Here is a 72,089-nt window from a genome sequence, read left to right as displayed (position 1 = left end):
GTTTTTTCCTCGCAGCTTGTGCAAGTTCTTTCTCCTTTTGTGCCAGAAGTTGTAAAGCAAAATTTTCCATGTTTCTAAATGTAGCCACTTGTTGCTTCATCTGATTTTCTAATATCATTTTCATTTGTTCATTCTGTCACATTTAAAAAAAGCACAATTAATAAATTAGATAAAAAGAAATTATATACAATTTTTGAAATAAAAAAATATAGTAAAAAACTTTGATACATGATATAAAAGTTCATCTCAAATAGAATCAAACTTGTATTTAATAACATTAGTCTAAAATAATACTATTTTATTTTAAGTGTTGGTTTTTTTTTTTTTATCGAGTATATAGATCTTGATCTCAACTCGTAATATACATAAATTTAAACCTGCAGCTGGAAAAAATAAGCAATCTCCTCCCCTTCTTTCTCAAATTGAGTAGCAAGGTTAGAAGTATGAGCAAGAAGGTTGGCATTGGGAACAACTTGAGAAGCATGAACAACATGACTGGGTTCGGGAACAACATGTCCTTGCCATTGTTGTTGCTGAAGTTGTTGTTGCAATTGCAATTGTTGTTGCTGAGGTTGTTGTTGCAACTGCAGTTGTTGTTGCTGTTGTTGTCGTTGTTGAATATTAGCGATTCCATTTGAGCAAATGCCATTGATGCAAAATGGATAGCCACGACTACTATGAGAATGTGCTTGGGTGACCATTTTCTGAAACTCAAACTTGTAAAGATATTTTAGTACAAGGGAGAGAGGTGATGGGGTGGGTAGTAGTGTGAACATAACATGTATATATATACCTATAAAATTGCTTAAGCAAATAATAGGCAAAGAAAATATTTAATTCACCACTTCAATTTTATATTTAAAATAAATAAAATTAATGAGTCAACTTAAACATATAATTTAATATATTTAATTAAATGATATTTTTTATTGTTGGATTGAAAAATAAAATGAATAACTGAAAAAGAGAATACACGAGGAGGCTATATAAAATCTAAGGTATATCTAATATATATATATATATATATATATATATATATATATATATAGGACTCCTTTCTATTATGAGTAATTTTTGATACAACAGATACTTCACTTCATATTTTTGCTACACATACTCCACTTCATCATTTATCATATACATTACATTTTATTGCATCAGCCATCAAATTAAGAGCTTTAATTTATAAAATTTCGTAAATGTTTAAAAATATATAACATTTTATTAAGTATATTCAATTCAACGTGTAATATATTTTTTTTAAATATAAATAAATTATAAATATAAGATTTTATACCAATAAATATTCAATTTATATAATTTTTATTTGTATGATTTTTAAAATAATTTAAAAAATTTCAACTCTAATGAAATTAAATGTTTATCAGTTAATTATAAAATTTGATAGGTGTGACCATTAGTGTAAAACAGTTTCATACATTCTTATATATATATTGTATGTTGTGAAATTACCATTAGTCTCATTATTATTATTAATAATTTATTATTCTCTATTTTTTTTAAATAATGGTTAAATTATTGAAAATGTTTTTTAATTAAACAATAATTATTTTTAAAATTACATAATTAAATATTTATAATTTGTTAATAGTGTCAAACTTTTATCACCAATTATGTAGAGAAAATAATATATACTTTTTAATTTTAACATATTATTCTATATTATTTTTTGTTTTAATTCAGTCTATATTAACTATTACTTTAATATTAAAGAAATAAGTGTGGAGTGTGTTGTAAGCGAACGACATCATGAGCAGAGTTTGTGACTATTCTATTGGTCAGACAAATATTTTTGTTTTACTTTTGAAATAATAGATAAATTAAATTTCAATTTCAAGTGAGTGACAAAGTGAGAAAACTAATATTTGTCATGTTTATATTACCGATACTTTCTCTTTTCTCTTTAAATATAAGTCACTTAAATTATTTTTTTCTCTAACTATAAATCACGTACAATTTACTAATTGTATTTATTATTTATATTTTAAATATATTTATTTTTAATTGTATTGATTTATTTTAAAATATTTTTATCGATAATTTCTAATAAAAGATAAAAAAATTAATATTAAATACATTTATAAATAAATGATAATTTAATAATAGTTATATGCAAAATTATTTTAATTACACTATCAATTTTTTTAATAATAAATTCTTTTAATATAAATTTGTTTGCATTGGAAAGGCAAACGAGGATATAATATTTAAAACATAGTGTAAGATATATTCTATTTATTTGTAAAAAAAGAAACAATAGTGTAAAATATATTATTTTAATCATTTTCATCTTCTTTATTTATATGTTTTTTTGTCTTTTCTCAATAGATAGTCTATGTAACAAATTCTTAGTTGTACTTCTTGTCCTAAGATATCATTATATACAATTGGATCGTTTGAAAATGTTAATTAGACTTGTTCAAAATACTTTTGAAAAAAAAATATATGTGGTTAACTTTTATTACAAAAATAATATAAATTAATTAACTTTTATTGTCATTATCTCTTTCTTTGACTATGATATATTCTTATTAACTATTTAAATTGAAATAGTAATCATTGTTGTAGATAAATATTTGAATACAATTACTTTATAATAACATGATCATTATTTATTTGAAAGCAATATCAAAGAAAAAAAATTAATTTGAAATTGAAAATATTAGATATTATTTAATATGAACTTTTATTTTTATAAAGGAAAATTAATATAAAGTGGAGAGAGTAATAAGAAATTAAGTGCTTGGTGTTACAATTTTGTTAATTCATTTTCATAAAGTTTGCACTAATTATTCAAAATGTTTGTCGTTTTTTTTATTTTGATCTATAAATATAATTACAATTATTTTATATCAACATAGATATTAATAACGTATTCATAATACCATATTTATTTTAAAAATTATACATTATATTTTAATGTTACAAAATTTATTTTCAAATTTGTTAAATTACTTTTTTAATTATCAGCAGTTAATAATAATAATAATAATAATAATAATAATAATAATAATAATAATATCATACATAGATAAATATCTTAATATATTTAAAATTTGTTACATTGTTAAATAATTTATTATATATTAAAAAAAGATATTTTAGTACTTGAAATTATTATAAAATTTATTACTTTAAATTATTATAAAATTTATTACTTTAATATTTTATACTATTTTATAAATATTTAATTGATATGTCAATAAATCCATATATTGATAAGTTTTCATTAAAATATACATATATTCAAAATAATGGAAAATAAAATAATATTAAAAAATATTTTTTATAAAAATTATATTTAAATAATATAATTATTAATCTATCTAATAAATTTATATAATACTAAATTTAAATTCAAAATGTCTTTAGACTTTATAATTAATTATACTTTTTGTCAAAAAATAAATAATATTTCTTTTATGGAATTATACTTATTTTTTTATTAATATTAATGTATATATAAGACAAATATATTAGTAAGCAAAACTGAACACAAAATTTTAAATTTTAAATAGCATAAATAAGAATCAACACAATAATATATTTATACTACTATAGTTATATTTAAAATAATTTTTTATATTTTTGTAATAAACTATATCATTTTATTATTAAGTTATTTTATAAAATAACATTAATGTTTTTCTTCTAAATGTTTACAACTTATTAAACAATGTAATTTTGATATTTATTATAATTTAAAACAATTTTACAACATCAAAATAATTAATTTAAAATTAAAACATAATTCATGTATGTTACTATACCTCTATTCATGATTAGTTTTGAGTTGAGGGATGTTTTTATAATATGTATATATAAAAAATAGGAGTGGAGTTAATTTTCTTTTAATATATATATATATTAGTCAGAAATATAAATATTTACATGTATTTAATTTTGTTTTAGTACTAAAAAGTTATATATGTTTGCGTGTATTTTTTATTTTTTTATCTTAGATATCTTTTATTTTTTAGGTATAAAAAATGAAAAATAGAAATGTATAGATGAAAATAAATGAAATTGAGAATAAACTAATAAAAACTAATATTGAGTATTGACAATGCTTCACATTTAAGTTTCAAATGTTTATTGTTTGAATTTATAATTTGTCAAAAAAGTAATTAAAAATTATAAAATTTTATACAATTATTTTAAAAAAATCATTTATTTAATCAAATAATAAATATATAATACATAAATATAATCAAGATCGAGTTTACGATCAATTTGTATTATTAACATATATAATATTCATTTTCACATAACACACATGACTTAAAAAGTCATGTTCAATACATGAAAAACAAAGAAGAATGTATTCCCATAATACATGTCAAATTTTAAAATAGTTGTAAAAAGCAAACAATTATATATGTATGCAGAATGAATTATGTTAAAATAATATAAAATATATACAATTGATTTATTTAATATAAAATAAATTTTATTTATTACTTCTTTAATTAAAATTTGTAACACTTATTTATTACATGTGTATTGATGTAGTTTTGAACTTGTAAACTGTTTCATTAAGTGCTTGGAAAATAAATAGAACTTGAATTTACAAATACTATTGTTTGTATTAAAAATTTGACAATGAAATAGATAATATTGAATGTATTTTTTATCTCTCAATTAAAACTATTTACGATCTACTATTTTACAAGATAGAGTACATAGTCTTACCTTGATTTGTATGACAAATGATCGTTCAAAGAATATGAATTACAATAAATAGTTATCAATGTTTTTTTTCATAAAAATATATACAGAGAGGTAACAATTCTACTATTTGTAAGACTTTATAGTTCATCTAAGACATAAAAATCTCATATTGATTATGCATGTGTCTTATTATGAGTATCATATTTGCAAAACAATAGTATATCACGGGCACTTTCAATTTTTAAGGTAATTTAAGTTATTTTTAAAAATTAAACTCTAATTATTATTTTGTAATCACAATTAAATCATTATTCTATATTTTAGATTTATGATAGTTTTAGGCATACATATTTGATAGTTAAGGGGATAAGAAATAAGTCAATGAACCGATAAACTCAAAAAAGTTCAACAAAACCAAGAAATAGGTTTGATTTTTTGATGATCAGGATCTAAATTAAATCAAATAAATATAACTTATACCGTACATATCAATTTCACGTAAATTAATTATGTTCAACTGAAACTTGAACCAAATTATTTCGATATTTTATTATTACAAAAAATTAGAGTCCTCTTAATTGCAACTCATATGCCAATAGTTTAATTGCAAAGTTGATCGATCCTGAAAAATATAATTCTAATGTTGTGGCCAAGATAACTCAAATTAACTCTCTATTTATAGAACTTCGGGCTCATACAGTCTGCAGCCATAGAAGTATTGGTCTATATTGGACCAAAATTTCTCACCATTGGATTCATTTGATCCACACACTACTACGATGCTCCTTATGCACTAGATATTTTTTTCTGTTTCCTTTACCACTTCTCTCCACGGCAGGTTGCGTTACAGATTCCAGCCACCATACAATTGCAACCTCCAAGGAAGCAACCAACTTCATTTACCTCCAACCTTCTAGAAGCTCCGATGTCAGAAATGACACCAAAGTCATCGATTGCTTCAACTTAACCACCACCAAACCCATCATCTCATCATAAAATCACTCGTAGTCAATAATAAAAATAAATAAAAAATAAAGGGTATTCTGGGAAAAACTGAGGGAGGTAAATGAAGTTGAACTCATATGACAAAGGGTTGTGGAAAACTAAGAAATTTATCTACACCGTACCACCAGCTTTGCGGGAATCGCCGTCAAATCAATTTTTTTGTTATTGTTGGGTGAAATTAGTAGTAGGAATTATCTTATCTGCATCTTCAATTACAGTTTACTTCACCAAATCAAATTTTTTGTTACCCGTTGCCTAGTTGACTGAGATTTAATTTTTAGTCTCTATTGGTGAAATGAGCATTTAGGAATTGGTCTTTAGTAGTGAAGAGAAGACAGATGGATTCTGAACAGGGAGTACAATGTATCATAAAAAGGAAGAGGTAAATTTAACGGTCAAAAAGTGTGATCTATTATGGATAAATCTTTTTATGTCCAATATCATCACATTATTTATCATTACTAATTTGTCATTATGAATTAATGATGAAATCTAGATAAGGTTTTACTTGAAAAAGATGGAATGGAACACCATACGGTAGTTGCTGGTTACGTTCCTTCCTTTCGACTTCCTCATCAAGTAAGTAACATCAAAATCTGCCACACACACACACCCATACATCAGTCAAAGGTATTTAACCAATTAGGCGCTAGACACGTGGCACGAAACATTTCTCACACCGAGACAAAAAGCAACCGACTGTCTTTAATTTATTTTCGGATAATTACCGTTTTCAACCATATACATCCATCAACAATATGACAAGTGGACGTGTCAGATTTAGAATTCTCACTTTGTCGGAGATTTACTCACTTTTTAGTGTTAGAGTCCATTTATCATCTTTATAAATATCGACAAAGTTGTAGTGACAGCATAAACAAGTTAACAATAGTATTATCTATCAATTATCAAACGCGTATACAAAAAAATGGGTGCTTTGGATCACATCTCCGAGTTCTTTGATTGCTCTTACAGCAGTTCCAAATTAAAGAAAAAGCGCAAGCAATTCCAGGTAACACAAAATTAATCAACTAACTTTAATTTTATGTATCACACAATATAAGTTTCACTGAGGTAGAAATGAAATTTTACACCGATTACAGTGATGAGTTAGATCAAGTTTAATGTGATCTTTGTTGGGTTTCAATATTTGATCGAAATTATTTTTATATTATAATCCGTTTTTTAACTGATTAATTGTGGATAAAAAGAAAAGAATGAAATAAAGACAATCTCTCAAATAGTAATCTTTAAAATTCTTTTTAGAAAAAATAAATAAACATAAAGAAATTCATAATATGATTGATAATTTATTTAGAGAAAGTAAATCAATAATAATATAACGGACAATTCAGAAGATAATTAAATTCGATCATTTTTCTATTTTGTCTTTGTCCTTTTTTTATTTTATTGTCCTTATTTTTTTTATCAATTCACACTCATTTTATTATTTACGAATTAAAAATATTCACGAGACAAACTGAAGTTTATAGACTCCTACCAATATTAAATTTTCGATGTCTTAGATATCTTATATAATTGTTTGGAAATTTACCGTAACAGATTTCATTTTTTACACTGGTGCAACAATTCTCATTTCATTTTTTTCACATTTTACTTTTTTTTAATAATAACCGATGTCAAAACTCTAATTTTTCTCTTTCTATATTTTGCCCTAGTAGTAATAATTAATTAATAGTAATTTAGACTAAAGCATTACTAGATAGTACCACATGTAGAGTTTTGACGAATGAGGAAACTACTTACCATACATGGGCAATAATAGGTGAAGGATAAAAATGATATTTTTCAACAATAATAATTCATTTGTGTTTTTGTGAAAAAATTCTTTTGTAATATTCAACAATTTTCTTTTGATAATTTTCTTAACAAGTATTATATATGCTCCTAAATATAATAATCATTTTAAGAAAATTATCTGTCCTTTTTATAAATTTATCTTTAAATTTTCAAGAACATTAATTGTTTATTAACATATTCTAATTAATTTACATTCTTTTCTACAATCAATAAATTATAATACAAGCATTAATTAATTATTTCTTTAAAAAAAAGTTGTAAAAACAACATCAATTATTAATAAAGTTAATACTATTATTCACTTTCTTAATTTTCATAATTTGTTAAAGTGTCATATATTTAATAGATAGAAGTAATATATATAATGAAAAACCTCCAAATAATTGCCCTATAAATTTCAATATTTTATAATGTATATTGTTTAGATTTCAATATTTTAATATTGTGGTAAAGTTAACAATAATGAATTAAAATTGTTAATTATTAATACTGCAGACGGTGGAGGTGAAAGTGAAGATGGATTGTGAAGGGTGCGAGAGAAAAGTGAAAAAGTCAGTGAAAGGAATGAAAGGGGTAACACAAGTGGAAGTGGAACGCAAAGCAAACAAAGTAACCGTTACGGGGTACGTGGAACCGTCCAAGGTAGTTGCTCGCATCGCACATCGAACGGGGAAAAGGGTTGAGCTATGGCCTTATGTACCATACGACGTCGTTGCGCATCCTTATGCACCTGGTGTATACGACAAAAAAGCACCCTCTGGTTACGTTAGAAACGCTAATTATGACCCTAATGTTTCTAACCTCGCGCGTGCTAGTTCCACTGAAGTTACATATACCACCGCTTTTAGCGATGATAACCCCACCGCATGTGTTGTTATGTGATCCCACACCGACACTGACACCGCAACCTCATCAATTTCAATTCTCTTCTTTAATTTACTTTTAGTTAGTTGATTTGCTTTACTATTATTGTACAATATTTGTAAAGAAAACAACACTAAAATAGGATTAAGAGGAATGCTTTTGCTTGTCCATATTAAGTATTGAAGCTAGATCAAATTATATTTACAATATTATATTTATTTAATGATCCGTGTTCGATAAATATTTTTTAATTTAAAATTAATATTATATTCATTATATTTATAAACTTTAATATTAATTTATAAGTATTTATTATATTATTAAAATATGTTAAAATTAACATTATATAAAATTATACTATTGACAGTGATCTTTATGACATAAAAACTAATTATAAATTAATATTAAAATTTATAAATATGATTTATATGATAATAAATTTCAATTTATAATTAATTTTAAAATATATTTATTCAACATATTATTAAGTTAGTGTATTTCATTTTATCCCTCTTCTTTTATATGCTCTATTGAAGTTTGTTCTAAAAAAAACTCCATTAAATATATTATTAAAAATCGTAATATTTATTTTTACTTGGTTACCAAATCATCTTAGGAGTCTTTTTCACAGATCCAAACTTTTTCTTCATAAAAACTGTCAAAATTAAATTGGTCTTTCGTTCAAATACGTAATATGATTTCAGTGAAAACACTAGATGCTACTGAAAATTGATTTTAGCTCCAACTTGTTTGACTAGATTTCATAAATATAAGTAGCTTTTTTCTTTTTACAAGATATAAGTAGCTTTTTGTTTTACAAGATATAAGTACATATGGTTGAAAAACGTAATTTATATATATACACACAAACATGTACATCTCATTACTTAAATTTTAACTATTACCAAATTAATTTTATAAAAGTTAATTTATAAAAAAAAAGAATCAAATTTATGAAACAATTATGAAGATACATATGCATTTAGATCCGTTTCATATCAGTACAATATAATAAAATAAAGATAATACTTTGTCAAGTTTAACACGTGTCAGTTAAATATAGTGTCAGACAAATATAAACTTTCTATTAATAAAAATAACTCTCTGCACATTTTTTTTAAAGAAAAAAATAAAACTTTCATTACATCATGATTTGACATGATGAAGTTTGTTGAAAATTTAGTGGCCAATTAAAAAAATAAGAATAATGAATTAAAAATAAAATATAATAAATTACACCCCGAATAACCACCTCATTGTTCAGATTTCTTAAAAGAAAAAAAATAAAACTTCCATTACATCACGATTTAACATGTCCTTTGAGAATTTAGTGGCTAGTTAAAAAATAAGAGAATGAATCCAACCACCGCTTCAAATCAATTTAATTAAAAAATATATACAATATAATAAAATAAACATGATACTTTGTCAAGTTTAACACATGTCACTTAAATAAAGTGTTAGACAAATATAAAGTTTCTATTATAAAGTTTCTATTAATAGAAATAATCATCATTGTGCAAATTTTTTAAAAATAAAAAATAAAACTCCCATTACATCACGATTTCATATGATACGTATGATGCGTTCGTTGAGAATTTAGTAACCAATAAAAAAATGAATTAAAAGTAAAATACAATCAATTATATTTGAGACAATTTTTTGAAAATAATGGTTAATAGAAATAACCACATCATTGTGCACATTTTTTTAATAAAAAAATAAAACTTTTATTCCATCACGATTTGAGTCCGTTGAGAATTTAGTGGCCAAGAAGAACGAATTAAAAATAAAATATAATCAATTACACGACTTAACAGTTTTTTTTTGTAAGTAATGGTTTAAACACTACTTTAGTAATCACCACTTCAAATTAATTTAATTAAAAAATTTATTTTATTTTACAATAATTGTTTTAGTGCATTCAGATTTTTCTTCTTAATTCGACGTCCTCTATCAATCGTCTCTCTTCAATAATCTCGATGTCTTCTGATGACTCTTCATCATATGCATATTTTTCATTGTTTTTAGTCTTATTTATCTTTAATCATTAGTTAATTTAAGCAGTTATTTGATATATTTGATATAATGAAATACTTATGTTATTATTTCCTTGATTAATTAGGGATTTTTCGGAGTTTTGTGTTGTTACTTTGTTTTAGTACAATGCTGAATTTTGATGAGAAATCAACATAACCTATGTAGATTAGTTTAGCCATATCTGGAGTTATAGATATCCAATTGGAGTCAAACCAAGTGCAAATGAAAGCTAAGATCCATATCTACAACTTTCATGAAGACACCGAAACTAAATTCAGACTCTAAAGAGGAGAAAAATGCAATATATGTCAGACAGTAGATGTTGTGCGCCCAGAGCACGTTTCCTAAGCCTGGGGCGAGCGACGCGCATCAGCAACCATAAAAACGCAAATTTTCACTGTTTTAGGGATCTTTTTGACTCTTGGGAAGTTGGGAGACTTGTGCCCTAGCATAGAAACTCAAAGACGGTCGTTTCTAACATCATTGGAGCAGTTTTATCAAGAATCATTCATGAATCCTTCTTGTAATTCTTCTCTAATCTCTATCTCTTTTATCTCTGTCATGAGTAACTAAACCCTATTTGTTAGGGATGACTGTAACAAGATGAAACCCTTATTTTTATGATTTGATTTCTAGTTATATGAATGAGTTTATTGAATTATTTTTCTCATCTATGTGCTTAATGCTCTTTATTGCTTAATCAACATTAAAATGTTCTACGATTTGTATTTTGAAACGGAAGTGGACTTTACGAATGCTTGAGATGAGAAATTCATGAATTTGTAGTCTAGACATAGGTGCATGTCATGAAACCAATTAAATTAGTTGCAAAACAATAATTTACAAGAGAATTTCTATACGGTAATGCTTAATTCTAATCTTAAATCTACTAAGGAATTAGGGGTTACTTTGGAATTAAAGGTTCTGTCACTAAGACATTAGAGCAAGAATAATAAAGAGAATTCAACAATAACTCAATAAAGAAATTCAATAACTAGGATCAAATTAGACACCAAGGTTGGATTCAAAGTGAAATTCACCCCTGACATTTTTCTCAATTTATAAAGGATCAATTTTACTACTGTTGTTAATTTTAAATATTATTTCAATCAACTTGTGAACTTTTTGTTCAATTTTAGTAACTAAATATAATTCAACAGTAAAACGCAATCCTTGAGTTCGACACTCGGTACTAACGATTCAGTACATATGCTGAAACGTTATCATCTTCCTTATAAATATCATTCATATTATTGTGTATACACAATTTCCTTTTCATTTTTCTTTACCAAAGATTGGTTAGTGTTTATATTTCTCTGAAAAAGGAGTAATGAAATTTTGGTTGTTAGAAGTGTGCGACTACGGTTTTTGTCTGATAAAATTCGTGAGGGAGTTGTGTACAATTTCGTTCTCTTGGTATTGCGTCTAACTCTGGAGCAAATGGAACAACCGGACACTCATTTAAATTTGGTAAATTTATTTCAATATGTCACATCAATTCGAAATGTTTAATTAAAAATGTTAAGTCTCTATTTTGCTATATATTTTGTTTATTTTTGTTATGTTTCTAAATTTTGTCTAAAAAATTGTATGTATATATATATATCTCTATCCTCCAACATTTATTTCTTTAGTATTTTATAACGAGTAGTACCGGAATGAAAGATATTTTGCTTACAGCAAAATTTATATGAATTCTTAAATGTCATGTATTTCATATAAGTAACATACTATGTTGAATAATAAAAATAAAAATTAATTATTAAGTTATTTACTCATCTTTACATTTACTAATTTACTTAATTTATATATGTCCATGTACATTATTTTAAAAATTCTTATTTCATCTAATCTAATTATTTAATTTTTCAATAATCATTGTTTTTATTTGTTTAAAATTAAAAGTATTGTTTTATAATAAGTTTTTTGGAAAGAAAAAATATTATTTGGAGAATTAATAAATAAGGCATCATCTTTAAGATTAAAGAGCGAGTCATGTGTTTGATTAGTGACACTGACAATGTAAAAAAGGATTTTTTTATTTAGTTTACGATTAGTTTTTTTTTTTTTGTAAATTGTTTATTTTTAAGTCAGCTTATATGTTTAATGTTAATGTCAATAAAATTTATGAGAATTGATATATATAAATTAATATAATAATTTATTTATCAATATCGTAAGTTATTTCCGTGCGACGTACGGATTACACACTAGTATATGATAGAATAAAGACAAAATATAGTATAAAACTATATTAAAATACGATAAAATAGTGATAAAATAAATATTATTATAATTCGTGTTTGATGTGTATATCATAACAAATAAGATAATAATATTTTATCTTATTATGTATTTGATACATATTTTCATCATAATATCATATATATAATTTAAATGATTAAATTACGGTTGTGAACAAGTATATAATATTTTTTTCTTAAAATCAACTTATTATATTATTAAAATATTATAAACTAACAAAAAAATATTATAAAATTAAATAAAAAGTAAAATAATTTTATATTTATAAATATTAATTAACAATTTTAATTTTTTTAAAGCACGAGTTGTTGAGACAAAATCTCTCTCAAATGATTTTAATGATAACAAAATTACTTAAAGGATTATGATTATGGTTAATGACTAATCTGTGTTTTTGAGTGAATTCATATAAGAAAATAGGTATTTAATCATTAAGAGAAAAAGGAGAAAAATCTGATTCAAATATGGAGGATTGGAACTCAAGAGGATGTTCTCGTAAGAGGATGAAGCTTCAGATCTGCATAATACTCATCCTCACCCAAACAAATGTTTTTTATTTATTAAAGTAAGACAAAATAGTATTAAAGAATGAATAAATAAAGCAATTGAAATAAAGAAGTCAGAAGGCAAAAAAATAGGTACGAGGATAGCCAGTACTACGTAAGAGGATGACAATACTAGGTTGGAGGACAGTTCTATAAAGTCCACATCATTCCCAAATGTTGAAAGCAACTTATCCTATCATGTGCAAAGGCTAAAGCAGACCTATATATCATTCTTGTATGATTGAGAAAACAATATGGAGTCAATCTACCGAAAGGCAACAACAAATAAGCCAAAAATAGAAGCCTTCATATGTCTTGAAGGAAGAAACTTTGACCCACGTGCTTGAGGATATCTCTCTTGTCAACATCACTCTCAAAAGGTGAAAATGACTTAGCCATTCAAAGTTCAGAAATGTTGTAGCCCACAAAGTCAAAGATATAGTCTTACATGTCTTGAAGAATGAGAAAAGAAAAGGGAAGCTCAAGACCAAGTTCCAAGGATAGTTGGATGACAGTTATGTAAATATGATGCAAGACCTTGGACTTTTTTATCAAGTCTTAAACGGTCATAAAAAGCTTGCCACATGGAAAGATCATCATAGGACCTCTATAAAAGGCAGCAAGCTATTCATCATCAAATACACAACACAATTGCATAAAAAGATCAAGTATCTCAAAGCTATCAAAAACAATATCCATCTTCTCTTCATACTTTCTACAAATTCTACATTAGATATTTGAAATATCCTTTTAGAAAGTATTTAAGAAAAGAGAAACAATCATATTCATATCACTCTGTAATTTTCAAGTAAGTTACACTTGGAAATAGTTGAAACTTGACTGTAAGTTTGGTGAAGCTAAAGAATACACAAAGTATAATCATCCTCTATGAGAGGTTGATCAGTTTGAACATTAATGAAATCTCACAAGTGTGTGAGGACTGGAAGTGATCTTCATTGAATGAATCAATATAAAAGTTGTGTGTGTCATTCTTTACATTTTCTCTTTCTTTTGCTCAGCTCTAATTTAAAGGTTTAAATAACCATCATCGAGTTAGCATCATCTCTAAGAGGATAGTTTTTAAAACAAGTGAAAATTATTTTTAAACGGCAAAATCTCTATTTAACCTCCCCTTCTAGTGATATATATATAGAAAAACTACCATCGTAAACAAGTTATATTTATTTTAAAACTTCAATTAATTAATTTTTGATCAATTGGAATTTTAAAATAAATATACCAATTTATTTATATTAGTTTCTGTATGTGTTTTTTTTATTTAATCTAGTAAAATGAGAGACAATCAGTTTTGCTCGCTAAAAAAATAGCTGATAAACTGCTATGACATGTGAGTCTATAAATACACATCATCTTTTATGATATATTAAAAATTAAAATATTTTATATTAATAATTAATAAATTCATTTATTGATCATTTAATAATTAATTTTATTTTATAAAAAAAAATATGATAAAAATTAAAAGAAAGATTTATGGGTTTTTAGAAAACTCTTTATTCTTTTATGTTGATTTGACGTTAAGAATCAAAGTCGGTTGATCTTCTTTTATTTTAAAGGGAGTAAATTCAAACAAACAAACTTACAATGTGATTTTGATGGAATTTTTGATGGAATTTGATTGAATTTTTTTTAATGTGATTTTTGATAAATTTTATTTATTTAGCATTTTTGTGATCATATTATAACATAGTCATTGACATTACATTTTAATATTACATGTATAGTGTGATTAGATTACATGTACATAAAATAATATTTGATTAAATATTAGTATATTTGTAATTTTATATTTAAAGAAAGAGAGTGATCCATAATTTTATCCAAAAAAGGAAATAATGAATAGCGAACTATAACCAAAATTTGAAAATTTAATTTATGATTATACCTATTCATGCAACTTTCTAGTGTATTTTATAATTGGACTAACAATAACATCTTAATAAGCATGACCTATAATCTATTTGATGATTGCAAAATTTGAAAATCTATCAGGCCCAAAACAAAACATCAAAGTAGTCAAGGTCCGAACATAAAATATGAGACCTCTTTTTTGACCTAGAAAAATAAACACAAATCTAAAAATCTAACTAATCAAGTACGATGTTCATTGAACATATAAATTATTTTGTTCAAACGACTACATGTAACTCATCGCAAATTGTTGTGTTTGGCTTTTATAACTATCTCTAAAATCATGTCCATTAATGATTGTGATATGCTGATAATGTAAAACTTGTTAGAATGACATTGCATAACAATTAAAGTCTATATTAAATTTTAGATTTTTTGTGTCATAATAAATGCCGATATTGTTAGGTTGAATGTCATATTCGATCCAAAACCTCATGTGAGTTAATTATGATAAAATTTACTATATCTTCTAAAAAAAATTTATATTCTTTTTATTATTCTTTTTATTAAAAGCGATTTAGGGTGAGGAGATGGTACATAGTCTAACTCTAAGGTAAGGAATATTGATTAATTTATAGATTTCAGTGCACTATTAAGTATTAGGATTACATTGAGATTCACTATGTTTTTATATATTTTTTAAATGTAACGATTTAATGTTTTACGGTTAATTTTATGAATTTAATACGTATATACTGTAATTTAAAAATATTTTACACTATTATTCAATTTCAATTGTTAAATCATTAAAAAAAAAAATTAACTTTTACTATAACTATTTTAATTGTTATAATGTATTGATAATGTAAATTTTTTATATTGATAATGCATGATAATTAAATTATAAATTTATTATTAAAAAACATTGAAAAATAATATTCTTAACATATTAATATAAAAAATTATAGTGACTTAACTTTATATTATTTGTATTTTAGAAATAATTAAGAAAGAATATAATTTTTTCCACACATATTTTAGCCTTGCGATAACGACTAGTAGTAGTATATGACGGTAATAGTTAGACCAATGATCCTCCTTGTCGAAAAGTTTTAATACAATTATTCTGGTTGTAAGAAAAAAATAATAATAGTATTGCCATCTACACCCTATATTTTTAAAACCATACCCTATATTCTCAAAATATGTCTTCCAAAAATCACCCAACTCCTCATATATGTTTTTTCAATTCAGTTTTCAAAAACTAATTAAGCGGAACTTAGATGTTTTTTTTTTGGATATTTTCTATTTTCGTATACTCATTGTAACCCTATTAACTTTAATTTGGTTCATTCTATGTTATGAAATTCTAGAGTGGTTGTTTCTCTTCTTCCTCTTTCTTCCTCTTTTCATTGTTAACATGGTATCAAAGAGCTTTGGTTGATTTTGGAATCTACCATAGAGAAGAGAGAGACTATTTTGATAGAAAAGACAACCAACAAAAGAGAAAAGAGAAGAGTAACCCTATTCTCTATTTTGTTAAATCAGTCTCAGAAAAACATCGATTGTGCATTCGTTAACCGTTGGATTGGGCTGAATTTTGGACAGTAGGTTTGTAACATTTTGGTCTTCGTCTTCCAAGGTCGGATCGGCGAAATGACGTCTGGAGAAGGAGAAATCGTGCTCGCATAGCACCAGGTTATCCCTAATTTATTTTGTCTCAGTGATTGTGTTTGTCGTATTTTCCTGTCATTATTTGTTATGGCTGGTGTTAAGGATGATTCTCTTCAAGCTGTTAGTGTTCACCTCAATAGAAAAAATTACTCTTATTGGAGTTATGTGATGAAATTTTTTTTGATTGGAAAAGATATGTGGGGTTTTGTTGATGAAACTTTTGTTAAGCTTACAGATAAAAAGGATGAAACTCAATATGCAAAAGATCTGAAAACATTGAATGTTAGTGATTCAAAAATTATTACTTGGATTAATAATTCTGTTGAGTTGTCTATAGGAGTACAATTAGCAAAATATGATACTGCTAAAGAGATTTGGGATCACTTGAAACATTTGTATGTTCAGTCTAACTTTGCAAAACGTTATCAGTTGGAAAGTGATATTAGAGCCCTTAAGCAGAGCAGTATGACCATTCAGGAATTCTATTCGGCAATGACTAATCTGTGGGATCAATTGGCTCTTATGGAATCACCTGAGTTGAAAGTTGTCAAAGCATACATTGATCAAAGAGAGGAGCAACGTCTGGTTTGTTTTCTAATGGCTCTTCGTGATGATTTTGAGGGCCACCACAGGGTTTTGTATCTTTCTTGGAGACTCTCTTATTTCTTGGAAGAGTAAGAAACAAGACATTGGCTTTAGATACAGAAGCTAAGTATCGTGCTATGGCATCCACTATCGCTAAATAATTTGGTTGCGTTGGCTTTTGTCTGATATGGGTATCTCTCTTTCTGAGCCATCTCCGATGCACTGCGATAACAAGAGTGCTATTCAAATTGTTCACAACACGGTCTTTCATGAACGCACCAAACACATTGAGATTGATTGTCATCTTACTCGTCATCATCTTCAGCATGAAACTATTACTCTACCATTTGTCTCTTCTTCTTTACAGATTGCTGATTTGTTTACAAAGATGCATTCCATTAAATGTTTCCGTTTTTTAGTTGACAAACTCTCGATGCTCCATGTTAATGCATCGTGAGTTTGAGGGGAGATATTATATAATGTTATTATATATTAGTAGTAAGGGTATTTTAGATATTTTTTATTTTCCTATATATATACTCATTGTAATCCTATTAACTTTAGTTTGGTTCATTCTATGTTATGAAACCCTAGAGTAGTTGTTTCTCTTCTACCTCTTTTCATTGTTAACAACTTTTACCTTCCGAAAACAAAAATCTTGAAGGTAAAACTTTCCTATAAAATAGTGAGTCTCAAAACAAAAAATGTTGTGGAAAGTTGAAAAAATTATTATGTATAATTTTTATTTTTTTATAAAATATTGATATTCTGAAGTAGTTTTTGTTTCTTCGTTTTTTACGTTCTTAAAAACTTTTAAAATATACTTATGGATTAACAAATCTAAAGTGTATTTTGACTAAAAAAACGTTTTTGAATGGCCAAAGAACATTGAAGGTGAAAAAAGAAACTCTCTATTTTGAATATATTTAAAAAAGTGGATGTGTGACTTTCAAAGTGTAGAGCTGTATGTAGCAATATTAGGAAGAAGAAAAAAAATCATAATGGGCTTTGGGAAATTTTAGAAGAGTTAAAGCCCAGACGAGCCCAGCCCAATCTAGCAGAATATGTAACTATAAATATTGAGTTTTCTGTCCGAGAGGTATTGGCGCGAGTGAGGGCTTCGAATAGATAAAAAATGGCGGAAGATTACGAAACTGAGACTGAAACAGAAACCGGAGTTGAACAACAGTTCTCCGTTTGGAAGAGAAACACTCCTCTCTTATACGATCTTGTCATATCTCACCCTCTTCAATGGCCTTCTCTCACCGTTCACTTTCTTCCCTCTCCTCCTCAACCCCACTCTCATCCTTCCCTCAACCTCCACAAGCTTCTCCTCGGCACTCACACTGCTCAAGGCGAACCTAACTACCTCATGCTCGCCGAAGCCTCCATTCCTGCAAATATATCTCAACCCATCATCGCTGATGATCCTGAAGACCCCATTATTCCCAAGGTTTTTTTTTTTTTTTTTATTTCTTATATGTTCTTTTTTGCTTGTTTTTCTTTTCTGGGTACCAACTGTTTGATGGAGTTCCTGAACAATGTTTCTTGTTGGATTTTGTAGGTAGAGATTACTCAAAAGATTCTTGTTAATGGAGAGGTGAATAGGGCGCGTTCTATGCCACAAAACCCTAGTGTTGTTGCTGCGAAGACTTGTAATGCTGAGGTATATGTGTTTGATTTTACAAAGCAGCGTGGGGATGGTTTTGATCCTGATTTCAGGTTGAAGGGTCATGATCAAGAAGGTTATGGTTTGTCTTGGAGCACTTTAAAGAAAGGGCACCTTTTGAGTGGTTCTAATGACCATAAGATTTGCTTCTGGGATGTACATGCTGAATCTCAAAGCAATGTTCTTGACGCTGTTCATGTTTATGAGGTAATGATGAGAATTGAGAATCAATTCAGTGATGGTTGTTTGATGCTTGGTGTGTTATATTGGTCTTATTGCTAGATTAATTGCTGTTTTGATGATTTAATCATTGAACTTTTGATTTTTTGTTTTGTTTGTGTTAGGGTCATGAAAGTCTTGTTGAAGATGTGTCCTGGCATTTGAAGAATGAGAATTTATTTGGGTCTGGGGGAGATGACTGCAAGCTGATAATTTGGGACTTACGGACAAACAAAGCCCAACATTCACTCCAACCCCATGAAAGGGAGGTAATGATGTTATTTCATAACCTTTGTGTAGGTCATTCTTCATCGAGCATGAAATATGGTAGAATTATTTGTTGTCTATCAATTTGAATTTCCTCCATTTATTGGGAAGCATTTTATACTGACCCCATGAGATTATGAACTTATGAGAATCAACCCACTAGGGTTTTGTATGCTTTGGTTTTTTTTTTTTTGCTGTAAATTTTAACCACATCGTTATAGCAAGGTAGATTTTGTCCAACCTTCATAGGCTGCAAAACCTATTATATCCGCCATGTTTCGGAATGCCATGTTTATATGGTGAATTTTTAGCTGGCTGCCATAATCCACAATAGATAATATTGGCTATGCCCAAAGCTTCATTTTATTCCGACCATGGGGTGTATAATTTTTCTTATACATGGTTTTTGATTATGTCTTCATATTTTGTAGTTTTTCACCGTTGTCCTTAACGTGAAATATACTCCTGACCCGTTGTCTGTTTGTATTTTTACTGGAATATTGTTTGTCACTCACAGTGGTATGTTGTATCTGCTTGTCTGTTTTGAACAGGTGAACTTTGTTTCTTTCAATCCGTATAATGAATGGATTTTGGCTACAGCTTCTTCGGACACCACAGTTGGTCTCTTTGATATACGGAAGCTTGATGTTCCACTACATTTTCTAAGTGGCCATACGTATGTCCTTTGTCTATCATGTTATTGTTGTGTGTTTTTCTTTGTATTACTATTACTATCTTCATGCAGGCGATAGGTAGAAAAATTATATCTGTTGGCCCTTTAGATCCTATTTTAAATGTGATAACTGATAAGTTTTTAGCATTGGAAATTCCAATGGCTTTTATTAACTGATTTGGTTTATATTTGTATGTGTAGAGATGAGGTATTCCAGGTAGAGTGGGATCCTCATCACGAGACCGTGTTGGCATCTTCTAGTGGTGACAGAAGGCTGGTGGTTTGGGACCTTAACAAGTAAGAATAAACTCCTCTTGAATTCTTTGTTTCTTTTTCTTGCTCGGACAATGGTTACACGTTAAGTTGATCCACTTCTGTTAATTCTATTATTGATTATTTTGAACACGTGCAGACACACTAGACACAATCATAAACAGAGAATTGAAATAGGCCTTTTAACATTTTCCACACTTTATTTTCATGATGACTCAGGATTGGGGATGAGCTAATAGAAGGAGATGATGAGGGGGGTCCTCCTGAACTACTCTTCTCTCATGGGGGTCACAAAGGAAAAATATCAGATTTTTCATGGAATCAAAACCAGCCATGGGTAATCTCAAGTGTAGCTGAGGACAATTCTTTCCATGTCTGGCATATGTCTGAAAACATTTACAATGATGGTGATGATGATGATGATGACACTTGGATGGGCAGTGACCAGCACTAACTAGAAGAAGGCTCAGAGTCCACATTTTTACAGCCATTGCTTTGTTGCTTTGTATGGATTGGATGTTTTATCACCATTTTTTGTTTGTTATATATGAATGTATTGCGACTGTTGAAACAATGATGGCATCATAGTATCATCATATTCAGAACTCAGAAGCTTTCATAACCAGAACAGATGTATAATACTTAAAATTATTGGTTCAACAAGCTAAAGTAACAAAGCTAGGGAAAAGAAATTTGGCATATCAGTTTTTAATGTCAATCGAATATATTGTGTTTATGCTCAATAAAATAGATCAAAATATAACTTTATAAGAAAATATATACTGTTACTATAGAAGTTTAGCGAGAAAGAGAAAACTATTATGTGGCAGTAAGAAATAACAATGTTTTAAATATCAATTAAATATTTTGTTTATACCTAAAAAACTGTTGACAATTCAGAAAGAAAAAAAAACCATTGTGCAAGGATGTTAATTAAGAGAGGGGTAAAATCTTGTCTAGGTTAAGTTGCAGCGTTATTGACATAACTCTGACAACTGCATACCTATAACCTTCTACGGTTGCGGATCCTCATCATTATCCTCCATGTAATTGTTTTTTCTATTAACTCTACTTCTTTTGCTTCGTTTTTGACCTATAGGCTATATTCACAATTTGTACTCTTTCTATCAACAGATTATTATTGATCCTCTGGCTTCATGTTATGATAGAAGAATTTCCTACTTTGCACAACACAATCACTTAATAGTGTCTCTCTCACATAGTAAAGGTGCAGTCAGTTTTCATTGGGAGTACACGATTAAAACCAAGTGTTGCTACTACATAACTCTTGTCAAAATGACAACTATTTACACTCTTACTATATAGTAGCATCTACTCAGTAGCGACATTTCTTAAATGGATTTAAAAAATGGTTGTTAAAATGATGACCATCAAGAAGAATTTTATATAGTACCACTATAATCAGTTTCTCATAATCTAAGAGAAATTTGTAAGTTAAAGAAGACTCTATAGGAGCTTAAACAAACTTCTCAAGCTTGGTTTAAAAAATTCTCGATTGTGATGAAATTGCAATTAGTCAACATTCTAAATGAAGGATATGAGTACTCTTTAGAATTTCTTGTGGATTGAAGTTTTCAACTCTCCTAGAATTTATCTTCTTTTCCAATCTAAGTATATTGCCAACAACTTAATCATGTTTGTCTCATTCTAAAGCAACAAGTAGTCTTCTTGAATTTAAAATCAATATACATCGTTTGATGGTATCTCTCTCTCTCTCTAATTCCACATTGTATCATATTATGGTTGGTAGTTTGGTGTATCTTACCCTAATAGACCTGATACTGCTTATATAGTGTATGTTATTAGTAAGTTTGTTGTTTTTCTTCCTACTATTGTATATGTGACAACTTTTATTTGCAATCTTCATCATCTTTGAGGCACTCAATTTCAGAGTCTTATTTCCCTTCCTTTTTTTCTTTGGAGTTTTATGTTTTCTGAAGTTGATTGAGCTCCTCGTTAAAAAATAATAATAAGAGAATGTCATTCACTACACAGAACAAAATCCACCACAAGTTTTTTTGTCTCTTTCATCTATTCAAACACATTCGCTTCTCAACAAATATATTGATGTTAATAACTTCAGCATTATATGCTAGGCTATTGGCTATACTTTCTCAATTTACAATGTGAAGAGCATTTCAATCTGATGCCAAGTTTTTTTTCATCTCAAAACGATGGTTCACTAAGCAACTTTTTGGATCAAAAGTTCCATATATTAAGAAGCCCCTGCAGGAAAATTGTTAGACTTTGTCTACAAGGGTTAACGGACACCAACATTTTAAGTAAAAACATACAATCACACAGTTTTATGATGAATGCTCATCCAGTCTCCTATTTTTTCGGCTTTTTGTCATATTAGATGGAGAAGCAAAACACAAAAGACAAATGAGCATTCACACGTTGCATTAATCTTTCCATGCCCAAAAATTCACCAAGAGACTTTTTTTAATTATGAAATCATTTCAAGATTTTCCCATCTTCACATCTCACTTAAACGATAGCAAGGTTCCACTGTCAATCAAAACAACCACTTGTGTTGGACGGATGAGCATTGACAAGTTTTATTAATCATTCCAAACCCAAAAGTTCACCAAGAGGGTTTTTAAATTACCAGAATCATTTCAAGACTTTCCCATCTTCACATCTCACTTTAACGGTAACAAGGTTCCACTGTCAATCAAAACAGCCACTTGCGTTCTCAAACACAATATTTCACTTGTTAAAGACAAGAGACCAAATAGGCAATCTTCAGTTAGAGAACAGTTCCTTCCAGATACAAACTAGTCAACTCTTGTACAGCAAAGCGCTAACGACAGGAAGTAAACCTATCATATTATTCAGAAAAGCATAGATAAAAAATAAAAAATAAAAAAACAATGCCGGCAACCACATAAGCCAATTTTTGTTTTCACTCACGAGTTTATATATATTATACAAAATGACATTGGTGCCTCGCCTGTCCACAGCACAAAATACTGAAAGATGAAAACATACCCCATCTTCCCCAAGTTCTGTAATCCATAAATGCAAAATTTGCAAACTTAGAATCATGCACAAGCAAAACTTGAATCACCACTTAACCATCATCTCATTAAACAAAGCAAAAAACTACTCAAATGCTTAGCACATTTTAAATTGAATAGAATAAAAACATTTACCATGCCAGTTTAACTAGTTCATGGACAAGCAAAACACCAGGAAACTTAATTGCATAGGAAAGCACCAATTTGTCTCAGCAATAAGCTATGCTGACTACACGTCAACTACTATTTCTGCATAAGGAACACATATCAACTACTAATCTTCCATGGTAGAACAGCCATCCAAACCATGATAGCGCAGCAGAGGTCAAAAAGAGACCGATTTTCAAAAGTTACTCGATAAATAGTTGATGCTGCAGCTGGTAATAAGTTATTGGAAGTGATATATTACCATGTCCATGGCAACAACGAAAAACCACAAGCTTATTTATTCTTCAACCAGCTTTTGCTGCACGAGATTTTCCTGTTAAATTAAGATCTGTTAGATCATGTTCAAGGATGAGAAGCAAGAATATGCAACTTCCATGCCCTGAAGTCATCACACCAGATCCAATCCCAATTTCATAGACAAAAACTAGTCTCAAATTTTTTGGTACAGTTGGAAAAAAAATGTTCACTACAATCATTAAGTATTTTAACCTTTAAATGGCAGTTGCTTAAATCTTATGAAAGAATCTTGTCATTATTTGGCCCCATTTGTTAATGAATACTATATATAAGTATCACGAATTCTGTAACAATACTACTAGTAGTAGTAACTAGTAATAACTAATAGTCTACTAGCCCTATAAAAATCTAGCATTAACAGAGGCTAACAATCATTATGTATTAAAAACTTAGCAATCAGATTTTAGCACTAGAGATTAGGACAATTATGCATTATTAGCAATTAAACATACAGCAACAACAATGAAAGCCTTTCCTCATAAGGCAAAGTCAGCTACATGGATTAATTTTTGCAATTAAACTTGATGCAAAAACAAATTTGTTATTGAAAGCTATGCTTTTTATATTGGATGCTTAATTCTCAATGCTTTTTATATTGCACATTTACAAAGCAAAAATTGAATAACGAGACAAGCAATTATCACTGGATCCCAAACAATGACTTGATACTAGGAAGATCACATCATGCAGCAACAATTAAAAGAAATTAAATATACATTTGAATAAAAAAAAATCAAATATTTGGAGTGTGAGCATAATCAATCATCACCTTTTCTTTTAATGGATGCTGTGGGGTTGACATTAGACAATGTCTGTCCAACTCCACAACCATGAAGATCCTTAATCCCCACATTTTGGCCCGCAAGACACTGAAGACTCTCAAACTCACAACCGTCAAATCCTTCCCCATTAGGCGACACCCCTTCTGCAATATTCCCATCTGCTCCAGGACGAAGGCAATAGACCCGATCATCACACTGCACGTTACAAGGGTTCATCACATAAGAACCAGGCAAGTTCGGAATCGCGGGATTAGCATTAGTAGGTTTCTGATATGGAAACGATCCGATTTCTCCTTCAATCCTTCCCCTAATATCAACCAACAAACACTTCAACCTAGCAACTTCAGCCTCCAAAGCAGCCTGACCCTGCAACTTCCTCATCAAATGCTGATTCAAAGCCCTCAATTTCATAACCTCTTCTTCCAACGATGCAGCCCTAGCTTTCTTCTTCTCACGGTACTTCCTAACCGCTTCCTTATTACCCGTCGGACGTTTTTTAGACTTCTTTTCAGCAGACTCAGCAGTATCATCAGTACCAATCTGATCTTCCTCAGGTGCAGGCACAATTTTGGTGTGAACATGATAACACGTGTGAGTGTGTGAAGAATCAGGACCAGGTGGGTTACACGTGTGAGTGTGAGTGCAAGCGTGTGAGTCTTTCAAGAGTTCATCAAAGAAACTGTCCATTGAACCACTACTTGGAAATTCACCCATGTTTGGACTCGAAAACACTTCATGGTTCGAGAAATCAAGCTCACCGTCTTCCATTTGGAATCAAATCCCTAAATCAACACACCGAAACTACCAAACCGCTAAACCTGATCGAAAAACATAAAATAGTGTTAATGCGAATTCTAAGCAGAACAATACTATACAGAATCGTATTAATTCATTGAAAAATAAAATAGTGTGATTGAATTGAGTTATTATTGGGAATTAAATGGAAACCCTAATGAAAAGACAGTGAAATTGACAGAGAAGAAAAAATGGACGTACCAGAAGGAAGCGATAAGTTGACAGATTCCAACTTTTTTTTTTGTTGCTATCTATCTCCTCCTCAATCGTTTGCAATTTATACGTGTTTCATGAAACACCTTGTCAAGAAAGATTGATAATTTCCGTAGGACCCAGTACTTTGGATCCACAGTCACATAAACACGCCGAAAGATTAAGATTATGTCATGAATAAATTATAAATAAATTAATCTTGAACTTCCTAAGTTTATTTAAATTAAGATTTAATTTATTTACAAGTGAGAGCGAATCTCAATCACAGGATGTTTTAAAATATTTGATTTATATAGTAATTATACTAAAAAAATATAGAATCTTTAATATGTTTTTATTATTACAAAATTGAACTATAAAAAGTATTATTCAAATTATATCGAAAAAAAGTATCATTTGGAAACGATTTAAAATTGCTGATAAAAAACTTGTCAAAAGATTTTTGTATGAATAAAGAAAAATATATAAGTATGAATATTTTACGTCAAAAGGAATAAATTATTTTCCGATAGGTTGACTTATACCTAAATAATATTTTATAACAAACTATTAAGTATTTTAGTTCTACATTGTTTACCTTAATATAATAACAAAATAAAATAAAATTGAACAAGCCCTGTTCCTAGGTTTTCTAGGTGGACAAGGACAAGTATAACATATGGTTCACAGTGGACCACCATTATTTACCCTTGGATCAAAACAAATCCACTGAATCTATTATGTACTTTCCACACAGGATTAAACTTTTCCAATTCTCCCACCCCTGTTTGCACAAACAGTTCCTTCTTCTTTTGACTTTTTCCTGTGAATCTTCATCATCTCCGACCACTATAGATATGTGAATCTTTGCCATAAATCCACCAGGTTTCATCATTTTTTGTACATGCTATTTTAAAAAAAAAAATCATACTAAGGGAATAGAACAGATCTAAAAGATGTGAAGAATGAGGGAGGTGATGATAAGGGAGCTACCATTGTGGAGATTAAGGAGAGGAAGAATGTCGCCGGGAAATTCGTCGGAGAAAGAAGGGGCCATACAGTACAAGGAGAGAAAAACCGCAGTTGCAAGGTAATCCACGACGGAGAAGGGTTGATGGTGGGGCTGAGGGCGGAGCAAATGACAAAAAGTTGTCGTGGAGAGGAGGAGGAAGGTCGCCAGAGAAGATTATTGGAGAAGTGTGGTGGCGGGGGGAGAGATTCGCGGTGGAGAGAGAAAAGGACAAATCTGCAATATCACATATACGGCGACGTCAGGACAGTCTTAATAAAAAAAAATATATATCTTTAAAAGTATTATATTTTTATTAAATAAAATACCAAAAATTCAATGATTTTATTTAAATTCATCAAAAATAAATAAATTGAGAATAAATCCAAATACCTAATATTAATCTTTGCTAAAAATTTAGGGGTAAATATGAATGTTCTGGTTGCACTAGGGCCCTCGGTGGAGCTTAGGAAAATGATTGTATGTGGTGGGTACATGGTATTTATATGGTATTTATGTACTAATTAGACGATTCCAATGGTGAATAATACTGATCCAATAAGGAGTATGGACCACATGTTGTACATGTGCAATGTGCACCATAGAAGCAGCCTTCTTTTCCTGTGATAAAATAGTGTAACATTGGAGTATCAACTATCAACGCACAAAACACTTGAAAACAGAACGAATCTTAGCAAGGGCCAATAATCCTGACATTCGTCAAACTGTTTACTGTTTAATATTTTCTTTACAGTGTTTAGCTTTTTCTTTAAACTGAATTATGAATTATTCTTTTCATCTTTTAACTTTTTTTTAGATTTTATTTTAATTTCTTAATTAATCTTTGCTCTGATTATGATTATAATTATGTTAATCATTTTGATACTTTTCATTAAGAGTAATTTATTAAAATACAAAATTTAACATAAATACAATATTGCCTTCTTCTACTATCACTACCCCAAAACAAAGAGAAAGAGAGAGAAAATCCAATATCAATATTACAAATGGATATTCGAACAAATTCCTAAAATATCTAAATTTTACCTCAAAATGAAGAGACTTGAAAAATATAGAACAACCCACAAAAATAAAATTAATGTTAAAGATTATTCTAGGTTTGCTTCTGATTTATTGAATGATTTATCAAGATTTATTTTTCTTTATTTTTGATGTTTAAAGAAACCAAAAATAACAATAATAAAGAAATATGACTTATAGTTATTGTTATCTATCTTCTTTATTTTAGATTTATTTATCATATTTTGATATGTCTTGAGTTTGTTTTCTATTTTCTTTATTTAGATTTATTTCTCATTTTTTTTATATGTCATGAGTTTGAAAGAAAAAGATGAATTTGAGAGAGGAAGATTTGAGTTTGTTTGATTAAGATTTTATTTATTTTTAGTTTAGATGTTAAATGCGGGGTTTATCGGTGTTGTTAGGATGTTGATCAAGAAAAACGATGTTGATGGATGTGTGTATATAACAGAAATGTTGTTTGAAAACTCAGATAGTCTAATCACCGAATCAAAGTAACGTATAACTATAATTTAATATTTTTTCAATAAAATTGAACGACGGAGTAGCTAACAAAATCATAAAAGTTAGTAATTTAGTTTTTTTTTCTTTATCCCTTTCAAAATATAAAAAGGCAATAAGCAATGGCCCATGTTTTTTTTAAAGGAAATTATTTGATAAACACCCATAAATTTAATATACACATTGAGAGAACAAAAATAGACAAATTTATTTTTCTTCATAATTTGATATATATATATATATATATATATATATATGATGTGATAGAAAAAAAGGATATAAAAAAATATTAAAAGAAATAGATTTAATAGTGTTTGAAAATTTAAGTTCTCCATGTATGATTACGCTTTCTCAATATACAAATATTTTTCAAAGAGTTTTATGCGATTGACGGGTCAAACTTGTATTTTCTTCTTGTTCCCCCAATAAACAAAACGAAATCTATAGGGGTAGAACAAATGTCTTAGATTTCTTTACTCATGAATCTAAGACAAATTTTTTCTTATTTTATTGTAATAAATACACGTATGAGTCCTTAAGGATGTTGATATTTCATTAAATTTATGTTAAAAAAAGGTCTATGTGAATATTACTAAGATTGTCCAACTAGACTTTTAAGTGAAAAAAAAAATCAAATTTCAAAATTTTATTTTTACTAAAAAAAAACAAAAAATGAATGGATAGAATACAGTGTTCATCTTCATTCTCATATAACTCAAATGATTGTGCTGACATAATTATTTTTCCATCTACCCAAATATCACTGTAACAGGCACATCTATATTGAGGTCACATAGCCATCAACACTTTGAGTCCATATTTTTTATTATGGTACCCATGCCCATTTTAAATTTCTTAACAACGTCATGATACTTAAACGTTTGTTTGATTGTCAAACGAAACATCTCATTTACAAACTGCTCAATAAGTTCATCCATAACAAAACATATAATATTTCTATTATTGTGAGGTTTAGTGGTGGTTTGGGTCACAAAAATTTGATTGACTATATAGAAATTTTACCTTGTATTTAGATATGGATACCACAATTGGAAGAAAAAAAATTGGTTTGAATTTAGATATGGATCTCGTGATACTACAATTGATAATCATTTTATTTTTTATAATAAGGATGTGTTGTTTTAGTGCAAAGATGATAAATAGAATATTGAAATCTTGCCAAGTGTTCCTTCTTTTTGGGGTTATCTTATATACTATGTTCTCAACGTTGTTCCAGAGATGCTCTTGTTTTTTATATGGGACAATGGAAGGATGAGGTATGGTGTTAGAAATGGAGGTGGAGAATAGGGTTCTTTATATGGGAGGATGAGTTGCATATATTACAGAATCTTCATTTACTTTTTCATTTTGGGGTATAAAAAAGTAGAGGCATTTTCAACTATTGCAAATGATGCATGCTTTTATCATAAACCTAATTCCCAAATAAAATTATTTGTAGAATAAACTAAAAAGAAAATTACCTTTCTAAATATACAAACCCCTCATCAACGGGGTAACCCTTTTATTTTCCTTTTTTTTAATTTAACTGTACATGCACAAACTAATGAGAAATAGGTGTTATAGAATTGAAAGAAACTAATTAAAACTGGAAGACCTGCTCCATTGGTCTTTCAAGTATTCACTATAGCTGTGGTCTGTACTACTACATGATGTAGTGTCATCATCAACACCAAGTAATGCAAGACTTAGGTGTAACTCTGCACTTGAATTTGGATACACTTCGTCATCAATGTTTTCTTCATTGTCTGAATGCTCATTGAAGCAATATTCAACTTCATTATCTCCTTTTAGGATCTTCAGTATCTGTACATAGGAGTGATAAACTTTAGGAGCTGAAGATTTTTTTAAATATAAATGGTAATGTGATTTCATATTAAGAATTATTTATTACCTGTTTTAATTTAGGACGAAGTCTAGCAGCTCTTGTGATGCATAAAGATGCTGCCAAAACCATTCTTTGCATTTGGGTCTCATCAAAGTTCCCTTCTAATTTTGGGTCCAACAAATCTTTAATATCCCCATTCTCTATTATTGGTTTTGCCTAAAATGAAATCATTTTTTATAATTCATATTCCATAGTGTACAAATAAAACATATTTATCAATGTTTTTAAAAACCGAACAGGACAGTTCAACCGTGACTTGACACTGTCTACCATTCAGTTATTTAAGCTGTTCAATCATGGTTTATTCCAATTCAAACAGTTTAAAGTAGTTGAACCATGATTTAGAGATCTCACCAGTTTAATGTTTGATTTTGTTTTTTAAACATTGATATTTACTACGAATATAATTCACATTAGTCAAAATTTATTTTAATTGGAGTTAACTCTTACCCAAACAACCAAGCTCTCCTGTCCTTTGCAAGGTTCAGAGCTAATTGGCTCCCTACCTGATATTAGCTCAAGTAGTACTACACCAAAGGCATACACATCTATTTTTTCACTGACTTTTCCATACATGAAGTATTCAGGAGCAAGGTAACCAAATGTTCCTACCAAATCTTCTTGTGTCAAAAAGGATGTTGTTGTTGGTCCCCATATTGCAAGTCCAAAATCAGACAACTGCAACAAAAGAAAAATTATGATTCATGAGTGACACAATCATGAAGTATTCATGTTTTACTAATGTTGTCAAAAAAATTTTGATTACTTGTGGTTCAAACCCCTCGGAAAGAAGAATGTTTGAAGACTTGACATCTCTATGTATAACAGGCTTCAAAGCTTCTGTGTGTAGGTAATCTAGGGCCTCAGCTATTCCAACAGCTACATTAAATCTCACTTCCCATGACAAAAAGGATTCATCCTTGTTCTTTCCTACATCCATTTATAAATTCATATAAGCATTGTTTCCATTTCCAACAATTTATATTCATATGATGGTTGAAAAGTGAAAACGAAAGTCCACTTAAAGTTTACCATGTAGATTTTGCTCTAAGCTGCCTTTGGGGAAATAATCATAAACAGATATTAAAGTATTGTCCTCTATGCAAATCCCAAGTAGTTGAGAAATGTTTTTGTGCTTCAATGAGGATATTATTTCTATCTCAAAAGAAAAATCTTTCCAGGCTTCTTTTGATGACTGCAATACTTTAACTGCAATTGGCTTTCCATCAGAGAGAACTCCTTTATACACACGGTTGCTCCCTCCTTTCCCAATCAAGTTTTCTGCAAACGAATACAAGGTCATATCATAATATAATATTAACATAACACAATTCGCATATCTACGTTATGTCATGTGGCAGAGTCTTCATGTATCTTTTATATATATAAAAAAGAAACTTCTCATATCAGCTGTTTATTAAAAATTGAGAGGGAGATCATAATAAAGAGCAGTGTTCCAACCTGAAGAGAATTGGCTAGTGCAAGATTTGAGAGCCTCAAGGCTAAACCACATGCAATTGAGTGAATTTACATTTAATATCCCTTCTAGGCCTTTTGGTAGTACAACAGATGGAAGTAAATAATTTTTGAAGCTTTCATCCTCAATGTCACTGATGCTCCTTTCGAATGGGTTTTCATCAGGGGAAGATGATTGAGGACTACTATGTGGTGAACGGTCCGGTAAGCTCATTACCCATTGTACTACTGACATGTCCCTTCTTCCATGAGGCCTTTGTGAGATTTCTGAAGTCGCTCTGCGGAGTAGAGGCCATCCAAGCTTCTGCTTAGAAGCTTTGCCTGCAAAAATAGATATCAACCTTGACTTGTACCTTTCTGATTCGTCAATTGTTTCTTCTTTCAATTCTTTGGTATTTTGGCATAGTGATTTTTCTTCTTCCTCCGTGGAGCAACCAAATTCTGACTGGATTGTTCTGTCACTCAGGTTATCTATGCTTGTTAAACTTGGTCTTGGATCCAATATAAGACTACCTGTCACAAATGGAGGAAATTGTTAGAAAAGAAACTCCATTTCTAAAGAAAAATCAATAAATAAACATGCAAAAACACAAACATACATAGCTTGGTTAATTGTGCCTACGTCTCCGATAGACAAATAGCTACTGTAGTTTTTCAATTATGCAATTCCTAAAGTTAGAAAGTGCAATATAGTTTTAAATACTACAATCCAGATTAACAGTTTAACCGTGTGGGGGAGAAGCAGCCCACACCACAACCCTCCTAGTTGAAATTCAAATACGAATGGGCTAATATAAAGGGCTTATGCTACCCTCGTTAAATTTTCAGCTCCACTCGCTCAGCTACGCTCGAGGGTCCACTTATCAACGAATATGAACCATACTGATCAGAAACAAAACTTATTATACTTTCTTTTGTCACTGACTCACTAGTGAAATAACTTTTCTATGAAACTGATACATGGCCTAATTAAGGACACGGACACAAACCTGGTGGTTGTTTATTGGTGCACCTCCTGAAAACAACTCTTGAATCTCGGATGGCTAGAACATTGGTGGTGGGTGGAAGTCGTTTGGCGCAATATTTAGCTGTGGAAGCTCGACCCCTTCAATTGAAAAACATGTTTGAGTCTTTTAGACTAACCAAAGAAGGCAAAACAAACAAAACAAAATTTGTGAAATGCAATCTCCACATACCCCACCACTAGAGACAGAGCATGATGGTTTTTTGCTTCTCTAACAAGAATGTTTTTAATGGACCTTCCTGTTATGATTTGACCAGAAAGACCAACCTGAAATCCAAATAGGCTACATAAATTTCCCAACCCCATTATTGAAAGAAGAACAACAATAAGGCCTATAAAAAGGTTTATATTGGGAGATGTCAACCCCTTAAATGGATGTCAGAAACACAAAAGATTAGTCTACACAGTTGCACGGGTATATAAAAAAAAGTTTATGTACCTTCTTTGCATGACACAAGCCTTTATAAACCTCTAAATAGCCATCCATGAGGCTCTTATTTTGGGAAATACAATCTGCATTAAGGTAACATCTTTCACTACTAAAAGAAGGACAAAAAAATTAAACATTTAAAGGAAAAAGTAAATATAAGCTGTGAACTTTTTTACCTGAACTTTTAGTTTTAAGTACATGTACAGCAAGAACACAATCCCCAGGCTCAGCAACTTTCACAAGAGCCCAATTGAGAAGCTCTCTGCTATGGCTATCTATTCTAATCCCAACCAAAACAAACCTCTTTTCAACTGTCATTCTGTTTTGTTTTGTTCTGTTCAATCACAGAACATCTCTTATTTGAATTCCTCCTTCAATTTACAGAACAAGTCCTGCAAATATATGTTCCTGCAAGTTGATGTATGTGTAAACCATCATCCCATTCTCTGCAAAACATATGGAAATACTAGTAATATATGGCGAGAGAATGGGGTGAAAAGGACATTGAAAAATGAAAATCACATAACTTATTGAATGAAAATAACGACGCAATTAATTAATCGAGTCCTTCATTATCATTAATTAAATAGATATTATATATAAAGTATTGAAGAATTAAGACAAAAGAGAAAAAGAAATATGTACCTAAATAAATGGTTTGATAACGACATGCTTTTTTAACTGAATTTACCGCTTAATTGCATCAGCCAGCCTACCTGCTTCAACTAAATTAAATATATCTTGAATAGAACAACAGATCAAGTATGGAATAATAATAATAAAATATTTATAACAGAAAAGAAAAGGTGTGTTGTTAAATAAAATAAATAAGGAAATGTTAAAATTGGAAGGGAAAAAGAATGAAGAAGAAGAAAGAAGTGTCGGCGAGGAATAAAATTGCCGCGAAAAGAAAGGATAGCGAGTTGTATTAGTTTTGTTTTGATTGATATTGATAGTTTATGGTTAGTGTGTGTGATAAATGATAATAATGATGATGATGATGATGATATGGTATCAGGTGCAACCGCAAACGCAAACAAACAAATAATGGTTTTGAGTTATCGAGAGTAGAGTCACCGGACGTTTTAGCGGGAAATCCTTGATACCCGCTCATTTTACATCAACCGATGAAAGACTATTCAACGATTATTACGGGGCTCATAAACGATAGCCTTTCACCTACCCTGCCCTGCCCTGCTGCTTCTTCCTACTTACATTCCTTTTATATATTTTTTATTTCTACAAAATTTCTGAAATTATAATAAAAAATTATTGTTTTTATATTTTAGTTTAATTAATAAATGTTGTTATTATTAAATTTGATAATTTAAATCTTAAACGTTGTAGTTGTATCAATTATTCTATGATGAAATTATACGACATTTCAACAATTTTCAATCTTAAATATCTATATATTTATATAAAAGATATGATTATTATATATATGGTACATTTAATTCTCTCATCCAATTATAATAAATAGCAATATTTGTGTTTGTGACTACAAAAGCATTACTCCTAATCCTAAAGTAAAACTCTTCTCACTTACAAGTATAGACCATTAAGTATGGAATCATTATACATGCTTTATGTCTTTTACTTATATACCCTTCACCTTCACCCAAATATTAGAACAATATTTTCATGATAACCAAAATACCCTTTATTGAATTGAGTTTATTCACATTAGTTTTTCTTTTGTGCATGGAACTCAGTTAATCTACATAAATACCAACAGTTATAAATTTATATACACTATTGAAATTGAGTTCACTTAAGGATCACTTATATATACATAACATAAACTTAATTTTTATAACTTACCAATAGGTTGCTGCTATGAAGATATATCATGCATGTCGCTGTGTCATCTTCCATGTCAAGTCATGGGTGATTAATGTGCACGTGACAGAAGCGATCAGTCTTACGTGTCATTTTTCGTTAATATGAAATATACGTACTATTTTTAAATTCAAAAAACAACTATTAAAAATATATAGTGTACAAACTGAATACACATACACATATACCAACCATACACATCAAAATTATAACATACGTAATAAAAAAATCATCAGCAAAATAAATCAATATGGTTGTAATTATTACTCTCTCAGTTCTTTCCACGTCACATTTATATAAATTATTTGTTTTTATTTTCTTGTCGTTTTTAAATTTCAATGAAATATTAATTGTTGCTTTATAAATAATACGTTTGTATTTATTATGGAAAATGAAATATGTAAAATGAATAATAAATAATTAAAAATTATTATTGAATAAATATAGATAGTTATACCAAGATCTTGAGTAACAAAATTAATTTTTTGTTTGGTATGTGTAAACAACTTTAAGTGGCAAGTAAAAAGTAACCGAGGGAGTATAATGATCCTGTGTGTATTTTTATCTAAAACTATGATTATTGAGTACTTTTTTTAATATTTAATTTTTTGTGGTGTTGTGAATTTGTTTATAGAACCAAAAGGACCAGATGTTCCATTACCTTAAAGTAATTCCTTTAGCAGCCACTGATCAACAAGAATATAACAGTTGAAGGGGATTCCGTGTGATAAATGAAATTCACACTTTGAACATGTTATTTAATTTCATTTATTATTGGTTGCTTGGCTAGATAAACTTGATATTGCCATTGAAATCAAAGTTGAACACGTTAAAAATCCGATTCTTTTACATGCCCCACTAATTGAAAGTATAATTATGCCACTTTTTTTGAATTTGTCTGTGCACAAAATAGTATATTGTAATATGTACATATTTATTTTTTACCTTTAATCAAAAAGTCCCATTATATCTCATGTGATCCAATTGTGTGGCTCAAACAAAGTTGTGTATATAGTATAAAACTTATTTCAGTTGTGTATTATAAATTGATACCATTTTCTTGACTTTTACTTTGGTGAGGAAAGAGACTAATTAATAACTAATAATATTTTGGCTTATATGATGTTAGGTACAACAGAAAATGGTAGTTTTGGTTTGGTTTGTTGTGACTGGAGTTTAGTCTTTTTCTTATCGATTTGTTGAATAAACCGTGAAGTACACCTCATAAAAATAGATAAGAAAAACATTATATATTGTATTTGTATAGTTGAATCCACTACTGCAATAGTAAAATGTTAAAACCAAATTTGATAAAATTAATAGTTGAATTATAGTAAAAATATAAAATTACATGAGGTTCGTTGGAATCATTTGGCCTTATCGCTAGAATCATTTGGCCCATCAATCACTTTGGTTGGTTATACATCTTCCAAATTAGAATCAATCAATCATATCATAGATGGATTGTGCTCTATTTTAGTTTTTTAAAACTATTTATTCAGATTCTACATGTTTACCATTAGAAGTTATTTCATGAATTTAAAAATAAGATATTTTTGCCCTCGCGACTAATACTTGGATCCCTACATCACTCCACATTAGATAAGGATTCTATTCTGTAAAATTAAAATTAGTTAATTGAGGATAGTTTATAGTTGATAGAAGTTAAATTAATAGAATATTTATTAAAATTAAATTAAAAATATAAAATGATATTTTTAATTAAAAAAATAGTTTTATTAATTAATGATTAAAATATTTTAAAAGTACTAATTACAATTTTTTTATTAATTTAAATCTTATCAATTTGATATATTTTTTACTTATTTAAATTAAAATAAATAAAGTATTTATTTTAAAATAGAAACTATTTTTAATTAAAATTAAAATTATTTAAAATTATAATAAATAAATAATTTTTTAATCAATTATATTTTTTATTTTGTAACTAGTTTATTTATTTTAATTATAAAATAAACTATTTAAAAAAATTATTTTAAATTATTTATTTTAAATTATTTATTTTATATTATAATAAAAACAAAATACCTCTCGCGGTCCCTTAATTTAATTTTAGGTAACAAATCAATATTTTATGTTTTTATTTATTTGATCCTTTATGTAATTTTAAATAACAATTAGATTATTTATATTTTAAAATATTAACAATGTTATCATTTCTTATAAAAATCTAAAAAATTCATCAGCATTTTCAAACAAAAAGTTAAAAAATTTGTAATCATCTTCAATAACTTTCATATTTTCCTCAAACTCATAACTCAAATATTCAAATAATCTCACGTTTTCATTTCCAACAACATCAAATTCATTAAATAAATAACTCACATTTTAAGATTTAGGTTAATGATATTTGATTTGGAGAATGATAAAAAGAAAAAGATATTGTCTTGGTGATTTGGGAATCAAATCTTAAAGTGTGAGTTCTTTATTTGATGTTGTTGGAGATAAAAATTTGACTTATGGATTTGATGAATATATGAATTTTATTGAAATTGATAATCAATTTTATGAATTTTGTTTGAACGTGATGATGAATTTTCTAATTTTATGTAAAAAATGATAATATTGTTGACATTTTAATACATGAAAAAAAAAATAATAAATGACTGAATTATTATCTAAAATTAAGTTAAAGGACCGCATAAGTTATTTTGCCTATAATAAATAGTTATAAAGGGTAAAAAAGAACTTTAGGTACAATAATTAAGGTAAATTAAATGAAGGAAAAAATGATAAGTTATATGCTCGTAAGTTTCTTTAATTAGATTATTAAAAAAATAATATAAGCTATAAGCTCATAAATGACCATTCCCAAATTGAGTTTATATATAACTCTTATAGTTTAGAAGCTATAAACTATAAGCTCGTTTTTTGGTTTTGCCAAACCGACCCCTAGATTAAGGCTTTGTTTGATAAAATTATCTTACGGCGGATAACTTATACAAGATAGTTGATAATCGTTAAGTTAATTAAATTAATTGGTAAAATTAATTATTCAATTAGCTTAAAATATAAAATAATATTCTTAAATAAATATTCTTAAGTTAATTTTCAATTTATCAATTTTATTTATTTATATTAAATAAATAAATTATTTACTTTAAAAATGTTAATTATTTATAAATAATTTAAATTTTATAATAAATAGATTATTTAAATTATTTATTCTAAATTATTATTTATTAAGATTATTTTATATTTTAAATTATATAAATGATTTATTTTAAATTATAAAGGGTGAAAAATGATTATAGTTACAATAAGAAAGGTATAATTTAAAAGAAAAATATTTTAAAAGTAGTAATTTAAAATCTATCAACATAAAATGTTTTATTTATTTATTTATTTATTTATTTATTTTTTATTTAATGAATAAATTATTTATTTTAAAATCTTAATTATTTTAAATTTTAAGATTATAATAAATAAATTACTTCTTACTCTAATATATTTGTTATTTACTTAGTTTAGTTATTTTAAAGGCTAAATATCACTTGTGGTCCCTTAACTTAATTTCAGTTAACGTTTTAGTCTTTTATCTTTTTTTTCTTCCCGATTTAGTCCTTTATTCTTAACAATATCAAATAAAGTATGAAAATATGAATTTATTTGAATATTTGCATTACGAATTTGATGAAATTTGTATTATATTGAAGTATATAATTAATTTTATGAGTTTTGTTTGAATTTTTTTTTGAATTTTTGTATAAAAAAGGATAACATTGTTGAAATTTTAAAACATAAAATATCAAATTGTCACTTAAAATTAAAATAAAGGACCAAGTCGGGAAAAAAAGAGATAAAAGACTAATACGTTACCTGAAATTAAGTTAAGCGACCACATATGTAATTTAGCCTATTTTAAATTATAATAAATAAATTATTTTGAATTATTTACTTTAAAATATTTTAAAAAAACATGCTTATATAAGACAGGTTTCTTTTTAATGAATAGAAACGATATTCGCAGTTCAAATTATAAAATACATCGATTCAATGTAAATAATGACAACATTCTTATAAAATATGATAATATTCATGTGTTCAAAATATATATACCTTAAGAACTGCGACGTTATCGACACAAAAATAATTAATTGAAATACGTAATAAATGAAATTTACTATATAAATTTGAACAAAAACAAACATAACACTAAGATAAAAAAATAAAAAATTAGGGTACTAAGATATGAGAAAATTAAAAAAATCATACACTAAGACCAAGAAATTAAAATAAAATTATACTAAAAAAAGTTGTAAGTAAATTATATAAAAATCATTTATTTAAATAAACTGAATAAGAAAATTATTTAGATAAATAATTTTAAATCGTCACTATTTAGTGGAGAAAGAAAAGGTAAACTAGGTTTATTTGGAGGACGGCGGCTGTGTTGGTATCAAATCCCAACGTTGAAGCTTGTAATGAAAAATATTTTAAGAAGGAGATAGAGGGTTTCTTTTATTTTTCTTTTAAATAAAAATAAAATTATTAAAAGGTTGAATAAGATATGATTTAGCGTCAAACTTGTTAGCTTATCGAAATTTGGTCAAAATTTGAATGGTAGACTAAGAAATAAAAAAGGGTTAAAGTGAAGATTTAAAATTGTTAAATTTTTTTGAGGAATTAGCACAATTGAAAGAAACCGCAAGTGTATTTAAGTTTTTTTATATTGCATTATTATTTTTCATCCGTTCCCACTTCCCTTCCACTGGTCAACTTAATTTTACAAAATGAAGGAAATAAAGAAGATTGAAATATATATATATATATATATATATAAAGCAGTTCAAGCCTCACAATCGCAAGGGTTCCCCACAGGTTTCTGTAAACAGTGAATATACCATATAAGTGCGTCCCATGAGAAAGATATTATGGCCTATTCAACTACCTCTTTGGAGCCTTGTATATAAGAATTATTTGGAAGAATATTAATGGTGTGAGTCCTATTGTTAAAATAACGCCAACCATAAGCCTAGCATTAGATGCTATCATTAATATTTAAGACACTACATCCAGCTTTGCTTGCTTGAAATGACATCCTCATGTCTAACTTTAGCTTTTCATTTTAGTGTGAAGTTTATTTTTGTCCCTTCATCCTTTTAAGAAAAATCATAGAACCCAATTTGTTTTTTAGTAAAAAAAACTCATAGGTTTTAGTCTTTTTTTTTTTTTTTTTTTTTATAACTATACCAGCAAGAGATATGTGTGTGACACGTTGGTAATTTATATCTGTCTTGTGTAAATTTTAAATAAAAAAATTACTTTATTTATTAATTATTAATATTTGTTTTATATATTTTATATATTTTTCAATGAAAGATATGTCTCGTGTTTTTGTATGTATTAATAGAAAATATTTGTCTATTATTTTTTATTTTTTATTTTATATTATTAATTAATGACACAAATTCGTCTTGTTTTCTTTTTAATATTTATCAATGATAAATATTGGTCTCGTTTTTTTTTTTATGTATCAATGATAAATATTTTTCTGTGATTTTTTATATTTATCAATGACAAATATTTGTTCCTTATTTTTTTTTATACTTCAATTATAAATATTTATCACATACTTTTTTAATACTTATTAATGAAAAATATTTATTAAATATTTTTTTATGCATTAGTTATAAATATTTATCTCATATTTTTTATATTTATCAATAACCAATGTTTGTCTCGTGATTTTGTATGTATTGGTGGGAAATGTTTTCCCTTTTAAAATATTTATCAATGATAAATATTTGTCTTATATTTTTTAAAATATTTATAAGTGATAAATATTTGTCCCGATTTTTTTTATATATCAGTGACAAATATTTGTCCTGTAATTTTTTATATTTATCACTAAAAAATAGTTGTCCATTGTTTTTTTATACCTCAGTTATAAATATTTATCAATAGAAAATATGTGTCTTGTATTTTTTTTTTGGAACACTGACAAATATTATCTCGTAATTATTTATTTTTATAATTAACAAATATTTATCTTGTATTTTTTATGCATCAATTATAGATATTTATTTTTCATTTTTAATATTTATCAATAACAAATATTTATTTCATAATTTTTTTATATTTTATTAAAAAATATTTATCTTATAATTTTATATTTATTACTGACAAATATTTGAATTAATTTACTTATACTATATTTGAGTCAAATCATTCGTTTACTTATACTATGGATGAATTTAAAATTATTCTCTACGTGCATTATACTATATGTCTTATATTATAATTTTAAAAACAATAACACGATACCTTTGGATTTAAAAATAAAATAAAAAAACTTGATGCTTTTGGAGTTTACGATATTCTAGATTTAAATATATACGTGTTGCTTGATACTTCAAATAAACAACTCTCATTTATAAAAAAGTATTATTTTATATATTAATGATAAATATTTATCCTATATTTTTTTATATTTATTAATAATAAATATTAGTCTCATGTTATTGTATATATCAAACGTGGAATATTTGTTTCACATTTTTTTTAATATTTGGCAATAGTAAAGACTTGTTCGGTGTATTTTAATATTTATTTTTTTATATTTGTCATTAACAAATATGTATCTCGTATTTTTTTTATGCATCAATTATAAATATTTATTCGAAATATTTTTAATATTCATCAATGACAAATATATTTTTGATGTTGTGTTTTGTTATGCATCAATTATAAATATTTATCTGACATATTTTTAATATTTATCTTGTTTATTGTTGTAATAAGCATTTTAGTAACTAAATTTGTAGTGGGAATGGAATGAGGCTGTACTTATTCCTAGGTACCGGACTCGAATGTCGTCAATAACATCGCCGATAACGGTAAAGGTCGGGATATTACAAAAAAAGCTCCATTGGCAGTGGGAATGGTATGAGTCGAGAAGGTTATAAATAATATCGCCGATAAAGATAAAGGTCGGAATGTTAAAATGATGCCCTTAATTGTATATGTAAGATTAAATTACATTTGCACGTTGCAAACACACAAAAATCATAATAAACCATTTTTTGGATGATGCTAATTTAAGGTAATTGATAAGTGTTTCTATTTGTTTTGAACTTAATTTTGTTGTTATTGTTGCAATAGGCATTTTTGTAACTTTTTCATGTTAAGAGAATGAATGTTTGAGTCGCACACTCACTCAGAGTAAACATGCACAATGTGTAAATGCAGAGAATGAGAGAAAGATTTGGCTTTGGCTTCATTCAATTGAAATCTGTTACAAGAGATGGAAAACTGACTCGAAGTTAATCAGCTCCTATGAAATATGAAAGTGATGAATACTCAATTGGAGGGCACTAGAGAAGCTATGAAAATTCAAATAGGGAGGGACGTGAAAGATAAATTTAGTAAATTTGATATTTGATATCATGAAAACACAATTGACTATGGTTGTATCATTATTCATTTTGTAATAGGAAGAAATGTATTAGTTAGACTTAGAGCATGTTTGGTTTTTCTTTAGAAACCTTAAACTTACGTTTTACCTCTAACGTGTTTGATTTTATAAAATTATGTTTAGCTTAAAGATTTAATTTATATATATATATATTTTTTTTTAAATTACACTTTCAGTTAATTACAACCGTTAGATTAGTAGTGATATTTGACTTTTATTAAAACTACCTCTAAAGTCACCATATGAATGATTGTAAATATCGTTGCATAATAATTAAACTCTTAATTTAAAAAGTACGAGTTCACTGAATATTACCTCTACAATCTAATTTGTGTTATTTTACTATTAGACCAAACCATTGAAGTTATTTAAAATTACTTTTGATTGATATAATCCAAACAAAATTCATTTTATATAACATTTATTTGATAAAAGTATCCAAACATAATTCACATAAAAAAACTCATTTTTAACCAAATGTAATAGACCTAAATGTGACTAGAAGGATGAGTTTGTAGAGGTTGGTCATTTCTTGGAAGTTTAAACAGAGGCATCGGTGATCAAATTGATTGTGGGGCAAACAATGAAGAAGAATTTGGGGTAAACAGAGGTGCTAGCGGTCAGAATGATTGTGTGGCCAACTTGTGGGGTTATGGGAACATATATGCCAACTGGAGTTGGCCTTACAAATAATGGCATCAATGAGGTAAAATTTTTCTCAAATATTCAACTTAAATATATGTGTATGTGTGGTATATGTGAATTTAAGATAGTAGAGATTATACATACGTGAATTTATGGAATCTATACATATTTGAATATATTTGTCTTTATATACTTGAATTGAAATATGACTACATTTCTAAAAATCATGTATCAGATGAGTTTGTGTTTCTATATGTGAATTCACGAATTTGTTTAACTTTTCCATGTTCACAAATTGTTTTGTATATGTCAATTAAGGGAATCCATGAATTAATGTATTTGTTTTTTATTTTTAAAAAATTCACGTACGCGAATTAAATTCAAGGAAATAGTTATGAGTTGAGTTTACGTAACATTTAGAAATTTAGAATTTACCTGCAGTATATGTACCGAATTCCTGTAATTTTTGTTAGGTATACAAAGTGGAATATCTTCTTCCAATCAGATTTTCTGTGTATGCAAGATTTAGAGATTTAGAGATAAAATCTCTGACTACATCCTTAAGGTCTCCGAGTCCTGTACCCCTTAGAGCAACCTATTTTTAATAGGTCGAACACAAGAAAAGAACCAAAAGAGAGTGTAGCATTTATTCATAGAGAGCAAGCTCCAATACAAACTTTGAGAATAACTCTTATATGTATGCATGTTGTTGTTCACTAATGCCAAAAATTCAAGGACATTTGTTAGGACATTTCAGAAAAGTATTGAAGGAGGCAAGATGGCAGAGATTCTTATTATCCCATGGCAAATTTCTGAGTCCAGCTTCTAGCAGTGGACTCATACTTAACTTTGTCAGTCTTGCACATATGAGCAATTTCAGGCACAAGAGGGTCATCAGGATTTGGATCTGTTAGCAGAGAACATATAGAGAGTAGAACCTGTATAACCATTTTTAACAATCAAGTCAGCATTTATATAAAAATAGAAATAAGTTAATGGCATCAATGAGGAATGGTTTACACCTTGGATATGGTGAGAGCAGGACTCCACTGTTCTTTGAGTATGTCTAGGCAAATATTTCCATTGCTGTTAATGTTTGGATGGAATACCTTGGTCCTGAATGCAACCTGCAAAATCATTTTTTATACTAGCCATTGAACATCAAGATTTCAAATCACAACGATTCTTGATATTGCAGAGAACCGAAGTCAAATATAGTTGATGCAGCCTCATAAAAAATCTTGATGCGGTGATAGACCTTTTTAGAAAGAAAACCATGTTGTACACAACAAATCATAAAGGACACCAGAGGAGTTTTAAGCAGGAGGATCAGGGTTCATAATACTAATTTATTAACATTTGTCTATTAAAAAAAAAACATAACAAATACATAAACAATCTGAAGTGGAATACAAACATATCTTATTAGGCTATTACACACAAAAAAGAAGAGACTTCTTGCCTATCCAGAATCACTTATTAACAAGGTGCAGCTGAATTAAAAAAAACATGTGTGAGAGTGTTTTAAAAGTTTTTGGTGTATACCTTGGGAGGTTTGAAGGGATAATCAGGAGGGAAATGAATGGTGACAAGGAAAACACCACCAGCATACGGACTATCATTTGGACCAATAATGGTTGCTTGCCAGTGGAACATGTCCTCTCCCACAGGGCCTGAAACGCATCATAACATAACAAGCATATTACAATACACTTATTGTTAAATAACCCAATTCAAATTGGGAGCTTCTTTTCCCATCTTCACAGACATTTCAAAAGTATACCAAAAAAAAAAAACACAGTTTTACGTCGTCCAGAAATATACTTCGAGACAAAAGCATAATTCTTTTTTGTCTGAAAGAATACTTCTGGACACAGATTATTCTTTAGAAACATTGAGCAGGAAAAAGAATATCTCTTCAAGATTCATTAAAACTCTTTACCTGCACTGCATGAAGTGGGTGGATCTCTCTGCAAGTCCTTGAGCTCCTTTAGTATTCTCTTGGAAGCCATATTTAAGTGGTTTTTAGTATGGAATGGAGATTACTAGCATACTACAAGAAACAAAATAGGATGCAGGCATATTTAATGGAGCATATAGTCGGTGTTGGAGAAGAGACATTGAGAGGAATCAATGCAATAGTTTCATTTGTCTGTTTTTTACCAATGGAAGTGGGTACAGTATATATTCCTCAAGAAAGGAAGATAAGATTGAAGAATAAAGGGTGTTTGCCATATTACTTTGTATTTTTGCCGCTTTCAATCATGATATAATTAGAGAGTATATTTTTTCACCTTTCAAAATCGCTTTGAAAATATACTTTCAAAAAATATAGTTCTTTTAACGAATAAACATGTGTAGTTTTTTAGAACCGAGGTGTATATTACTTTGTATTTTATTCGCTTTCAATTAGATATAATTAGTCATTAGTCATATTCCAACTACTTGGCCGACCCACTAGGATTGAACTAGTGGTGAGAAGTTTGAATAATTTTTGAGGTCCTCAATTCAAACCTTGCTGTCCATTCACACAAGATCCTTCTAAGGAAATTATATATCAAAGATAAATGTTGAATCTACAAAAAAGTTTATGAAGAATTAATTATATAGTTTGGTTTACTATTTATAATTACAGAAGTCCAACATCTCTTGATGGTGACTCTCGAAACCTTTCTTTTTGTTCCTTTTTGCCTTAGGTACTACTTCCCTTGTTAAATATAATGTATTGATGCCAAAACAAGATACCCAGTAATTGGAGGGTTAATAAAATCCAACCCACATCCAAAAAGAAGAAATGAGATCCACAATTTGCTCCTCGACCCATTCAGTCCACAAGTTCAGTATCTGATCAAGTTGTAAGAAGTGAAAGATGACTTGAGTTTTGTTTTTTGAATCATCCAAAATAATGTGTTATGATGTGCAAGCATAAAGTTGTTGAAAGCTTCATGGTTTTCTCTTGTCGAGTAAACCACCAAATTCGTCTCGAACTTTGTAAGATGTTCACAAATAAGTTTGTGAGATTATGGATATTTCAAATATGTCTCTAATTCTATCAAACAGTACTCACATCCTTCCTTCTATCAAACTTCCTTGATTAACATTGTTTTACTTAAGGACCAAATAGATAGCAAGCTGTTAAATATAGAGACTTTAGTAAATGATTAAATATAAAACCAACTAGACATAGTACATATCTAATATTTGATATAAGGACAGGTGTGAGCAACACTTCATAGGAGTCAGACGTATTTAAAATATTTGTTGTAATCTCAAGAATTATTTGAGAGTGTCTATCATGGACGAATTTAGTAATTTACTCTTCCTTTATTATTCTTAACAGCTGACTTTCCATTTTAAAATAAATAAAAGGTGCCTGTGCAGTTGTCATAAGGTTTTATGACAAGTTAACTAATACCACCTGAACATTGGATTACAAATTAGAACTTATAATACTATAATATTCACTTGAAAACAAATGGAGGAACATATCAATGAACAAACCAAACTATATTCAGGCTATTAAACAGCTAACATAATTAATTACATATACTTAGTTCACAACCAAAGCCACATATGCAAGCACTTCCTAGATTAGATTACAATGTGAGTAAAACCCATGTCCACAATTGGAGATGGTCATTTAATAATCAATACAACAGGTAAAAACATCCCAGAGAAACACAAGAGTTGTTCTACACACCAAACATGTTTGAAATTATGACTTTACATATATCCTTCAGCCAGAGACAAATAGCTTGATGCTTATAAGCAAACCTTATGTAGTTAGGACTCAGTTGGACACGTCGATTCCTCCATGTAGGTTGAAAATAGGGTAAGATATAGAATCAGAATGGCAAAGACTACCAGGAAATGGTTACTATCATGTCGTCCTCTCCACCAACTACAATATGAAGAACTGAAGATCACAAAATGGAACAGGCTTTTTGCCCCTTTCTCTTAGTTTTCTTTTGCTTTGGCGGCTGTAGAACTACTTTGATGGCCGCATCAAAAACAGCCTTCACATTCTGTATCCAAAGGTTAATATTGATATGGTCATGATATTCTTTAATCTCCAGCTTTTTTCAAAGAATCAAATAACATATATGTACCTTTTGTGTTTTGGAACTACATTCAATGTAAACTGGAGCACCAATAAGCTTTCTCAGTTCCTCACCCTTCAGAAAATACAGTAAATCAGACCAATAACCTATAAAGTAAGCTGATGCCTAGTTACGAGCAAACAAAGACTAAAAGACAATAATTAAATCAAAAACGAAGAAAAAGCAATTAATAGTGTGTGTGTGTAGGAAGCACTAGTAAATAGCAAAGTACCTGTGCTGTGGTGATTGGCACCGCACCAGGATGGTCTTGAAAGAATTGCTTATCATCCCGAAGATCTACAAGACATAGATTTAGTTGCCATTAAATGCCCTAGCAAACAAATCATGACAACTTTATAACGAAAATTACGAAACCATCAAATAAATACATTTAATTTAAGTTAAACACTATATGCAGGAGGAAACACATTCCAAAAGTAACTGTGAAAACTATCAACAGCAAACTTTCAGAACAGAAGCTGTTCAATTGTTACAGGCTATTAAAAAAATAAATTCTGACTAGTTATGAAGTCAAGGACTTAACATATCATGCACTAACTCCACCAAGGTAACTACTCGTGAGCTAAGAATTTGCACTTTCGCTGAGTTTAAACTTCTTTATACACTTTGTAAGTACAGACTTTACAAGTTTATCCGTGACCGCTTGTGCAGCTTGAAAACAGTGACCCTATACTTTCCTTTTAGTTTTACATGAAGTAAACATCAAAGAAAGATGAAAAATCACAAAGGTCGTTCTATGTCTTAGACGAAAATTCATTGAAATTCATGGTTATAACTTAGATCCGAACCAATTATTTCGTGACTGAGGTAAGCATGGAAAGAACGCCATTCTCAAAATCTCTACTGAATCACAATTCACAAGCCAGGTCATCAAGGGCAAGATATAACAGAAGTAGCTCCAAATTCAAGAGTTTAGGTTTAATAAATAAATAACTTTCCCAACAATTAAAAAATGAAAAACATAGCAAGAGTAAAAGAAAACTATCAGTATGGTCATTAAAGAAAGAAACTTCACAGAATCAGGGAAATGTTATTTTGCTTCTCTGCCACAAAAGGAGCACATCAAACATGCAAACATATTTAGAGAAGGAGCAAGAATCTAACCAAGTTTTGTTCCAACGAGAATAATTGGAACACCAGGAGCATAATGCCTCAACTCAGGAATCCACTAGAAAAAGAAGGGGGAAATTAGTCCAGAGTAGAAAGAGAACAACATAAAAAATAAAAATAAAAATAAAAATTAATAATACAAAGATAGCTTACTTTCTTGGCGATATTTTCATAGCTGGCCCTGCTTATGAGTGAGAAAGCAAGCAGGAAAACATCCGCTCCACGATAGCTTAAGGGTCTTAATCTATTGTAATCTTCTTGGCCTGTTCCATAAGTTGAAAATATTATTACATCAATTACTACACAATCCTAAATATACAAGTCAAATGCGGTATAATCATGATACTAAAACGTACCAGCAGTATCCCACAAACCCAGATTTATAGTGCTCCCATCCACAACTACATTTGCACTGAAATTATCAAAGACAGTAGGCACATAGTCCTGTAGCCGATGCATCGCAAATAAACAAAAGATGTCACAATTACAGACTACTACATCAAAAATCACCCTCATCTGTTAGTCAATTGTAAGTCAAACAGTAGCAATCTTTTTGAAGATTATTGCATCAACCAAAAAACAAAAAGGATCAAAGTCTTAATGTCATAAAATAGCAATATAGTATCTGATAATCGAAATCAACATTAAAAAGATTCAATCAATCTATTTCCACTTTCCACTTTCCTCTTTCCACCCAACAAATTTCAAACCGGTCCAATTTAAAAAGGGCATATAACAAAACTGATGGAAAAAGATCCCAAATTTTGTCAATTATAAAGAAAACATAGCATCAGCAAATCAAAATCAAAGGTTGAGACCATGAATCAAGAAAATTTTACGACCCAAAAAGAGAAAGAAAGAAAGAAAATGAAATATGAAAAATAAAAAGCAAACCCATTTCTAATATTGGAAAAACAAGTAGCTTCAATCAAATTATTTTTATCACAACCTAAAAAAGCAACAAAAAAATGAAGCTTTATTTGTTAATTGATAGAGAAGAACTGACCGTAGGGAAAGTGTTGCTGGTGTAGGAGATAAGCAAACAAGTCTTGCCTACGGCACCGTCACCTACGGTAACACACTTAATGAACCTGGACCCACTCATTTTTATGTTTCTTGTTGCTGTATAAACCCTAATTACTCATGTGGTAATGCTGTTGTGCGTTCAAGTTCGAACTTGGTGAATGAACGAATGAATGATCAAGAAGAAGGGATGAAGAAGAAAAAGGGTCAGTCAAAAAGGCAAAAATATATTTTATTTTTTGGTACAGACAGGGGGCTCATCCTGCGTATTGTAAAGCCAGCTTTTGCCAGCTAGATAATGTTTTCTTTCAAGGAAAAAATAATAACATTTGATATAACTTTTTTTTATATGACTTTTTCAGTTCATCTTCTACCACATTTTTCATATAATACATCCAATAACTCTATATAATTTAATTAACAGCTTTTTTTTATATGAGAAAAGAAAAATAAATAAAAAAACTATTTTTAATAGAGACTTAGAGTACAATAGATATAGATATGACTCATCTAATGTAATACGCGATTATAAACTTTTAGTTTTTTTTTTTTCTTTGACAAAAATATCTTTACAAATATTTATTTCGCGCAGAATATGATGAAGTGAAAACTCCCACTTCTTTCTTCATGTAATTAGTGATGTTCTCTTATTTGTTAGAATAGTAGTGAAAATGTTGGAATATGAATAATTCACCATGTTATTAAAATTTGCCTCTCAATAAAATTTAGTTTCGTAATAAGGTTTTTTTTTATATAAACTACTAAAAAATAATTTCTCATTTGAACTAATTTTAGGTATTTTTTAAATTATCATTTTTTCAAAAATAAATACGATAAATAGATGAAAATTTTAAAAATAACTATTTTTAAGTGACTTTTTTATTTATGAAGTAAGAAACTAATTCTATATATTCCCTAAGTCACAAAGTATAATAATCATCTTGCGATTTTTATTTGTCACTTATATTTTGAAATTTTCAAGTCTTACTTTTTGCTGCTTCTACCTAGTATTTTATAGTATATAAATAAATAGATTAAAACAAATGAGAATATTATTGGGAAAAAACCTAATAAGTCGATTTGTAAAATAAGATAAAGAGATATGTTTATAGTGATGAGTTTGACATAATATAATAACATAATATACATTAAAAATATATAAGTTATAAATGAGTTTATAAAGTGAGATATTTTTTATTTTATAAACTGACTTTGTAAGATTAAATTAAATTAAATACAAAAAAATAATTATACTAAAAAATAAAAATTTAATATAATATTAGAGTGTATTTATTTGAACCACTCGTCAATTATATCAAGGGATGAAGTATGTTGGAAAAAATCTCAAGTCTCACGTAGAATTGAGATGAGATTTGAAGCGTGTGTATAAAAATGACACCTCTCACTTTTTAAGTAAATTTTGTAAAGATAAATAATATTAAAATAAAAGATAAAAACCTAATATGACCATGATTAATAGTACTAGATGCATGGTGGGATCTTGTTATGGAAATATGGTGACCTTGGTCACCTCAAAATCTTCAATAGTTTTTTTTAAAAAAATAATGTATAGAAAAAAATTTAAAAAACATTCTCATATAATTAAAAAATAAACTTAATTTTTGTAACTAAAGAAACTCCATTTACAAAAAAAAAAAAACTAATTAATATTAGCTTCATTGTTCAACCCAAATTTTAATTGAGTGGGTTGTGAGCTTCATTTAAGAATATATAAATCAAATTAAATGATCTTAAAAATTTAATCGAAACTAATTAATTCAATTGGTTTTATTTTTTTCCATGTTTGAAATCTTAACTTAACCAAACGTTTGAATCTTAACTTAACCAAACAAAATAAACCCGAAATTTATAAATTTGAGTGTGGTTTCATGTAATTTAAAATGAACCACTTGATATTTGAATTAAACCCTTATATTTTATTCTCGGTACATCAATATTAGTATCTTAAAAAATAATTATATTTAAATATTTTTTTAATAATTACATTTTTTGCCATTGTATTTAGTATATTTATTTTAGTAGTAGAAAAAAATCTGGTGTTTAAGAAGTTACTTAAATTTTAAAAATATCAACGCACATCTAATTCAATATCAACTCAATTTGATATGAGTTTTGTCGACCAATAAAGTATGGGAGAACCAAAGTAAATCAGTATGTATATCATCAGTTTGGTTTGATTTTCGTAAAAAAAATATTGTAACTTATCTATATTTTTTATTTAGCTTTTTTCTAGTCTAAAAAATAAATTGAAACGATTTGTTACACCCTTACCTTCATCTTTTCAAATCTTGTGTAGCTTCTCAGTCCGCCATTGCATTTGTTAATTTTTGTGTGTTTATATTTGTAAATTACAACTTAAAAATCTTTTTATTGAATATTACATGTTTGATTTATCAATTATAAATTTTAAAAATTAATCATCTTAATATTGTTGTTCAAACTCTCTCAACTAACCGGTTGTGAGGAGGAATATATTGAAAAAACACAAGCATATCAAATTTTACAAGAAATAAGGTTATAAATGAATTTATTTAAAAGAGATACTCATTATTTTATAAGTTTATATTGTAAGAGTGAATTAAACTGACATACAAACATAATGAATATGTTACTCTAGTTTATACTCATGTATATTGACAAAAAAAAAAAAACTAACACGATAAATCTATGTATATATTTAATGTGTTGAAAAAAAACAATTTTTCATATATTTTATAACTATCTATTATTATAAATTTAGTGATTAGGTGGATGAAAGAGAGATTTAATATATTCTATCTCTAAATATGTTATCACTATTTAATTTTTTTTTTCTTGCATGGATCATTATATCCAATCAAGCAATAACAATAATGAAGGACACTTTTTTAATGTCTCCATTTTTCTTTATATATTTTGAATTTTCTTAATTCATCTCCTCATACAAATAAAGTATACATAAGTGTGAAAAAGAGGAATAAGATTGGAATGGAGAAATGCTTGTATCTTCCATAAAATCCACATGGAAGACACGACAAGATTGAGAAGTGAGAAAGAGGTTAAAGGAAAGCAATAACTCTCGTGACAATAATATCACAATTCGTCCCCAAAGAGAATAGCACACGATTTTCCTTCATTAGGAAGGGACGCTCCATTAATTGGTATGAACTGTTATGTCCTTGCCTTTTAGAAGCCAAGCACACCTACTAAATGCAAAAATAGATCAAATATAGTGCAATTGGTTTGAGCTCATGGTTAAAAATTTGGAAAACCAAAATTCAAATTTTAACCGTTTTAACAAATAAACTTTATATTGATTAAAGACTTTTTTTAAAAAATATATCTTTAAAAACACTGTAAAATCGAACTGAGAAAACTATTTTAAAGTAGAGTTGGTTAATAAAGCAATATTAGCATATGAGTCATCAATATATTTTGTAGCATTGGTCCTTTTTGGTCCATGACACTCCACAAAAATAGTAAATTTCGATTATTAGATCCAAATATTTAAACTCAACTATCATTAAGCTTATGTGGACTATATAGAACTTCTCATAAAATAAAATTGCTTAAAATGAATAGTTTGTTGAGCATCATGTCTAAATCAATAGTTGTGTTGTGGGAGGTGGGGCTAGTGGTACCCTCTCACCTAATAAGATTAGTTAGTTAGAGTATCCTTAAAAGTCTTTAGCAAATATGAAATCTTACGGAACCATTTGGGTGTGACCACATGGTTTTAGGTTCATCTGCCACTGATTAAGCAAATGAACGATCATCCAAATTCCAATAATATTTAAAGCCAATCAAACAAAGGAAGGAAGAGAAAATTTGATTAATAAATTATGCAAATAAAGTCAATGGAGTTTTTTTTCTTCATATTTATCTAGTAAGACATGGTAGGTATCTAAAATAAGTAAATATTATGTAAGATATTCATTTTTTATTTTTTTTTTCAACAACTAATGTTAGAAATTTGTAATGTTAATATAATTATTTTTAATTGTAGGTATAGATCGAACTTGCGACTTCCTTATCACTTTACTCGAGCCACCAAGTAAATATTATATCATTTTGTCAGAAGATTGAATTAAAACATAGTTTTAATTAATTGATAAAATTATAATAATTAAAAAAATAAACAATAATAAATACAATTATCCATTAAGAATTGAATTCAAAATTATACATCAAAGCAAGAAATAATTTTTGGTTGTTTATTAAATGTTATTTAATTATTATCTACGATTTTCACTTAGATTTTATGAAGTTAAATTTTAATTTTATCATCAACATAGTATATCAGTGTCAATAATTTATCATCAATAATTTATTTTATCCAATATCAACTCAACTATATTTAAATAAGAAATAGAGAAGAATAATAGGCAAATTGAATTAAGACATAATTTCGAATACTTGATAATATTATAATTGAAAATAACAAAACAATAATAAATACAATTAACCATTAAGAATTAGATTCAAAATCATTCATCAAAGCAAAAATTATAGAGAAATTTTTTTGACTTATCAATATAGTTGTTTATTAAATGATGTCATTTTGTATTATGTATGTCTCTCATTTATATTACATGTAGAAAAAATTTCATTTTATCATGAGTGACTCACTTTGTCTCGTGTATATCAATATTAATAAATTATAATTAATATATCAATGTCATTAATTTTATTATCAGTGATTTATTTTGTTGTGTACCAACAAAGCTATATTAAGTTAGAAATATAGAAGAATTATAAGGAAATTGAATCGAAATATAGTTTTGACTAATTGATAATACTGTCTTATTTGTGATTTTTCTAAACGAAGATCTTAAAACTATTAAGTAAATCTTCTAAGAATCCTTTTTAATTTCTAAGTGAACCTTCTGTCAATTTAATCTTTTAATTTATCGAGTAATTCCCAATAATACAATTTAAATTGTTGAATTGTTTATTATAATTTAAGATGGTCATTTTATGTTACTAGTTTACAAATGGATATATTTTTAAAGATATATAATTAATTTTTATTGATAAAAATAAGTCTTTTTAAAAAGTAATTATAAGTGAGTCTACTATTAAGTAATCCTTTTTAAAAAATAAGTCTTTTTAAAAAGTAATTGTTTTATCATAAGTTAAGATATTAATTTGATGTTACTAGTTGATAAATTGATATTTTTTAATAATTTTTTATTCTGTTAAGTATTTTTAATTTTTTTTTAGTAATATATAACTAAATTTCAAAATAACTTGAAAAAAATATCTGAAAAAGTTGAAAAAAAGGCAAAAGAAAATATTTATAAAGTTTTTTTTTTATATTTTTATAAAAATAGAATAATAAAAAAATGTATAAAATTTCAAGTTAACAAAGTATTATTATCCTTTTATTTTTTTCATAACTTTTCTTGTTTAGCCAAACATTTTTTTCTTCTTAAGTCACTTCTTACTGAGTTATTAACAATAAAATAATGAAAGAGTAATAAAAAAGAATAGTAAACCTAAAAGTATTAAATAATAGTGAACAAAGTAGTAAAAAGTATAGAAATAGCAAGAAAAGTAAAAAGTACTTTATGTAATATCAGATTAAATAATAGTGAGCAAGGAATTTAATACACTCACAATTATACAATTAATAAAAAGAACAAAAATTGAAGTAAAGGCATTTCTTAAATTTCTAGGGTATAGACTTTTTTAAATACTATATAGATATAGAAGATTTATCCCTAAACCAATGTGAACAATAGTCAATGACCGGATTTTAAGCAACTACCAAAATATACACAATTTTGGATTGATGTTTTTTTTACAAATTAAATATGTATTTAGTCCTTTTATTTATTTTAAAAATTCAGTTTAGTTTTTTAATTTTAAAAACAATCAAAGTAAGTCTTTTAATTTATGTCTGTTAATATAACTTACTCTATTTTGTCTACTGATTTTAGTCAAAGTCATATTAATAGTTTATAAAGTAATGATGTGCCCCTATTTTGTTTTGAATTATATAAAAGACTAGATTAAATTTTCGATAAAAATTAAAGGACCAAATTGAACTTGTTTTTAAGTATATTTTTATTTATCAAACTCAACATTGTATCAACATATAATACAACAATCTCTTTTTCTTCTTAAATCAACACATAAAACAAAACAATTTCATTCCCTAAACACCATTACATATCAAAATACAAATTATACCATCACATAATAAATCAATACAATTAAAAACACCAAATTTTCTTCCATTCCATGAACAAAAACCATTTTTTGAAAACTAGTTTCCATATTCACAAATCTATTAGGAAGAAGACAAATTGAATTTATTCACAATATTTACCTATTTTTCAGAAACAACAAGAGATTTTGGAAAATATTGACTATTAATAAACCATAATTAACTAATTTAGGGAAGAAGAGTTGAAGTGAGAAAACCTTTCATGGACTATATACATCTCATTCATTGAATCAAATCTCTAAATTCATAAGGTTGTGAGAAATAAGATTAATTGAATTTGTTCCCTATGTTCATCTATTTCGAAAAAATAACTAGAAATTTTGAGAAATATTGAGTTCATTTAAAATGAGATTCACTCATACTCCTTGGTACATCTATTTAAATATTATTTAATAACGTCTATTTAAAATTTTCTAAATTAATCCACATTATTATTTCATAACGTTTGTATAATATCTTTCACATTAATTTCACATTACTACTCATTGCATTCGTCTGACAATGGTACTTCTCTTCTATAAATTAAATTGATAAAAATGAATATATATTATTCATATAATTAATATATCAATAATCATTTGATAATTGAGACATAAAACTTTATATTAATTTTTTTAAATCTACTTAAATTAAATAAATTAAAATATACTCGCACAACGCGCGAATTAGCATCTAATTAAAATAAAAACTTTAAGTGTGTCGCATAGTAAATCATAACTATATGTAAGTGTGAAAAAAAAAAAGTTTGATGCAATTTCTTTAGGGAATATATAACAATCAACATAGTGTTTTTAAAACTAGATATGTGTAGATTTCATTCAAAAAAATTCAGAGGAGGTCAATGCAACTTCTCTTTATATTTAAGTATTGAATGATGTTAAGTTGGAAATCCACCACAAACAAAAATCCAAAAAATATATAACACAATCTCTGTTGTATACTCCTCAAAGAAATTACATATATATGGTCTAAATTTTAAACCACTTGTATCTATTTTTTTGGACTTATTTTTACTTATATTGTGAAATAGAGAGAGTAATTCAAAAGAAAAGAAAACAAAAACACAATTAGATTACAAAATTAAATTTCAAGAAGGTAATATATATCATCCTAAGCATAAAATTGATAATGATTGTATGTTTGATATACAACCTCTATAAATTTCATAAATGGCGGTTTACAATATACAATGATAGCATAATTAAGTATATATAGTGTCCTCTCGTATTCTCAAATATGAAACATATATTTCGTTTCGGGAAATAAACATTAGTAGTAGATGTCCAAATTTAAGCAAAATAGACTTTCTCTATACTAAAAAGATTTCAATCAAGAACATTATTAAACATATCCTTGTAATCACAGATGTTATATAACAATTGATTGATGGAGTCGATTATCATTGAGGCAGTAGATGTTATACATGGAGGCTAACTATAAAGGTATATTAAATATTTAATGTTATAAAGGTATATTAAAGCTATAAATTATATTTCTGTTTAATACAAAAGGTTAGAAGGCACAGAGAAGTTCGGGTGTTTTCATGTAGTATTGCTTACTCAAAGAAAAAAGTAAATATATTTCATAATTTGAGTTGAATATAAAAGACTGGAAGGAAAAATAAGAAACTAAAAATGAGGAAATATATATAAATAATGAGGAAATAAGAACCTATATTCGTTTAAATTGGTAGAGTACATCATATATAAATTTAACATAGTTAAAATTGAAAAACATGAATGTGCGAACGAATTCACACATTCATGTTATAGTAAAATTGTACTTATAAATAATGTAACAAAATTAATTGAAATATCAATACTTCTAGATCTACAATGTTGATGACTTAATACAATTTATAAGACGGGAAATCAAACAATATTGATCTAATATGAAGAAATCATAGAAAAAGAATATAAAAAAAATCTAATTCATGTAAAAACCACTTATTTAAATTAAAATAAAGTGATTTTGAATTAAAAAATGCATAAAACTATATCTCAAGTGGTAAACGAAGAAGAATAAAACAAACCTTCCAGAAATTGTGGAGTTTATCTCACTAAAAAAAAATTGACTAAACAATTAGATGAATTATACCTCTACTTCTATGAGAACGTGGACAATTTAGTATGAGAGAAATTATAATCTTTTTTTTTTTCTAAGAGAGAAATTATAAATTATCACCTGTCAAAGTGGTTTTTCATAATAATAGAGTAAATGATTGAAATCAATAAAGAAAATAAATTATAAATTAATTAGAGAGTATTTTTATTATGGATCAGTTAAAGTAACCAATTGGACGCCTAGTATTTTCTATAAGTTAAAACACAAACTTGCATTCTACCTTATGATTCCAAATTCTCAATTATAACTTCATATATCTAAATAACATAAAGACTAGATTAATTTAGTAATTATTGTTTTAATTTTTTAGTATAATATTTAGAATTGTCATCATTACAAATTTTATTGCTATTGTAAATCGAGTGCATTTGGTTTGTATTTTGGATGCATTGGATCCACATGTATGTTGTAAGTCGATCTCCATTAATGTGATTAAAAAAAAATGTAAAACAAAGATTAAGATAAAAGATTAAGAAAATTATATAGATGATACTAAAATTAGTCCCCTAACTCTGAGAGTCAACAAAGAAAGAAGGAGAATACACGTAGATAGCTAACAGTGAAAGAAGGAGAAAACAAACACATAGCAATTAAGTAGGCCTAAGACAAAGCAATTAAGCCTTTCACAACCAATGATTTGTAACTGAAATTCAAAACAAAGAAACCGAACTTTCCTCTAAGCCTATATTATACACGTGTGTTACTTAGTTCACCTCACATTTGTGTTGATGATGGAATTTTGGAAACAACTACTAACTATCAACTCATTCATCTAACAAAGGACACAACAATCCTGTCTTTCAACTACATTTTTCTTCCATCTTAACATGTCTTCAACTTCAATCCTCAAACTTCTTTCTTTTACCTTCCTTTCCATCTTCACTATTGTTTCTGCTAGCTACCAAGAAGGCAAGAAAACTGTCACTTACGACGGTAGATCGCTCATTATCAATGGAAAACGAGAACTTTTCTTCTCCGGTTCCATCCATTATCCACGAAGCACTCCAGATGTATGTTACTTCTTTGTCAAGTAACGTCATATTTTTATGTCTATCTGTCTATCTATTTATATGGCATGTATGTTTATGTTTACTACTGTAATGATATTATTAAATCACGGTCGCTGATAATAATATTTTATTGTTGTGTGTATTTGTTTCAGATGTGGCCAGAAATTCTTGATAAGGCCAGACATGGAGGCTTAAACTTAATCCAAACTTATGTGTTTTGGAATGTTCATGAGGCTGATAAAGGCCAGGTATGTAAATGGCTATTGGATATAATATACATGAGTGAGATCCGTTGATTCTATTAGTAACTTTTGTTTGAATTACTCTATTTAATAACTTTTTGTAGATATTAAATTTCATCTCCAATCATCATAACAAATATGTAAATATTTACAAAAAATTTATAGTATTTGGCACTTAATCAATATTGAAATTAACGTCCTACTAGTTTCTAACTTGGTTTTGTTCTACTATGTATATGCAGTTGAGCTTCGAAGGTAGATATGATTTGGTAAAGTTCATTAAGCTGGTTCAAGAGAAAGGAATGTATGTTACCCTTAGAGTTGGACCATTCATCCAAGCTGAATGGAATCACGGGTATATATACATATATATGGATTCTGCTAAATCATATATAGTATAAAGTATTATATTAATATAACACATCAATATGTGTTGCCTAAGTTCACATAATTAAATGATTGTTACAATGTAAATGTTACAGAGGACTTCCATATTGGCTAAGAGAGGTTCCTGACATCATATTCCGTTCTAACAATGAGCCTTTTAAGGTAAATCAACCGTGATCTGTTCTCCATAAATAATTAATTATAGTTTATTATTAATAAAATATGAAAATTAATAATACTTTATAATTTGCAGAAACACATGAAAGAATATGTATCATCTGTTGTAGAAAAAATGAGAGAAGCAAAGCTCTTTGCTCCACAAGGAGGTCCTATCATCTTGGCACAGGTTCTGATCATTTTCTTAATTATGTTATGTTTGGTGCAACATTATGTATAAACTCCTCCTCACATTGTTTTTTTATGTATGCAATGGTGCAGATTGAGAATGAGTACAACCATATCCAACTTGCTTATGAAGCTGATGGAGATAATTATGTTCAGTGGGCTGCAAAAATGGCCATTTCATTGGATGTTGGAGTTCCATGGATCATGTGCAAGCAAAAGGATGCTCCTGATCCAGTGGTAAGTGTATTACATTGTTTTGGGCCTTTTGTCACAATTGACAGATAACTGAGTCTGACTTCCTGCAAGAAGATACCTTGTGCAAGAAAAGAACGATAAAGCCTATATATTAATATATTACTTCTGACCTGGCTTATTCATACTTAATTTTGGCAGATTAATGCATGCAATGGAAGGCACTGTGGTGATACCTTCACAGGACCAAACAAACCATACAAGCCTTCCATATGGACTGAAAACTGGACTGCTCAGTAAGTATACTTCTTCAGCTTTGCCAATTACTACTGAAAAGTCTTTAGCCTTAGGTAACATGATAGACAAGTTCAAATGGAACAAAGCATAACACATGACTTCTATTCTATATGTTGTGTGCATATTATTAACAAAACAAAATGGAACAAAGGTATAAACACTAGTATATTTTTTGGTGATTCAATTGAAAAGGTAAAACCTATATAATATGTTGTGCATTACAAAATGAAACATAAGACATTAACATTAGTATGTTTTGGTTCTGTTAAAAAGGTAAAACCAAATAGAACAAAACATAATATTGTATTCCATTATGTGTGAGTGCTATACTCTACTCAATCTCTGGCCGGTGCGTATGGAAAAACATATATTGAGAGAGGCTAATCCTTTAAATGAATCTCAGTTAGTTCGAGGGAGTAGTCTCCACAGTTGGGCGCTGACAATATAGAAAGACACTCTTTTTCTAAGACACATGGTATTTGGAGATCCAAGCACTAAGTATATATTTGTTGGTAATTTGTAACTACAGGTACAGAGTATTTGGAGATCCACCATCCCAAAGATCTGCAGAAGACATTGCCTTCTCAGTTGCTCGCTTCTTCTCTAAGAATGGATCTTTAGTTAACTATTATATGGTAAATAGCACTAATATCATCCAAATTTTCTTTAGATGAAACTGATCATGATCATAGTGTTTTTCTCACTCAACTCAATTTGAAACTCTTGTAGTATCATGGTGGAACAAATTTTGGTAGAACAAGTTCTGCTTTTACAACTACCCGTTATTACGACGAAGCTCCTCTTGATGAGTTTGGTCTTCAGAGAGATCCAAAATGGAGTCACCTTAAGGATGTTCACAAAGCTTTGAGCTTATGCAAGAAGCCTCTACTCAATGGTGAACCTACTACCCAAAAAATTAGCCAGTTTCATGAGGTAAGTTTCTCAAATAGCATTTTCAAAATGTCCACTCTTATAATATAAGAGATGTTTTTATGGTTTTTTCAAATTCCTGTAATAGTAGTTATTTGACAACACAATATATTGTATACTGTATCACAAAACACTAACAATTTATTCAAATTATGTTGTTCTACAGTGCTATAGTACTATTATAGCCACTATTTGACAATACTGTATTATAGTGAAGAAAGGTATGTAATGTTACTTACACTTTAAACTAAGCTGAAATTACAAACTATGCAGGTTATAGTATATGAAAATAAAGGCAGTAATTTATGTGCTGCTTTCATCACAAACAACCACACCAAAATGGCAAAAACAATTCAATTCAGAGGCTCAAACTATTATTTGCCACCACGTTCAATCAGCATTCTTCCTGATTGCAAAACTGTAGTCTTCAACACTCAAAATGTAAAATGTTTTTTATCCCTTAAGTAACTTTATTTATTTTTTGAGTTGTCTTTAATTAGCCTACAGTTCATGTAGCTAACTTACTTTATGATAATCAGATTGCTTCACAACACAATTCAAGAAACTTCAAGCAGTCAAAGAATGCAAACAATCACAAGTGGGAGGTGTTTACTGAGCCCATTCCAACTACAAAGGAATTGCCACCCAGTAAAAAAGTTCCTGCAGAGCTTTACAGCATGCTTAAGGACACCACTGATTATGGATGGTACACCACAAGGTGATTTCATTCTCTAACTTTCTCTATTTATTCCACATTCCCATCATTTAGTATTTTTAAGGAATTTTACATAAAATAACTTAATCAAACACTTATACAACAAGCGTTTGCTATATAAGTGCTTAGTTATAAGTTGTTTCTATAATCTTCATAACTTGTTTTTATAAGCTATTATGTAAAAGTTGTTTAAATAAAGTGAAAACAGATTATATATAAACATGCCATAAGTTATTTTTACTAGTGTTTGTTTATGTTATATAATATAAACTCAAATAAGCAAATGCTGCTATATGAGACATTGTGAAACTGAAATATATTAACTGCAGTGTGGAATTGGGTCCAGAAGACTTGCCCAAGAAGAATGAGATATCACCAGTTCTTCGAATTATGAGCCTTGGCCATTCATTACTTGCCTTTGTAAATGGAGAATACATTGGTAAGAACACAGAGATTTGAATTCTATAAGGAAATTGGTCAATCCAATGTACTTAGATTGATAAATGATCAAGTGCTATACACTTGTTAAAAAATATCAAAACCTGAACCAAACCGCACCAAAAATTCGGACTGTCATAGGTAGTTCACAAACCAAATTGAACTAGTAGTTTAGTTTGGTTCGTGAACTATACGTCACATTTTGGTTTTTCGTTGTGCTGCGGTTTTTTGTTTTATAAACAGTTCTAATATTTAGTTCGGTTCATTTTTTTATAATTTTGTTCATGGTTTAAAGGATCCAATCATGGTAGCCATGAAGAGAAAGGTTTTGAATTTCAGAAGCCTGTAAGCTTCAAGGTTGGAGTTAACCAAATAGCTATCTTGGGTTCCTTAGTAGGACTCCCTGTAAGAGCCTTAACTTTTTTTTTCTTCATTTAATTCAAATTTGTAGCACTTTGGCTTATTTTTTTAAGTTTCAAGGAGAACAATAACATTTTTATGCATCCCTTTTAAATACACAGGATAGTGGAGCATACATGGAACATAGGTATGCTGGACCTAAGACCATAACCATCCTTGGTTTGAACTCTGGAACAATTGGTCTCACTGTTAATGGTTGGGGTCATCAGGTATTTTTTATCTATCATTTGAAAAAACTTTAAACAAAAGCATCGGAAAAAACTCAAGTTTCGCATTGAAAGGAGATTACAAGGCTCAACTTACAAACTAGTTTTGTATAGATGAGTTAAGTCTAATATAAAAACCTATTAAAAGGATGTGAAAATAAATATTAAAGATGACAAAGAATGACCAAAGCGAAAACACTCTTGAACAAGTGGGATTGAATAATTGAACTGATGTGAATTTACAGGTTGGTCTCTATGGTGAGAAGCATAGCATTTTCACTGAGGAGGGATCAAAGAAAGTACAATGGAAAGAGGTCAAGGGACATGGACCACCTCTCTCTTGGTACAAGGTATTGGCTATTTTACATTAAAATGTTGTAACTTGTAATTTGTATTTTTTTATTTCTAACAAGATTCAATCAAACACTTTTGAATTATTTTATGATTCTATATTCATTTTGCAGACAAATTTTGAAACACCAGAGGGAAAGGGTCCAGTTGCCATCAAATTGGATGGTATGGGAAAAGGAATGATTTGGATCAATGGTGAAAGTGTTGGTCGTCACTGGTTGAGCTACCTCTCTCCTCTTGGAAAGCCTACTCAGTCAGAGTAAGCAATTTTGAAACACAGATTAACAAAACGTTGTCCTAGATTTCCAAATGTAAAACTAAGTAATGTTTTTTTCTTTATATTTTTGTATTTTATCCATTTTGAGATAGTTACTTACTTTACTTGTATCAGGTACCACATTCCAAGATCTTTCTTTAATGCAAAATCAAAAAACAACTTGCTTGTTATATTGGAAGAAGAGGCAGCAAGTCCAGAAAAGGTTGTGATCCAAATTGTGAACAGAGATACAGTATGCAGTTACATTACAGAGAATCACCCACCCAATGTTAATTCATGGGCAAGTAAGGACCAAAAACTCACACCTATTGTGGACAACCTGGGTCCACAAGCTTCCCTCAAGTGTCCAAACCACAAAACCATTATTGCTGTTGATTTTGCAAGCTATGGTGATCCTTTGGGTTTCTGTGGTGAGTTTATTATGGGAAAATGTCATGCACCTGCCTCCAAGAAGATTGTTGAACAGGTAAAGCTCTTGTTTCTTTACAAACAAAAAAACCAAGTTTCTTTCTTTTTCTTTTCGTATATTTAAATTTACTTATTTGAACTTATCTACAAACGTAAACATTTGTGAGACTGTTTGCGAAAACTTTAAAAACAGTATATATCATGTCTGTAAACTGTTCTCAACTTATAGTTTTATAAGTTGACAGAGATGATTTATGAAAACAATTTATAATTTATATTAAAATTATATTTGAGTTTATTTTATACATAAGATATTATATTGATAAACATGTTTTGTGTGACTTGATTTGAGCAGCATTGCTTAGGAAAAGAAAGTTGTTCGGTTCCAATGAACAAAGCATCATTCACAAATGGACAGGATGGCTGCCCAGATGTGATGAAGACACTTGCAATCCAAGTGCAGTGTGGTGGCACTAGGAAACCTTCCAGCAGGTGAGGAATTTGAGAGGTGAGGAATTTGAGAGAGTTGAGTCAGAAACCTTCCAGAACTTGGTGAAGTTGATTGAGATCATGAGCTCAATTTTTTGTTAGTTTCTTCTTTATTTTTTGTAGCAAGCCATAACAGATGATTCATGTTTGTACAAGCATTTAACAAACAAACATATCAGTTCCATTTTTAGTATTTACATCTAGAACACAAATAAACAGTTCCAAGTATCCAATTTTGTTTTATAATATTAATTGTCTTGTTGTTCTTGAAATAAGATGTGTCTCATTTTTGTGTCGTAAACAATGAATTATTAATGTTATATGTTGTGTTTCTTATTATACCTCTAATTATTTATTACTTTTTTTTTACACTGATACAAGACTAATATTTATTGATCACAAATATTCTAGCATACAAGAATATAAAAAGCAACACTAAATAAAGAAAGGAGTATTTTGGAATTTGGAAGAAAAAAAACGAAATGTATGGTTAAGGGAGGAGTAATACATATGAAGATTCCATTGCATCACCCCTAGTATGTTAGTTTCTAAATTGCACTACCCTAATGTGGACTCTAAGCCACTAAGTTTCACAATTTCTATTTTTACAAGATCGTCTTTCCATCCATGCCATTAAGTACTGTCACTATTTCAAATGTAACTAGATGTATGTTTGCGCATTCTGCATGTTTAATTACCAAATCGGTCTAATTTTTGTCACGACCCGAAATTTAAATGTCGTGACCGGCGCACAAGCTATACTCCTAGCCTGACAAGCTTATCAACTAACTTAACAATTAAACAACTAATCCGTTCTCTAACCATTTCAAAAATATATATATACTTTTTACTCAAAATTTCGATAGAGTATCCTCTGTAAATTCAACATTTCCAAATTTATAAAATCCCTGTTAAATTCTCAATTCAGTCACAATTCAAAGAACATAACCTAATCGTTTAATACACTTTCCAAAAAAAAAAATTATAGACTCCAAAATAGCTGCAATTTACATAGACTCAACAGACGTTACAAATAAATGGTCCTCGATCAAAGAGGCCTACCAAAAAGAAATATATTGAGACTTGGATTAAATAACAATTTGCTACTCAGCTGCCTGCGAATCTGAAAAAAAATAAGCAACATAAAGGGGTAAGTCACAAAGACTTAGTGAGTAGATAACAACCACCATCAACTAAAAGGGAAACTGATAAGGATCTCAAGAGCATGAAGATGATTCATATTTTAATAAATTAGGATAAACTTTATATATTTTAATTTGGTTTGTATTAATTCTTAGTTTGCTTTGATTTGGAATTGTAATAGTTTTATTATTGATTTAATTTTTGTTATGTGTAAGTGAAGATATTTTACTTACTTACATTAAGTTTATTTTAGAAGAAAAAAAATAAGATGTAAGACTAATATGAGCCTAGAGAATGGTGTCACTTATGACCCATTTAGGTTTAGAGATAGACTTAGTATAAATAAGCATTTGTAACCTCATGGAAGGGCAGATTTTGGAATATTGTTTTTGTGAAGCTTTGCTCTCTAGAGTTCTTGAAAGAATTCATCTTGAACTTATCAAGGTTGTTAACCCTTGTGGCGTTCTTCTTGGTTTATCAATCCTTAGATTGTGGCACCAATTTTGTTCTTGGTTTCTTTGCTGAATAATAATATTGAGTTTCCTTTACATCAAACACTAATACTCCAATTCTTTCAATTTTCGTGATTAGTAATCTGCGTTCATATCTCGAGTTCTATATACTGGTTTTCAGTGATTCAAAAGCCTAACTTGCGTTTCAGAACGTCATCTTTCACCTTGTTTTGGAATCGACCGAATCGGAGTTTCGCAGCGCTGTTTATCGCATTCTCCGGCTATACGCAATTTTCACTCAAATTTGTAAGTTTCCGACCTAGAACGATCATTAAAGTGAACTATGACTAACAAGACCATATCATGTGGTACCAGAGCTTGTCTCTAGGTTTGGAATTGAGGAAAATTTTGTTTATGCATTTTTTTTTGTGATACCTAAATTGCTAGTTGTATTGTTTTGTTAAATTGTTGTTCTTAGCTAATTGGTGTGTTGCTGCTACTTAAAAAAAAATACAAATAAAAATAAAAATTGTATTGTTAAAAGTATTGCACATTATCTGTTTGACAAAATTCCTAAGTATGTCATATGATCAATATATTCGCGGTTTTGTATTGGATCTAGAGTATGTGAAATATTTGTATGAAAATGGATATGCAAAACAAGCTAGAAAAGTAGAGAAGCTTGCCTTGAGAGAGATAGATAAAATCAAAGAAAAGAAAGAAGAAGAGGAGAAACATTTGAGGGACAAAGGGCAAGAAATTGACGTCAACTATTTGTCTAATTGTGATAATTCTCTACTGCAAGTGCTTGAAGAAGTGTCTCCAAAGGAGAAATTTCATCCATATAGTGACATTGAAAGCAAAGTGAAAGATTATGGTAAAATTGAAAGTCTCTTCAAACAAGAGAGTGAGGTGAACGAAACAATGTTAGTGCTTGAAAGTGATTATTCAAAGGTTCCTCAAAAGGATGCTTCCAAGGAGATTATTGAGTCACCATTTTTTAGTGATGAGAAGAATGTCCATGTAACTCAACTTGCTTTGAAGCCTTTGCAAATACAAAGTAACATATTGTTTGCCAAAAATTTCAATCCCAAGAAGGTCAATTTGGTCATAAATATCAAATTCAAAAGGTATAAATTTATCCCCATCTTTAGAATTTCTTACCTTTACTATAAGTGTGATAAGAAGTTAATTGTTAAAGATGGAAATGCGTTTCACCGACTTATCACATTTGGTGACTTTTCTAATTTTATAACTTTATCCTCATCTTTAGAATTTCTTACCTTTACTATAAATGTGATAAGATGTTAATTGTTAAAGATGGAAATGCGTTTCACCGACTTATCACATTTGGGGACTTTTCTAATTTCCCATTTGACCCCGGTGGATATGATGAGCTTGTGGTTTGTTTGAATTATTTCTTCATGTACGATATAATGGAGCTTAAATTCGGGGTCGAATTTCTTCAAGAAGGAGGGAATGATAAGGATCTCAAGAGCATGAAGATGATTCATATTTTAATAAATTAGGATAAACTTTATATAATTTAATTTGGTTTGTATTAATTCTTAGTTTGCTTTGATTTGGAATTGTAATAGTTTTATTATTGATTTAGTTTTTGTTATGTGTAAGTGAAGATACTTTACTTACTTACATTAAGTTTATTTTAGAAGAAAAAAAATAAGATGTAAGACTAATATGAGCCTAGAGAATGGTGTCACTTATGACCCATTTAGGTTTAGAGATAGACTTAGTATAAATAAGCATTTGTAACCTCATGGAAGGGCAGATTTTGGAATATTGTTTTTGTGAGGCTTTGCTCTCTAGAGTTCTTGAAAGAATTCATCTTGAACTTATCAAGGTTGTTAACCCTTGTGGCGTTCTTCTTGGTTTATCAATCCTTAGATTGTGGCACCAATTTTGTTCTTGGTTTCTTTGCTGAATAATAATATTGAGTTTCCTTTACATCAAACCCTAATACTCCAATTCTTCCAATTTTCGTGATTAGTAACCTGCGTTCATATCTCGAGTTCTATATACTGGTTTTCAGTGATTCAAAAGCCTAACTTGCATTTCAGAACGTCGTCTTTTACCTCGTTTTGGAATCGGCCGAACCGGAGTTTCGCAGCGCTGTTTATCGCATTCTCCGATTATACGCAATTTTCACTCAAATTTGTAAGTTTCCGACCTAGAACGATCATTAAAGCTAACTATGACTAACAAGATCATATCAAAAACACAAAAAGGCACGAATAACTGTTTTACAATCGGGCGACAATTATGTTACACAATATTACTTAATAATCTAAAAAAAATTCTAAATTTAAATATATACACATATATGGTCATTAAACTTATAATTTAACCGCTTGACAAAAATATTAAAAAATCCAGTTAATATCGAAACGAAATCAAAATGAACAACCTTAAAATCATCATAAAAATCAAACAAGTAACAATACAAATTTTTAGAACCAAGAGGCGGTTTTATCTCATTGATAGTCATTTCCTCCTAAGGGTGGCATTTCCCTTAGGGGCGGCTCCATCTAACGGACGACCCTCTCCTCTCAATCCCGCAACTCATCATCACATTTCAATTAGGGAGCTTACATCTCGTTGATAGCCCTCTCATCCTACGGATGACCTTTCTCCTAGGGGCGACTCCATCTAACGGGTAACTATCTCTAATCAACACGAGGTAACTAGGTGCACCTAACGCAGTTAACAATTTAATAATTATAACAACGATTTCTCAAAATACGTATTTAAAATCATTTCATCGTAATTCATGAAAAACATACTTAATCGCATAACAATTCAAGATTTAAATACTTTAACTCATACGTAAATCAAACTAATAACATATTATATAACAACAACCGTTAAATTAAATAATTGACGAAATCGAGATAAAATTCAAAGATTGTGTTCCCCAAATTTTTCAATAAATACTTTAATATAGAAAACAAGTAAAATAATAATAATAGCATTATATAAAAATATATGACGATGATCGTCGTCAACTCACTGTTATGGAGAATCGTCTGAGTTTGCTCTCCAACAACTCTCCGAGTAGCCGGCAGGGTCTCAGTTGACAAATCTAAGTACCAAAAATATTTTCAAGACTTTAGAGAAATTTATTCTAAAGTTTAGCTACCTCTAAGAAACCATCAACATCATTTAAATATACTCTAAGCACAAAATAAGATTTTTACTCAAAACTACATTTTTCTATGAATTCATACTAGGATTAGAGTTGTGCATTTACCTCAATGAGTCTCAATAAACCACTCTCAAGAGATGGGTACCCTTTTCCTTCTTTAGAACACAAACCCTAACCCAAAAATCCCAACCAAAAGAATTTGTAGGAGTTTGAGAAATTAAGCTTGTGGGGATGTTAAATCTCTTTTAAGGGTTGAGGGTTTGAGTAATAGAGTGAGAAGAAGCAAGGAGAAGGGAAGGAAAAGAAAGAAAGAAAAAAAAAACAACAAAAAATGGGGGAGGGGGAGTAGCTGAGAGGGAGAGAAGAGAAGGGGAAAAAAGGGGATGGAAAGAAAGTGGGGAAAGTTGGTTTTATTATTATTATTATAATAATAGTAATAATAATAACAATTATTATTATTATTATTATTATTATTATTATTATTATTATTATTATTAAAAAAATAAAGTCACGAACGTGTCAATCTCATCCCCTTAAAAAAAAATTCGTCATCGAATTTATTTGACTTTTTAATTATTTAATTAATATTACTGACCTTGAGTTTCCACATAAATGTGAGTACTTTGCACGGATGACTTCTTCGGGTTCCCAAGTAGTTTCTTCACCGGATGGACCACGCCAAAAGACTTTTACCGAAACAATATCTTTTCAGCGTAAACGTCTAACTTGGCGATCTAATATAACTATCGGATGTTCAACGTATGATAGACTCTCATCTAATTGTATGTCTTCATTATTAATCACATGAGAAGGGTCATGAAGATACTTCCGAAGCATCGAAATATGAAAAACTGGATGAACTCCCGAGAGATCCGGTGGAAGTGCCAAGCGATACGCTACTGGTCCGACCCTTTCTAAAATTTCAAATGGTCCAATGAATGTTGGACTTAGTTTCCCCTTCTTACCAAATCGCAAAACTCCTTTCATTGGTGAGACTCGTAGAAATACATGTTCCCCCACTGAAAACTCTAAGGGACGACGCCTCTTATCAGAATAAGATTTTTGCCAATTTGAGCTGTTACTAAGCAATCCAAAATCAATTTAACTTTTTCAATGGCATCTTGAACCAATTCAGGACCGACTAATTTAGCTTCACCAACTTCAAACCATCCTATCGGAGACCTACATCGTCTTCCGTATAAAGCCTTGAAAGGAGCCATCTGAATACTAGATTGATAACTATTATTGTATGCAAATTCCATCAAGGGCAAATGTTGATCTCAACTACCCCCAAGATCCAGAACACAAGCACGAAGCATATCTTCCAATATTTATATAGTCTTTTCATATTGACCATTTGTTTGAGGATGAAAAGCGGTGCTAAGCTTCAAACGAGTTCCTAATGAAGTTTGGAACGACTTCCAAAATTGAGCAGTAAATTGAGTCCCCCGATCAGAAATAATAGACGCCGGTACACCATGCAAAGAGACAATTTTATCTAAATAAAGTTTAGTATATTGAGGTGCAGTATAAGTAGTCTTCACATGCAAAAAGTGTGCAGATTTGGTCAACCGATCTATAATCACCCACACCGAGTCATAACCCCTTTGGGTTCGTGGTAATCTTGTGACAAAATCCATAGCGATGCCTTCCCACTTCCATTCAGGTATTTCAACAGGTTGAAGTAACCCCGCGGACTTTTGGTGCTCAGCCTTTACTTGTTGACATACTAAGCACCTAGAGACAAAATCTGCTACGTCTCTCTTCATCCCTTCCCACCAATACAATTCTCTCAAGTCTTGATACATCTTATTAGAACCTGGGTGAATAGTGTAAGAAGAAAGATGATCCTCCTCTAAAATTTTCCTCCTAAAGTCACCAACATTTGGAACACACAACCGAGACTTCAACCTCAACACATCATCAGAATCAACTGAAAAGTTTGAAACTTTACCATTCTGAACGTTATTTACCATATTCACCAAGTATGGGCCTTGACTCTGAGCTTCTTTGATATCATCAATTATGGTTGAACGGATTTGTACGTGGGCTAAAAAGAACCTCGAATGACCAAGTTCCAATTGAATTCCACTTTCAACAACTTCTTGAAATTCTTTAACTATTGGCCTCTTTACTTCTGCTATATGAGCAAGACTGCCCATGGATTTCCTACTCAAAGCATCTGCAACAACATTTGCCTTTCCTGGATAGTATAAGATTGTGCAATCAACCTTCTTTGTCTTAAATTTAAATCTCGTTGTTGAAAGATATACTTAAGACTTTTATGATCGGTATAAATCTCACAAGTTTCACCATATAGACAGTGCCTCCAAATCTTAAGAGCAAAAATAACTGCAGCTATTTCCAAATCATGTGTGGGATAGTTCACTTCATGCCTCTTGAGCTGTCTAGATGCATAGGCAATAATCTTACCTTGTTGCATAAGTACACAACCGAGACCAACTCTAGAAGCATCACAATAAACTGCATAACTTTCACCATCTATAGGTAATGCCAAAATAGGGGTTGATGTCAAGTACTCCTTCAATTTTTGAAAGCTTTCCTCACATGCATCAGTCCAACGGAACTCAACTTTCTTTTGGGTCAACCTAGTCAACGAAGATGCAATCTTTGAGAAATCCTTCACAAAACGTCGATAATAACCAGCTAAGCCAAGAAAACTTTGAATCTCCTTCACCGTGGTAGGTCTGGGCCAATTCTGGACTGTTTCCACCTTACTTGGATCTACACTTATTCCATTCTTAGACACATGTCCTAAAAATGCCACACTATCCAGCCAAAACTGACATTTTGAGAATTTGGCTTATAATTGTTTATTTCTTAAGGTTTGCAAAACCCACCTTAAATGTCGCTCGTGTTCTTCTTTACTCTTGGAATAAACAAGGATATCATCAATAAACACAATCACGAATTGATCCAAGAATGGTTTAAAAACGCGA

The 72,089-nt window shown here is 28.9% G+C and overlaps 8 protein-coding genes across 10 annotated transcripts in view; 3 read left to right on the top strand and 5 right to left on the bottom strand.

Annotated features, from left to right (window-relative positions):
• LOC101512431 (uncharacterized) overlaps positions 1–753 on the bottom strand; it is a 1,173-nt gene extending 420 nt beyond the window's left edge. Inside the window, exons 1-2 of the mRNA XM_004505773.3 lie at positions 378–753; positions 1–133 (exon numbers count right to left, since the gene is read on the bottom strand). The exon at positions 1–133 is cut by the window's left edge and continues 420 nt beyond it. Coding sequence (XP_004505830.1) covers positions 1–133; positions 378–701 — 457 coding nt within the window. The 5' untranslated portion in view covers positions 702–753. The remainder of the gene's footprint in view (positions 134–377) is intronic.
• A 5,797-nt stretch (positions 754–6,550) lies between these two features.
• LOC101509643 (heavy metal-associated isoprenylated plant protein 26-like) lies at positions 6,551–8,605 on the top strand. Its single transcript, XM_004505765.3, has 2 exons — positions 6,551–6,709; positions 8,014–8,605. The coding sequence occupies exons 1-2, from the start codon at positions 6,626–6,628 to the stop codon at positions 8,398–8,400; spliced, it is 471 nt and encodes a 156-aa protein (XP_004505822.1). The 5' UTR covers positions 6,551–6,625; the 3' UTR covers positions 8,401–8,605.
• A 9,848-nt stretch (positions 8,606–18,453) lies between these two features.
• Positions 18,454–21,168, top strand: LOC101509329 (WD-40 repeat-containing protein MSI3-like). The gene is made up of 6 exons (XM_004505764.3): positions 18,454–18,816; positions 18,928–19,239; positions 19,377–19,520; positions 20,070–20,194; positions 20,393–20,488; positions 20,684–21,168. Exons 1-6 carry the CDS (start codon positions 18,499–18,501, stop codon positions 20,916–20,918), a joined length of 1,230 nt encoding a protein of 409 aa, XP_004505821.1. The 5' UTR covers positions 18,454–18,498; the 3' UTR covers positions 20,919–21,168.
• A 2,426-nt stretch (positions 21,169–23,594) lies between these two features.
• Positions 23,595–25,892, bottom strand: LOC101509009 (basic leucine zipper 23-like). Its single transcript, XM_004505763.4, has 3 exons — positions 25,752–25,892; positions 24,743–25,573; positions 23,595–23,989 (listed from the first exon to the last, which is right to left on the bottom strand). Exons 2-3 carry the CDS (start codon positions 25,521–25,523, stop codon positions 23,961–23,963), a joined length of 810 nt encoding a protein of 269 aa, XP_004505820.1. The 5' UTR covers positions 25,524–25,573; positions 25,752–25,892; the 3' UTR covers positions 23,595–23,960.
• A 3,801-nt stretch (positions 25,893–29,693) lies between these two features.
• Positions 29,694–34,315, bottom strand: LOC101508057 (protein kinase STUNTED). Of its 2 annotated transcripts, none has more exons than XM_073370332.1 (11): positions 33,775–34,315; positions 33,306–33,575; positions 33,139–33,212; positions 32,872–32,966; positions 32,665–32,780; positions 31,661–32,188; positions 31,232–31,480; positions 30,966–31,129; positions 30,650–30,877; positions 30,206–30,355; positions 29,694–30,117 (listed from the first exon to the last, which is right to left on the bottom strand). In XM_073370332.1, exons 2-11 carry the CDS (start codon positions 33,445–33,447, stop codon positions 29,890–29,892), a joined length of 1,974 nt encoding a protein of 657 aa, XP_073226433.1. In that variant the 5' UTR covers positions 33,448–33,575; positions 33,775–34,315; the 3' UTR covers positions 29,694–29,889. The 2 variants fall into 2 exon arrangements, with proteins under 2 accessions (XP_073226433.1, XP_004505818.1); XM_004505761.4 differs by having other exon boundaries at positions 33,306–33,537.
• Positions 34,316–43,678: 9,363 nt separating this feature from the next.
• LOC101507735 (ubiquitin-conjugating enzyme E2 28-like) lies at positions 43,679–45,404 on the bottom strand. Its single transcript, XM_004505758.4, has 4 exons — positions 44,997–45,404; positions 44,600–44,727; positions 44,077–44,181; positions 43,679–43,992 (listed from the first exon to the last, which is right to left on the bottom strand). The coding sequence occupies exons 1-4, from the start codon at positions 45,064–45,066 to the stop codon at positions 43,849–43,851; spliced, it is 447 nt and encodes a 148-aa protein (XP_004505815.1). The 5' UTR covers positions 45,067–45,404; the 3' UTR covers positions 43,679–43,848.
• A 1,225-nt stretch (positions 45,405–46,629) lies between these two features.
• LOC101507428 (rac-like GTP-binding protein RAC1-like) lies at positions 46,630–49,596 on the bottom strand. Of its 2 annotated transcripts, none has more exons than NM_001279079.1 (7): positions 49,292–49,507; positions 48,642–48,729; positions 48,439–48,548; positions 48,280–48,343; positions 47,387–47,451; positions 47,164–47,229; positions 46,630–47,079 (listed from the first exon to the last, which is right to left on the bottom strand). In NM_001279079.1, exons 1-7 carry the CDS (start codon positions 49,388–49,390, stop codon positions 46,978–46,980), a joined length of 594 nt encoding a protein of 197 aa, NP_001266008.1. In that variant the 5' UTR covers positions 49,391–49,507; the 3' UTR covers positions 46,630–46,977. The 2 variants fall into 2 exon arrangements, 1 of the variants encoding a protein (NP_001266008.1); XR_012163357.1 differs by having other exon boundaries at positions 46,935–47,079; positions 47,164–47,261; positions 49,292–49,596.
• Positions 49,597–58,372: 8,776 nt separating this feature from the next.
• LOC101511788 (beta-galactosidase 13-like) lies at positions 58,373–64,638 on the top strand. Its single transcript, XM_012717269.3, has 18 exons — positions 58,373–58,674; positions 58,827–58,922; positions 59,159–59,271; positions 59,399–59,465; positions 59,557–59,649; positions 59,742–59,885; positions 60,042–60,136; positions 60,667–60,772; positions 60,867–61,070; positions 61,341–61,508; positions 61,607–61,785; positions 62,112–62,221; positions 62,516–62,625; positions 62,742–62,849; positions 63,092–63,196; positions 63,311–63,456; positions 63,589–63,940; positions 64,238–64,638. Exons 1-18 carry the CDS (start codon positions 58,492–58,494, stop codon positions 64,376–64,378), a joined length of 2,520 nt encoding a protein of 839 aa, XP_012572723.1. The 5' UTR covers positions 58,373–58,491; the 3' UTR covers positions 64,379–64,638.
• Positions 64,639–72,089: the final 7,451 nt, after the last annotated feature.

The sequence above is a fragment of the Cicer arietinum genome, chromosome 6 (assembly GCF_000331145.2).
Source record: "Cicer arietinum cultivar CDC Frontier isolate Library 1 chromosome 6, Cicar.CDCFrontier_v2.0, whole genome shotgun sequence".
NCBI classification, from domain to species: Eukaryota; Viridiplantae; Streptophyta; class Magnoliopsida; order Fabales; family Fabaceae; genus Cicer; species Cicer arietinum.
Note: the sequence above shows the minus strand (reverse complement) of the source record. Positions and strands in the feature narration are given on the sequence as shown.

Bases quoted from the DNA above. Each gene is read 5' to 3' on its own strand.
- LOC101509329 (XM_004505764.3), top strand. From the start codon at position 18,499: ATGGCGGAAGATTACGAAACTGAGACTGAAACAGAAACCGGAGTTGAA. The intron at 18,817-18,927 runs GTTTTTTTTTTT...TGGATTTTGTAG, and splicing joins AAGACCCCATTATTCCCAAG to GTAGAGATTACTCAAAAGAT. The intron at 19,240-19,376 runs GTAATGATGAGA...TGTTTGTGTTAG, and splicing joins ACGCTGTTCATGTTTATGAG to GGTCATGAAAGTCTTGTTGA.
- LOC101507735 (XM_004505758.4), bottom strand. From the start codon at position 45,066: ATGGCTTCCAAGAGAATACTAAAGGAGCTCAAGGACTTGCAGAGAGAT. The intron at 44,182-44,599 runs GTATACACCAAA...ATGATTTTGCAG, and splicing joins ATCCCTTCAAACCTCCCAAG to GTTGCATTCAGGACCAAGGT. The intron at 43,993-44,076 runs GTGTAAACCATT...ATGGTTATACAG, and splicing joins CTGCTCTCACCATATCCAAG to GTTCTACTCTCTATATGTTC.
- LOC101509009 (XM_004505763.4), bottom strand. From the start codon at position 25,523: ATGGAAGACGGTGAGCTTGATTTCTCGAACCATGAAGTGTTTTCGAGT. The intron at 23,990-24,742 runs GTGATGATTGAT...TTAATTTAACAG, and splicing joins AGCATCCATTAAAAGAAAAG to GAAAATCTCGTGCAGCAAAA.
- LOC101507428 (NM_001279079.1), bottom strand. From the start codon at position 49,390: ATGAGTGGGTCCAGGTTCATTAAGTGTGTTACCGTAGGTGACGGTGCC. The intron at 48,730-49,291 runs GTCAGTTCTTCT...CATCGGCTACAG, and splicing joins CCAGCAACACTTTCCCTACG to GACTATGTGCCTACTGTCTT. The intron at 47,452-48,279 runs GTTAGATTCTTG...TATGTCTTGTAG, and splicing joins TCTCGTTGGAACAAAACTTG to ATCTTCGGGATGATAAGCAA.
- LOC101511788 (XM_012717269.3), top strand. From the start codon at position 58,492: ATGTCTTCAACTTCAATCCTCAAACTTCTTTCTTTTACCTTCCTTTCC. The intron at 58,675-58,826 runs GTATGTTACTTC...TATTTGTTTCAG, and splicing joins ATCCACGAAGCACTCCAGAT to ATGTGGCCAGAAATTCTTGA. The intron at 62,222-62,515 runs GTAAGAACACAG...CATGGTTTAAAG, and splicing joins TGTAAATGGAGAATACATTG to GATCCAATCATGGTAGCCAT.
- LOC101508057 (XM_073370332.1), bottom strand. From the start codon at position 33,447: ATGACAGTTGAAAAGAGGTTTGTTTTGGTTGGGATTAGAATAGATAGC. The intron at 31,481-31,660 runs GTTGGAACACTG...ATTCGTTTGCAG, and splicing joins CACTAGCCAATTCTCTTCAG to AAAACTTGATTGGGAAAGGA. The intron at 30,356-30,649 runs GTAAGAGTTAAC...ATTTCATTTTAG, and splicing joins AGGAGAGCTTGGTTGTTTGG to GCAAAACCAATAATAGAGAA.
- LOC101509643 (XM_004505765.3), top strand. From the start codon at position 6,626: ATGGGTGCTTTGGATCACATCTCCGAGTTCTTTGATTGCTCTTACAGC. The intron at 6,710-8,013 runs GTAACACAAAAT...TTAATACTGCAG, and splicing joins AAAAGCGCAAGCAATTCCAG to ACGGTGGAGGTGAAAGTGAA.